Source organism: Azolla caroliniana, unplaced genomic scaffold, assembly GCF_043228905.1.
Source record: "Azolla caroliniana isolate FFs.n. ecotype wild unplaced genomic scaffold, voAzoCaro1.0.p SCAF_13, whole genome shotgun sequence".
NCBI classification, from domain to species: domain Eukaryota; kingdom Viridiplantae; phylum Streptophyta; class Polypodiopsida; order Salviniales; family Salviniaceae; genus Azolla; species Azolla caroliniana.
In genome coordinates, this window is record NW_028230448.1 from 18,968,985 (window position 1) to 19,039,658 (window position 70,674).

The 70,674-nt window shown below is 40.2% G+C and overlaps 7 protein-coding genes across 11 annotated transcripts in view; 3 read left to right on the top strand and 4 right to left on the bottom strand.

The window, feature by feature from the left end:
• Positions 1–12,192: 12,192 nt before the first annotated feature.
• On the bottom strand, positions 12,193–15,196 carry LOC147856526 (tetraketide alpha-pyrone reductase 1-like). Its single transcript, XM_087329129.1, has 6 exons — positions 15,067–15,196; positions 14,102–14,271; positions 13,761–13,949; positions 13,330–13,492; positions 13,068–13,260; positions 12,193–12,361 (listed from the first exon to the last, which is right to left on the bottom strand). The coding sequence occupies exons 1-6, from the start codon at positions 15,194–15,196 to the stop codon at positions 12,223–12,225; spliced, it is 984 nt and encodes a 327-aa protein (XP_087185255.1). The 3' UTR covers positions 12,193–12,222.
• Positions 15,197–22,897: 7,701 nt separating this feature from the next.
• XK-2 (xylulose kinase-2) lies at positions 22,898–29,128 on the top strand. Its single transcript, XM_087329515.1, has 11 exons — positions 22,898–23,140; positions 23,287–23,962; positions 24,124–24,212; positions 24,317–24,381; positions 24,668–24,723; positions 26,821–26,941; positions 27,013–27,087; positions 27,176–27,229; positions 27,316–27,407; positions 27,494–27,668; positions 28,723–29,128. The coding sequence occupies exons 1-11, from the start codon at positions 23,073–23,075 to the stop codon at positions 28,956–28,958; spliced, it is 1,707 nt and encodes a 568-aa protein (XP_087185641.1). The 5' UTR covers positions 22,898–23,072; the 3' UTR covers positions 28,959–29,128.
• Positions 29,129–31,533: 2,405 nt separating this feature from the next.
• LOC147856528 (calcium-dependent mitochondrial ATP-magnesium/phosphate carrier protein 3-like) lies at positions 31,534–34,941 on the bottom strand. 2 transcript variants are annotated; one of them, XM_087329413.1, is made up of 4 exons: positions 34,422–34,941; positions 33,043–33,906; positions 32,230–32,320; positions 31,534–32,100 (listed from the first exon to the last, which is right to left on the bottom strand). In XM_087329413.1, exons 1-4 carry the CDS (start codon positions 34,918–34,920, stop codon positions 31,911–31,913), a joined length of 1,644 nt encoding a protein of 547 aa, XP_087185539.1. In that variant the 5' UTR covers positions 34,921–34,941; the 3' UTR covers positions 31,534–31,910. The 2 variants fall into 2 exon arrangements, with proteins under 2 accessions (XP_087185539.1, XP_087185540.1); XM_087329414.1 differs by having other exon boundaries at positions 31,946–32,100; positions 32,225–32,320; positions 34,422–34,937.
• Positions 34,942–38,678: 3,737 nt separating this feature from the next.
• On the top strand, positions 38,679–40,591 carry LOC147856529 (uncharacterized). Its single transcript, XM_087329840.1, has 3 exons — positions 38,679–39,443; positions 39,646–39,894; positions 39,997–40,591. Exons 1-3 carry the CDS (start codon positions 38,760–38,762, stop codon positions 40,204–40,206), a joined length of 1,143 nt encoding a protein of 380 aa, XP_087185966.1. The 5' UTR covers positions 38,679–38,759; the 3' UTR covers positions 40,207–40,591.
• A 952-nt stretch (positions 40,592–41,543) lies between these two features.
• On the bottom strand, positions 41,544–52,572 carry LOC147856530 (uncharacterized). Of its 4 annotated transcripts, XM_087329878.1 has the most exons (22): positions 52,316–52,570; positions 52,108–52,170; positions 51,964–52,027; positions 51,799–51,889; positions 51,585–51,672; positions 51,280–51,408; positions 51,085–51,158; positions 50,890–50,991; positions 50,665–50,730; positions 50,120–50,215; positions 48,743–48,793; positions 48,556–48,624; positions 48,401–48,449; positions 47,095–47,186; positions 46,959–47,018; positions 46,805–46,864; positions 45,934–45,996; positions 45,708–45,752; positions 44,596–44,697; positions 44,384–44,497; positions 42,183–42,257; positions 41,544–42,084 (listed from the first exon to the last, which is right to left on the bottom strand). In XM_087329878.1, exons 1-22 carry the CDS (start codon positions 52,500–52,502, stop codon positions 41,932–41,934), a joined length of 1,893 nt encoding a protein of 630 aa, XP_087186004.1. In that variant the 5' UTR covers positions 52,503–52,570; the 3' UTR covers positions 41,544–41,931. The 4 variants fall into 4 exon arrangements, with proteins under 4 accessions (XP_087186004.1, XP_087186005.1, XP_087186007.1 ...); XM_087329879.1 differs by lacking the exons at positions 44,384–44,497; positions 44,596–44,697 and having other exon boundaries at positions 52,316–52,571; XM_087329880.1 differs by lacking the exons at positions 41,544–42,084; positions 42,183–42,257; positions 44,384–44,497; positions 44,596–44,697 and adding an exon at positions 45,446–45,626 and having other exon boundaries at positions 52,316–52,572.
• Positions 52,573–58,398: 5,826 nt separating this feature from the next.
• Positions 58,399–59,480, top strand: LOC147856531 (blue copper protein-like). The gene is made up of 2 exons (XM_087329037.1): positions 58,399–58,791; positions 58,921–59,480. Exons 1-2 carry the CDS (start codon positions 58,566–58,568, stop codon positions 59,361–59,363), a joined length of 669 nt encoding a protein of 222 aa, XP_087185163.1. The 5' UTR covers positions 58,399–58,565; the 3' UTR covers positions 59,364–59,480.
• An 8,674-nt stretch (positions 59,481–68,154) lies between these two features.
• The window catches only part of LOC147856532 (uncharacterized), a 3,068-nt gene continuing 548 nt past the window's right edge, over positions 68,155–70,674 (bottom strand). The window contains exon 1 of the mRNA XM_087329633.1: positions 68,155–70,674. This exon is cut by the window's right edge and continues 548 nt beyond it. Within this exon, the coding sequence (XP_087185759.1) occupies positions 68,555–70,674 (2,120 nt within the window). The 3' untranslated portion in view covers positions 68,155–68,554.

Genomic DNA, 70,674 nt, shown 5'->3' on the forward strand with positions numbered 1-70,674 from the left:
GATAAGTTGGCACTGTCCATAAACATTCTGTATTAACACAAGCAGTTAATCTAAAGTTTTCCTCACCCACTCTCTATAGTATGCTTCGACGACACCACCATCTTCACTCATCCTCATAACAAGAAAAATGCTTCATACAGTCCACTTCAGCCATCTCGGCGATTAGCATGTTGCAATATCTTGCCAAAGTCCACTAAAATCCTGCATAATCAACAGAACTCAGTATAAAAATTTCCTCACCCACTCATGCTATTCAACTTCGACCCCACCACCATCTTCACTCATCCTTATCTCATAAAAATTCTTCCTTCAGTCCACATCAACCAACTCGTCGACTAGCATCTTGCCAATGTCCACGCAAAACCTGTATTTGACAGGAACTACGCGCTCTCAATGAACAATGCTCAGCCACAACCAAGCTTAGAATCAAACACAGAAAACGGGAATGAATGCACGACACAATGGAGAGAAGAGTACATTGGATGTTTACGTGGAAAACCCAAACACGGGAAAAACCACGGCAGTCCACTGACTGCTAACTATCATTATGTAACAATATACAATAGATGAACACAAAGGCAACGGCCTCTTGTTCACTGTCTTCACCACAGGCGGCGGTTACAACGGAGATACGAACTCTTCGTCTCTGTCTCTCTCTTGAAGAAAATAGACGCTTCTATTCACCTTCTTCCCTCGGCCACAACCGAGTAATCGCGGATCAATGCAGCAGAAAATAAGAACCACACGAAAGAATCAAAGACGCGAGTACACAGGGATTAACGTGGAAAACCCAGGCGGGAAAAACCACGGGAGTACAAGACTCCAACGCAACACTATACAGAGAAGTATACAATGGCGAGCTGCAAGGAGACGACCTTGAGCTCGCTGTCCTCGCCACAGGCGGCGGAAGTACACAGAGGCGTCTACCTCTTCCTCTCTCGCGCTCTATCTCTCTCTCTCTCTCTCACGGCTGCTTACACTTCACTCCTCTTGAGTGGAAAAACAGAAAAATGAGAAGCAACAACAAAACTGTTTGCCCTAAGTCATATTTATACTTATATGACTTTGGGCTATTTACAACTGTAGCCTCAGGGGCCCATAGCGAACATATTCACGGATATGTCCCTGCATCCGGATCGCTCTCCGGGTACATTCGTCATCCGGTACCGAAACCGGGGTCTTCGTCATCCGGATCCGAAACCGAAACCGGGCTTGTCGGCATTCATCTCCGATATCCGACCATCCCATGCGAACGGACCGTAATCCCAACAAACTCCCCCTTCACTTCGGCATGGGATGTCTCTTCAATCCGATCCTCTTCCGGCATGCTTCCAGCTTGTCGGGTGTGAGGACCTTGGTCAGCATATCCGACCCGTTCTCGTCCGTGTGGATCTTTGTCAGCACGAACTCCTTGTCTTCTATCCTTTCCCGGATCCAGTGATATCTTCGCTGGATGTGCTTCGTCCGGGAGTGATAGGCCGCGTTCTTCGCAAGGTGGATTGCACTCTGACTGTCGCAGTAGAGTCGGTACTCCTCCTGTTGGATACCGAGCTCTCTAATGAAGTCCTTCATCCATATTATTTCCTTGCCGGCTTCAACAGCCGCCATGTACTCCGCCTCCGTGGTTGACAACGCAACCGTCTTCTGCAGCCTCGACTGCCATGAAACAGCTCCCCCTGCATACGTCATCACATACCCTGATGTGGACCGGCTGGTATCTGCACCAGCCGACATATCCGAATCGGTGAAACCGTCGAGTTCGGGTTTACCGGAGCCGAATCGGAGGCACACATTAGCTGTGCCCTTCAGGTATCGGAGTATCCACTTGACCGCGTTCCAATGCTCTTTGCCGGGATTGCTCATGTACCGGCTCACCACTCCGACTGCATATCCGATATCCGGTCTCGTACACACCATGGCGTACATCAAGCTCCCGACGGCTGAGGCATACGGCACTTTCATCATATCCTCCTTTTCAGCCTTTGTCTTGGGACTTTGCTTGCTGGACAGCTTGCAGTTTGTCGGGAGGGTCGATCCGACCGGTCTTGCTTCCGACATGTTGAACCGGTGAAGCACCTTCGTCACGTACTTCTCCTGTGACAGCCACAACTGCTTCTTCTTCCGGTCCCGGATGATGTGCATCCCTAGTATTTGCCTCGCCGGACCCAGGTCCTTCATTGAGAAGGTTCGGTGAAGAGCCTTCTTCAGCATCCGTATCTTGACCTGGTCCCGTCCGACGATCAACATGTCGTCCACGTACAGGAGGAGTATTAGAAAATCTCCTCCTTCGAACTTCTTCACAAACACGCAATGGTCGGACTGCGTTTTGAGGTACCCTTCGTCGGTCATGAAGGAGTCGAACTTCCGGTACCATTGCCGGGGAGCCTGCTTCAGTCCGTAAAGGCTCTTCTTCAACCGGCATACCAGGTGCTCCTTCCCTTTCTTCTCGAATCCTTCCGGTTGCTGCATGTAGATCTCTTCTTCGAGGTCACCGTGAAGGAATGCCGTCTTCACGTCCATCTGTTCTACCTCGAGGTCCGTGCTTGCCGCTATGCTCAGCACCGTCCGGATGGAGGTCATCTTCACTACCGGGGCAAATATTTCGTCGAAGTCGACGCCCTTCTTCTGCTGAAACCCCTTCACCACAATCCTGGCTTTGTATCTCGGGGGGTTTCCGGCATCTCCCGGTTTCAGCTTGAACACCCACTTGTTTCGAAGTGCCCGCTTTCCTTTCGGCAACTCCACAAGTTCATATGTGTGGTTCTCATGCAGGGAATCCATCTCGTCCTGCATGGCACTCAACCACTTGCGGCTCTGGGTGTCGTGCTTTGCTTCTTCAAAGCTCTCCGGCTCCCCCTCGTCGGTTAGCAGCACGTGCTCTGGTTCCGGAAATCTCCGGGGGGCCCTTCTCTCTCTTAGAGGATATCTCCGTTCCGGAGCTTCGGTAACCGGTTCCTCCGATTCTTCTTCTTCATCCGTATCTATTTCGGGATCGGGGCCGGTTCCGGTATCATTTTCATCTTCTTCGGCCGGTTCTGTTTCTTCACCGTCTTCGGCCGGGTCCTCGAGTGCTAACCGGTCCCTTGCCGGTCGGGACTGCTCCTCGTAGAGTTTATCCTCACCGGTCGACTTGGAGCTCTTCATCTTCTTCTCCGACTCCCAGTCGGCGAGTGTCTTGTCCTCCATAAAGACGATATCTCGACTCCTGAATATCTTCTTGTCGACCGGGTCCCATACTCGGTAGCCGAACTCGTCGTCGCCGTAACCGAGGAATATGCATGGCCGGGTCTTCGGATCTAGCTTTCCTCTCCGGTCCTTCGCCACGTGCACGTATGCGAGACACCCGAACACCTTCAGATGCCGGTAGGATACTTCCCTACCGGTCCACACTCTCTGCGGCGTGTCTCCGTCCAAAGGTACTGAGGGTGATCGGTTTATCACATATGTCGCCGTCGACATTGCCTCAGCCCAAAACCCCTTGGGTAATTTCGCATGCGCCAGCATACTCCGAACCCTCTCCATTATGGTCCGGTTCATCCTCTCGGCCAGCCCGTTCAGTTCCGGTGTCTTCGGCACAGTAAACTCGAGCCGGATTCCCTTCGAGCGACAGTACTCCTGGAACTGCCCCCGGTATTCCCCTCCGTTATCCGCTCGTATCGCTTTCAGCTTCTTGCCGGATTCCCTTTCCACTCTCGCGTGGAGTTCTTTGAAGACGCACAACACTTGGTCCTTTGTCTTCATCGGTGCCGTCCACAGTTTTCGGCTATGATCATCGATGAATGTTACGAAGTACTGGGCTCCGCCATGTGACTTCGTTTCTACCTGACACACGTCAGTGTGCACCAACTCCAATGGTGCGCTACGTCTCGTCGGTGGCCTTGAGTGGAAGGAGGTTCGGTTCTGCTTACCGGCCAGGCAATCGGTGCACTTCTCCAGGTGCACATGCTTCACTGGGATAAGGTTGTCTTCTGCAAGCCTCTTCATCCCCTTCTCACTCATGTGGCACAGTCTCTTGTGCCACAGCTCACCGGCAGTGTCGGCTGCCACATTCAGCTCTTCCGGACATAACCGGGCATTCATCAGGTACAGTGTGTTGACTTTCCGGGCCCGAGCCATTATCAGGCTCCCCTTGCTGAACTTCATTACGTCGTTCCGGATGCTACCTGTGTAGCCTTCATCGTCTAGCCTCCCGGCTGAAATCAGGTTCAATCGAACTTCCGGAACGTGTCGGACATCCTTCAGCAGCATTTTGCATCCAGTCGGGGTTGTCAACCACACGTCTCCTATGCCGGCAATCCGGCACGTACCTTCATTTCCCATCCGAACACAGCCATGCTCGCCGGCTGTGTAGGATGAGAAGTATCTTCTCTCCGGGGTCAGGTGGAACGATGCTCCGGAATCGACCACCCAGGTCGTCTCATCGCCGGCAAAGTTTAGTTCACCTTCTTCGGTGATGAGCATGATCTCCTCTTCACTTGCCGCGAGTGCCGTCGTTCCTTTCCGGTCCTGTCCTCGCCGATCCGAACCATTTCGGTCCGTGGCTCCCCGGTATGCACCGTTTCTCTCCGGTGACTTCTTCGAATCGGTGTTGTCGGTTCCATTGTCCTTTCGGTAATGCCGACAATTCTTTCGGAAGTGCCCCGGCTTCCCACAGTGGAAGCATGTGGGCCTTCCTCTTGACTGCGACCGGGTCCCCGACTTCTCCCGTCTTTGCGGACTCCGGTTCCATTGTCTTCCCCGATCCGATTCGGTAAACAACATCTTCGGGTCGGAGGCCGGTTCCTTATCTCTCCGACGCGCTTCTTCATTCAAAATACTTGTCTTTACCGTTTGTAAGGACAAGTTATCTTCGGTGCAGGAGGTGCTGAGAGTCACCACCAAGTTCTCCCAGCTTTCTGGCAATGTACACATCAGGATGATGGCTTGCATTGCATCCTCCAACGGGAACTTAATCGCTGCAAGCTGGTTCACGAATCCCATGAACGTGCTTACGTGTTCAACCATACTCTCGCCGTCCCGGTACTTGAGGTTCACTATCTTCCTCATCAGGGAGGTCCGGTTCAACGCATTCTTCCTCTCGTAGAGGCCCGACAGCTTCTTCCACATCTCATATGCGTTGGTGTCGTTCGCCACATGTTGTAGGACGCTTACATCGACATATTGTCGGATCGTCGCTACGGCTTTCCGGTTCAGGAGCTTCCACTCCGACTCAAGTACCCCCTTCGGTATTTCCGACCTGTCAATCGGTTCGTACAGGTCCCGAACAATCAGAAGATCCTCCATCTTGATCTTCCAGTCGGCGTAATTCTGTGCATTCAGCACCATCATCATCGGCTGCCCGCTGCCGCCGCCTTCCATTTTCTGCAACAGTCGCTCTGATACCAGTTTGAAGAAAATAGACGCTTCTATTCACCTTCTTCCCTCGGCCACAACCGAGTAATCGCGGATCAATGCAGCAGAAAATAAGAACCACACGAAAGAATCAAAGACGCGAGTACACAGGGATTAACGTGGAAAACCCAGGCGGGAAAAACCACGGGAGTACAAGACTCCAACGCAACACTATACAGAGAAGTATACAATGGCGAGCTGCAAGGAGACGACCTTGAGCTCGCTGTCCTCGCCACAGGCGGCGGAAGTACACAGAGGCGTCTACCTCTTCCTCTCTCGCGCTCTATCTCTCTCTCTCTCTCTCACGGCTGCTTACACTTCACTCCTCTTGAGTGGAAAAACAGAAAAATGAGAAGCAACAACAAAACTGTTTGCCCTAAGTCATATTTATACTTATATGACTTTGGGCTATTTACAACTGTAGCCTCAGGGGCCCATAGCGAACATATTCACGGATATGTCCCTGCATCCGGATCGCTCTCCGGGTACATTCGTCATCCGGTACCGAAACCGGGGTCTTCGTCATCCGGATCCGAAACCGAAACCGGGCTTGTCGGCATTCATCTCCGATATCCGACCATCCCATGCGAAGGGACCGTAATCCCAACATCTCTCTCTCTCTCTCTCTCTCTCTCTCTCTCTCTCTCTCTCTCTCTCTCTCTGTACATTGTTGCGCTCTAATCTTGCGCCAACAAGAATGACAACAACACCTAAGGTTTGCCCTAAGTCATATTTATACTAATATGACTTTTCGGCTATTTACAAATATAGCCCCGATGGACTCTCAGAAACATATTTACGAATATGTCCCTTCATCCGGTGAGCACTCCTCACCGGGCCTGCATCATCCGGCGCTTGCCAGGCACACTTCATCCGGTTCTCACCGGGTCTTCCGTTGTCGGGTACTCCACATCCGGTTCTCATCGGGTCTTCACCATCCGGCTCTTGCCGGGTACTTGTCATTCGGTTCTCACCGGGTCCTCCGTAGCCGGGTACTCGTCATCCGGCGCTTGTCGGGTACACCACATCCGGTTCTCACCGGGTCTTCCGTAGCCGAGTACTCGACATCCGGTTTCGACCTCGGCCGATCGAGTTTGCTCATCAATACTGTTCTTCTCATTTCCCATCCGGAGGGACCTATTTCCTAACAGTATTAACAACACAAAAACAGTTTACAAGTTTCCTCACCCACTCATCATAATCGGCTTCGACCCCCCCACTGTCTTCACTCATCCTTATCACAGAAAAAACTGCTTCATTCAATCCCATCCAACATCTCACCTATTAACCGATTACCATCAAGGTCCTGTCAAACAAACAACAACAAAACGGGACACATGCTTCAATTCTTACCGCCATCATCAATCATCACCATGAAATTAAAACATGCCCCCACATCAAACCTTGCTTCAGCCCATACCACCACCATTCTCACATCTCTAAAAACTAGACAAATTGCTTCAATACCACATCACCTATCTCAATTTATACCATTTTGAACCTGTCATGATACTCCTCCTAATCTCTTCATTTTGCACATCAACAATGTGCTTCATTTCTACGTCACCCATCTATTCGTTCAGCTCCTAAAACCTGTATAAACAACAATAGCATAAATGTATTGTGTGTATCCCCTCCTAAACATGCGCTTCAATCCCCCGTCAACACCATCATTCATCCTTACCAACTATAAAAACTTCCATGACTACACATAAAATATAAAGTTTCCTCATCCCCTCATATATTTGCTTCAACCCCCACACCCTCGCCACTCATCCTCTCATCATTAATAAGCTACATAAGACAATAACTACATGACAACAACTAGAAGATTATCTTGTTTGTTGCACTCCCTAATATGAAACCTAAACTCTTCTTCACTCCATCCCATGACACCAAATTCCATCAAGCATCATCCATGACAACCATCTCGCCTTCTTGCTAATTGGCACCAAATTTTGTCTTGACATGTCCTTGATTTCCTTCCATCAAGCATCCTGCCATATAGACCACAAACAAATTAATGTAAAAAAAATCCCTCAACAACTCATGATAACATGCTTCATTAACCCCCACACCATCTACACTCTTCCTTATCACTCATAAGAAAATTGTATCTTACATCCACAACAACCATCTTGCCTTATCGCTAACCGGCACCAAATTTTGGCTTGCCATGTCCTTGATTTTCATCAACGTCAATTATCCTGACAAAAAGATAAACGGTCATCTATATTATATCATGGTATTTGTACTAAAGATGGTGCTGGTGGCGGGAATAACCACCGAGCCGGTACATAGTTCCACTTGACATCTGCGGCTTCATTCAACATAATAGGTATAGACGACCAAACTTTACGAATTTTTATTCTTTTCTTATTAGTTGTATGTCCAGAACCCTTATAACTATCATATTCACCTTTAACTGTATGTACCAACAAGTTCCAAAAGGACTTAACTTGATCCACGATGTGAGTGTTTTCATCATTGTATAGCTTAGAGCACCTAGCTTTCCAAAGAATCCATAAAGCCAAAGAGGAGACAATTTGCCAGACATAACTTCCGGAGAAAAACTTGATTCCCTGCAAGGAGGTTGAAGCATAGTCTACTTGCAAACTTGTGACACGTAATGACAAAGAAGAATAATGTTGTTGATAGAAAGTCATTTGTTGATCTAACCTTCCCCATAAAACTGCACCCCACGTAAAAATCCCTGACCTATACTTACGACCTAGTAGCCTAAGAATTCTAAACCAAAACTTTTTTGCGACAACACATTCCCAAAATACATGATGCAATGACTCACTTGCATAACCACACATAACGCATGACCGATCAGTTATAGATCCCCTCATCAAATCACCTACTGGCAACACATAATGAATCATCAACCAACAAAAGTGTAATATCTTGTTCATACATTTAATTGACCAAAAGTGTTTCCAAAACATCATCATCTGAGAAGATGATACATTACCTTCGTCCCAATACTTTTTTCCCGCAGGTATTGACTCAGCCTGACTCAACATAAAGTTTCTCCCGAACGCCACCGAATATGTGAAGAATGGTAGGACCTTAGTGGAACTATTAGGCATGGACAATTTCCAACCATAATCCGCAGGATCCCACTGCAGATCCACAAGTGGTCTAGCATGTACAACCCAATTATGAGATGCATAGTTAGCAATTAAGGGACTAGGGTCAATAACTAATTTTTTATCCAATCTAGCAATTACTCGCACTGGTAATTGCTTTGTAGCAGACATGATTGGAGATTCGACGTCTACTAAAATCAACCTACCATTATCCAACACTTCATAGAAGTGCATACTGCCATTTTGATTGTATAAACGAGCACCTATAAGTATATTAAGTGTCGAAAACATACCGTACCACCTTTGACACTGATCAAGTTGCAAAGTTGGTACTGTGACCTGATACACCATGGACAATTGATCTACCATTATATTTGCCCCTCTTAACCTATACAACCTATTCTTTCATTCCTGAGCCGATGTCTGCAAGATTCGTTGTGGTGTACCTTTGTTCCTTTGTGCCACCTTTTTAGCAAGCATGTATGCATGCATTAATTGGTAGCCAAACCAACCCAAATGGGTATCTTTGTATCAACTATAAATTAAGCAAGAAGTAAGAAGCAAGGAAGTCTACTTCAGATCCTCTCTATGTGCATTTCACAATATAAACATGTGTTTTTCTCTATTTGGTCCATGTACAACCCTATTTCATATCAGTACGCCTTTCATTCTCATTATTTATTTTCTTATCCCTTGTACATTACCTCTTCGAATAGTTTGTGTGTGCTTATGTTTGCTCTTATATATATGCATTTTCCCCTAGTTGTGTGTTGTCCTATTTTGCCATTTTTTCTTCTCAAATTCTCTGCACTAAATCGATCTTGAGATATGTAGCCTACTATTTGGAATATGTTTGTTAGGATTGTTTTGGTTTTTTATTTGTCTGTGGTTCAGCTTTCTTTCTTTCTTCCCTCATGTGCTCCATCTCTCCTAGTATTCCTGCGTCCAACCTCCTCCTTCATGATCCTATAGAACAATCCCGTACTAACATGTGTCTTCCTCATAGCAATTTTCTTCTATCTAAGTGTCATATTGCTTCCCTATCATTTCTCATTTCTCTATGCAACATTTCCAACCCCCCTTCCTTCTCCAATCATCTCGCTCAACGAGCACAACACCCCCAACATTACCCATCCCATGTTTGGGAACAATCCCATAGGCACACCACCCTCCACTGCGCCACCAATCATGAAGTTCCAACTTTTGTATGTGTGTTGGGAACTCTTATGTTTTTGAAAGGAGGTCGAGAGTGCACATTTGTCTTTACATATAAGTGTTTATGTGTATTTTTTAAGCTCTTATTAGGAATTAAGTAGTCTCTTAATTAAGAATTAACACGAGAAAGTGTGAGTGACAGTTCACATGAGATTAGGGTTGCATAACTAGAGGCTCAAGAGTGATTGACAACTATTCTCATAGCATATACGATGGTCTGAATCCTTTGGCTCATGACATCGACATGGAGATAGAACTTTTTCTATCAATAAACGCGCTCTCAGTTGTGTACACCCTGAGATGACATAATTGTCAACCCCCCACTTCTCTAAGAGAAGATTCCTCCTCCTTCCCCCTTCCACCTCACCACCTAACCATTAATGTCGTGCACCATGAATTTTGCACTCATTAGGTTGGACAGGAGGGGAGTTTGTGAGGTTAGGGTTGTGCAACTAGAGGCTTAAGAGAGACTGACAACCACTCTTGCATGACTCTACCAATAAGGTATACGACGGTCTCAATCCCTTGGCCCATGACATTGACATGGAGGAAGAACTCTATTGATCAATAATCGTGCTCTCTGTGGCGTGCACCTTGAGACTACATACTACCCCCTTCCCAAGTATTGGCCCTACCTAATGGGATTACTTCGTTGCAAAGAGTATGTGCCCAAAACTACCCTTCAATTCATCAAATTTCTCTTTCCCTCGTAGCCATAAACCAATAGAAGCCACTATGCTCTAAGTCATGATGACTTTCAATAATGACAAATAAAAAGATAATGCTAATCTAGACATCCAAGTAGTTGTTTGCCTTTTGGTGCTTCGACATTCTCCTTACGACTGCCCCCATATGAGTCAGCATGTTTCCATAATATATGACCACCCCCATTGAGGCCTCATCTTTGACCTTGATAAAGGGCCCACTAGGCACCAAATGATCAGTCTCTAGATCGAGTAAACTTCTTATCCCCATCCTACCAATAAGACTTCGAGACAATGTAGAGACGAGACGAGGTATTTGCCACCCTACTAAGCTAACAGACATAAAACATCCTCCATGTTCGCTCACTCGCCACTACCAATTGCTTTTTTTGAGGGGAGGGGACGTTGAGCACCTACCATACATATCATGACCATGAAGATATTGGCATTGGTACCAAGGATACAAGTGTGTGACTAGGAGAGTAGAACACAATAGATAGTTATAGTTGAGTTGAAGCCTAATGGCCAAGTGGTGACCTCAATGTGAAAGGCCTTTTTAGTTCTTCTTCTTGATCTTCTTAACTTCTCCCTCAAGACTAAAGCTTTCTCTTCCCCGTCTTGTATGTATTTTAGTAATATTTACTAATAGAATTGTGGTTAACACAGAAACCTTGTGTGCAAGCTAATATTTAATCCTTTACCATGCATTAGTGAGTTTCTTAGCGAGGATAACCTTTTGGAAGAGATAAGAACTCTCTAGGTCTAAGTGCACGAGGTTAACAGCTCGAGAGTGCTCGATAACCACTCGCACCCAACTCATCATGAATAGGGTATACAATGGCTTGGCCCCTTCACAAACGACCTCGACAAGGAGACACAAGTCCATTGAGACGAAGACATGCACTCAGTGAAATCATGTCATTTCGACACGATAGCTTTATATATATTATTTAAGTTTAAACCACAATTATAGACAACATATAGCTTGCTAGGAAATAGGTCCCTCCGGATGGGATGCGTAGGAGTCGGATCCGGAAGGCATCCGGAAATTGATTGTGTCATGGCCGCATAGAGGCCATCTTTGTAAATAGTGCATAGTGTGTATAAGTATAAATACAACTAGGGAAAATCATTGTGTACAAAGCATAGTGTAGTAGATAGAGAGCAAGTGGGTGTAGAGTGGAACTCTATAGTAACCGTCGATCAACAAAGAGGAGGTCAAGGTCATTGCCTTAGAGTCTCTTGTGTATTCTCTTTCTAGTACAAGTGAAATAGTTTGGAGTTTGTGGACTCCCGTGGTTTTTCCCTTTCCACGTAAAATATTTTCTCTCTCTCTCTCTCTCTCTTTTCTCTGTACTTTGTTTCTTCTCTATTGTTTGTTGTCTTGGTTGTTGTGTCTCTCATTTGCATGTGTCACCCGGTTGTGGCCAGATATTATTCTCAACATAGCTTGCATATAATCATGTGTAGCTTCAAACATTCAAATACTGTCAAGGGGAAACCCATGTCTCAACAACCAAACAATGATAATGGCTAGCATACATTCTTGCATAATCTCTAATGGAAGCATCTAATGGCGTCAACTTATCGTATTGGTAATTTAAGAAAATGCACTCAACAAAAACCTTACGCAACATTATATTAATGATCTCTTAGTCCATTTCCCAACCTCAATAAATGAAAAGGGTATATATATGGAACAATTCATTAGAAATAACATTTTTGTTGTATGTTGAATTGTCAAAATTTTCTTCTAGAAGTCATGAGATGAATTTATTATGAGAAAACAACATAATTATAGTCTGTTGACCCCAAGTTCAAGGAAGAAGGCCTTTGGCTCGAAATGAGGATATACAATCATCAAACATCTCCTCGATAGTCTTGAAGGACAAGCCCAATTTCATGATCTTGGATGAATCCAAGAGGTAACGAGGTCTCTCTCCATTATCCTTAAACCTATAAACAAAAATATACTTTTAGAGCTAACATATTGATATGGGTTTTGTGGGAAATCATAAAAAATACATCTCATGTTGAGGGTAATATCAAAATTTCCCCATTATCGACAACAATAATTCCCATTAGCGATTTCACTAGGGTAGAAGACCAAGAGGGCACATCAAGCTAGATAGTTCAAGAACTTAGGTAAGCAAAAACCTGATATACATTCGAAGCTAGGCATGACTTGGTTGACGCTATAAGAAAGATGACACCTACTTGGGGCAACTCTAGAGGTGGACATCGACTTAGGAAAGCTTAGACAAATAGATACTAGGATCATAAAAGTTTCATTAAAGGGAGATACATATGTATTAGATGTCATTATAATTTAAAATACATTTGTATCTATGTAAAGTATTTTGAAAGTACATGGGTATTATTTCTAATGTGAAGAGTATTTTTGAATTATATACCTATGTCCCCCCCCCCCCTTAAAGAGATACGTCTTGGTATTATAAAATCATATGAAATATAGAAGTTGTGTTGGATAAATGAGTATGTATACCAACCGACTCCATTGTGCTCACATCATAGCCAATGTTAAATATAACATGTCCATAATAAATTATGTTTATGAATATCTTATGTGTGTATGAAGCAACAAAATACTATTTTTTCATATAAAAAATTTGTTATAATAATTAAAGTTATGGCTTCTTACTCTTGTGGAATTTTTAAGTCGGGGTGTCTAGAAGCAAGAATCTTTGCAAGCTCGTGAACTTCTAAAACAATGGAAGAGCAATTATATCTCCCTTCTGCTGTGGGATCCTCATAAGCTAGGATGTGAGCTTTTGCTACATCATCGATATGCACATATCCCATTCTGCCATTGTATGCAAACTTGGAACTATTACCTATTATTAGATCATTTAGAGATATCATATTAGACGTTTTCGTTAAAACCCTATCAAAGAGATTCTTACCTTTTAAAAACTCTAAAGTATCAAATGCAGTTAAACAAAGCTCTTGTGGCAAAACTGGTCCAATAATAAAGCTTGGATGAATTGTTACAACATCCAAATCGTGTTTCTTTGCAAAATCCCATGTTGCTCTTTCAGCAAGAACCTTTCCTATTGCATACCATATCTAGGAAAATCCAATCAAATGCAAATACAAAATATATATGTCAAAAAGTTTATAAAAAACTATATGTTAATTTTCACTTAAAGATATGATACACATTAACATATATGGACAATGTAACCTTGTACATTTTATGTTATATCTATCATGAGTGCCGACTTTCAATCTTGAGGCTTATTTGTGTCGCGAATTTTATGTGCTTAGAGAGTGTACATGTGTGTAAGGCAAAAATACTTTGATTTAAATTTGGCATAAATGTCTCTACATTCACCTTGAATTGGTAGCATATGTCTAAAGATGTCCAACTTTTCTCATCTAGCATTTGTTCTGGTTCAATGTCATTTCGAATACGAATTGTAGAACTAGATGAAGTAACTACAACTCGCTTAACGGTGTTACTTTTTTTGCAACTGCGTAGAACATTAAGGGTCCCGTTTACTGCAGGATCTACCACCTCCACCTAAAGAGAAATATCATGAAGATAACTTATTACCATGTTCACAAAAACCTTTCGCCTTTACTCCAAAGAAACTTTTAGAAGCTCATGCCAAGTCTACCTACACCTTAAAATGCTTAAAAATATCAAGAAATAGAGGATGCATTGGATCATACTTGTGGATTGCTTGCCAATGATATCACTGGCATGGCAGTGTGGAAGACGCCTTCACATCCAACAATTACATCGTCAAAACTACCCTCCTCTAAAAGATCAGCACGCCATAACTCAAGCCTCTCTTTAGCTCCCGGGAGAGTTCGAAGGTGATTTGTTTTTGCAAGATTATCTAAAATTTCCAATATCATTTGAGTGGATGTAGATATTAGTTCATTATCTTTCAATGTGGCCCCAATATCACAATGCATTTGCTCTATATGTCCTATGATCTAGAAACTTTAAGAATAATTTCATCATCCAAAACAATGTGAAAACATCATTTTGTTTAATGTTGGGAAAACGAATATGTCAATACTTGCTAGCGCATTTGATCAATATTGTGAAAATTAATTATACATCACAAATATTTTCATATTCGTATCATGTTATACATTCACAATTTGATTTTGAATGTTCATAACAACTCTTTTATTCTAGAAAGTTTATAAATTAGTTTTCCACAATACAATGATGGTGAGTTTATCTTAATGACATTGACTAGTGTATTTAATGATGATTAAAGTTATTTTTTATTCATTTGAGAAGTAATGTAATTGAATTAATAATTGAGACTTTAATTAAGACTCACTTTTATACACTTGGGAAGTAATCCTAATAGAAATAGAAAAGTACCAATTTTCATAACTAACCATTAATTGGGGTAACTATTGAGATTCATGATGCAATGAGGAAGTGATATAAGTACAAGCAATATAGGGGCATTCTGGCAGTTTTCAAAATTGAGGGAAATGCATTATAGTTTTTTCTAGAAGCAATCATAAGGGTATTCTAGGTAATTTAGAAAATAGATTGAAGCTACCTATCTATCATTGGTTGAATTATAGATTAATCAATTGTAAAGTGTATTTGTATGTTTACATGACTATAAATTAGAATCACTAAAACAAAGAAATTGACGAATTACTTGGATCTCGCACAGTGCCACGCACACAATAACCACACTCTAGGAGCTTCTTCACCAACCATGATGCCACAAAGCCTGATGCTCCTGTCACACACACTATACCTCTATTCTCCTCCCTTAGTTGACCCATGTCGGTGTTGATGTTTTAGATCTACAATATAATTAATTAACAACTTCTTAGCTTGTTCACAACAAGTTAATTAGACTTTTGACTATCTGCACGATTAGTTGCCCAAGTGGGTCATGCTCTTTCTAGTTTGCTTAATTGCAATGAATTCTAAATCATCTAACAAACGTGAAAGAAACTATAGATGCAATTACTATTGATAAAAGATATAGTTCTTTGTGGCCTACCCTCAAAACTTCAAGAAATGAAAAAAAACATAAATTTCCCACCAAGTAACTTGAAACAAATGATTTCTTATAACAATGCAAGAAGAATGAAGGGGAAACTTTCTTCTTATATGAAAGAGCCACCCTCCCCAACACATATTTCATGCCAACTTTTTGCATTTTTTAGCTATTGTGTGTCAATACAATGCACACATGCATCTACTGTGATTTGCATACTTGAATGACTCAATTCTCACTACCACACTTCATGTATTGTACACCGAATCACAAATACTTGGTGCAATTTCAACTTATTTTATGTGGTCCCCAAACATAGGCAAAATTAAGCAAAAAGAAATCTGTTGCTCACATTGTAAGTCTTTTTGTGATATTACCGTTACAAATGTTCGGGTGGAGGACACAAGGAAGGCATGAGAAAATGGGTGTGCAAGCATTAGAGGAGAAGCCCAAATGAGGGGATGACAATATGAACACGAGATAGAAAAGAATATGGTTTATAGAATGAATAGAGTTAGAGAGGATGGTGAGAAGATGAGCAAAGTTGAAGAGGTTGAATGAGAGAGACAAGACATATGGGAGAACAAAAATGAATGAATAGTAATAATAATACATTATTACTAAGAAAGATATCAAGAATATGGATTGATGTCGAAACACACGTAGCTTCAAACATCAAAATACTACATATACTTGTGCATCAATCTTTAGCTCTTTAAGTGGAGGCACCTAGTGGCGTCAACTATATTATAATGTTGTCAACCTAGGAAAATTTTATTATATGTAGAAGGTTGGTGGATGCCTAACATTTGCCGTCTTAACGTTTTCTAGGTCCAATAGAAGATTAAATGGGGTAAATATCCTCTAACAGTGTATACATGGGGGCAGTTTTATGAGGAGTGGTACAAGATCAACCAATGTTATATGAACAAGAGAATGTTGCAGATGCTCTTTCTATGAGACATGGGTCGATGTAAAAAATAGTTATACCTATGAATTCACAAAAGAGATTGGTAAACTTGAAATATGGTAATTGGTAAGTAATATCACTATTTGGTATATTTGGAAGGCTAGATGTTTGAAGGTATTTCAAATGTGACTAAAAACCCTACCCAAATAATTGTTGGGATTTGGATGGAGATTGTGCATAATTTAGAGGTTCTTTGGATAACATAAAAGGTAATGGGCAACGAGCATAGTGACAAGAATTGGAGTTTCAGGATTTTTGGCAAGGTGAAGTGGTTCTACTCTACATCAACGTATTTATTTAAGCAGTGGTTAGAACTTAGCACAAGGGTTGTTACCTATATGTACATATTTCTCGTGCAACCTTAGGGCGTTTCTTAATACTAATGTAGTATCTTTCTTGGAAAAAAAGAGTTAAGAAAATGCACTCAAGTTCATCATATTTACATGTAACATAGGAAACAAAAACTTGCACAACATATTATTTTTCTCATGGCCATTCCTCAACAAAGCTACATTAACCTTGGATCCAATTGATTCCAACACTTGCTCTTTGTTAAGGGTTACCTTTATTTATCTATTTTGTGAGGTCTCTTTGTCAAAGCAACTCCTCTTGGTGAAATCAAGATATTAACTCTTAAGCTTGTTGGTCAAGGGATGTGGTGGGTTTATTTAAATAACAAGATAGATGTGTGCTTTTAATGTTATTGATTAACACTAGGGTTAGAATATTCATGTTTGCTCACAACTTACCATATGCATGTGTTATCAAATAACGCACTTTAGATCTAGCCATCGAGAGGTCCTCTTGTGTTTGTTATAGTTTTTCATTGTTTGGTTGCAACACTACGTCCCTTCTGTAATCAAAGAACACTTTATTATGCTGTTTTTGGTCATAATCACTTACATGTAACTTGACAAGGTATGCTCTTATGGATGGAAACACGGATTGTTGGGATAGAATAGTTAGTGATAGTGGCCTAATTGCCCTTGATGGTGACTTGTGGTGATCCACCAAGGGTCCTTATTCAATGCTCTTTCACAATTATCTAGATGGTGTAGGACACAAGCCATGAACCACTTACAATAGGTCATCATTGGATTAAGTATAGTTATTCATGGCGTGTATTGTATCTTGAGTCCCAATTAAACATTCAAGAAATTACTTCATTACTAGAGGCATAATGTAACTATGTCTATTGGTCCCCATGTCATGTACATTATTTAGTGGCCGGGCAAAGGATCATCTTACTTGGATTTTGGACGTTGTGATTGGTTTTAGACTTAGTTTATGAAAACCTCCTTCACAAATATACTTTAGTGTATGCTTTAGAGAATAACTTTGCACACTTGCACAAGTAGGATGGTTAGGTACTATGTAAAATTGGAATAACTTATCAAAGAATTGGCAAGCCAATTCATGAGATGTTATCATGGTTTTAATTGGTATAAATCTTGCAAATTTTTATAGTTGATTGATAATAACCCATATAGAGACATGACTTCTTTGTGTTCTAGGTAGGCCAATGATATATTGTCCCATTGATTATTAGGAATATCTAATGGATGGAAAAGACTTGCAACTTTAAGCCACTTAACCTTATTCAGTTGACATTGCAAACAATAGATCACATACTTCTACAAGTCATAACATAATTCCGGCCAAATATTTGGGATATCTAGAACACAAACCTTCCTATTATGGTACAATGGATTGTTAGAAATGTGAAAAGTCAATCTTTGAGGTTGTGATGTTTTTAATGACATCTTTACCATTTTATAAACTCTCATCTAAATTATATCTTTTAAAGAAATATTTGCCAAGGTATGTTACTCGAAGTTGATAAACAATATCATATTTTAATTAATTGAAGTTAAGCATGTTAACCTCACGAAATACAACTAAAGCATAAGCAATTATGTTCATTGAACCTTTGTGATAATGAATGGAAAAATCAAAGTTTTTAATGAGATATTCCCATTTTTGTGTACAACCAACAAGATTATGTTGATTGCAAAAATAAATTGAAGATTGGTGGTTTGTTGTGACCACAAAATAGTTTCCATACAAACAACATCTCGAAGTTTTAAGTGCATGAATGATTTAATTAATTTAATTTTCTTGAAATGAATATTGACATTGAGTAAAACTTAGAAGCTTACATGTTCCTCAAGCAATGCATACAAGTTCCTTGAGAATTGTGAAACATGTTATTCAAGTTACAAAGAGATTTTTATAGAAAACTAAGGATCGAGTAACATTGTTGTGATGTGGCATGCATAGAGGGAGAAAAGTACTAGAATTCAAGTTTATGATGAGTTAAGGGTTTGGTTGAAGACAAAACTAAAAGGACATTTAATGAGATGAATCTTAAATCAATAGTTGAAGTTAGCTCAAGCAGCAAGAGCTAACGCTTGGAATGATAAGGCTAAAAGTTTGAACCTGGTTAGGACCTCTGAAGTGAATAGGAATGAGTAACATTGTTGTGACATGGCATGTATAGAGGAGAAAATTGCTAGAATTCAAGTTTACGATGGGTTAAGGGTTTGGTCGAAGACGTAACTAAAAGGACATTTAATGAGATGTATTCTAGTTGCAAGAGCTAATGCCTAGAATGATAAGGTGAACGGTTGAACCTTGTTAGGACCTTTGAAGGGAATATGTGAGCCATAATGAGAAAGTGATGATAATGAAGTGGATGGGCATGTTCATAAACATTTCATCAATAACAAATTTTAGCTAGCCCATGTAGCGGGATTGAGGAATTTGTCCTCGATTATCTTGTTTTAGCCATCTTGGAATTGTTGTGAACAAATTTTCTCATATTCAATTATGTATTTTGAAATATCTTTACCATCACTAGGTGATTCACTCCCAAATGACAATCATCACGAATTTAGAATTGGATCATTGGGCGTCAATCTATGAACAAAATCGTGTAAGTTGACAAGGGAGGTATTCAAAGTTGTTTGACAAACAAGCATCTAGAAAACTTGACAAGGTTCATGACAAAAATTTTGGATTGTGAATCTAAGCTCCGTACAAGAAATTATGATGAAAGAAATTAACAAATGTTGGGAATTGAACTCATGACATTGAGTTAGGGAACTCAAGCACCCATCAACTTGATGATGTTCCTGATGGAAGAAATTTAGGCAAATGTACGAACAAGGATTGTATTTGAACATATGAAGGCCCAAACTCTTCAAGGATTGAATCCACAAAGGCTTATGGGATTATTGCACAAAGAGACCCTTCGTGGATTTAATCAAGGAAGGCTTTTGGAATCATTCCATAAAGAGACCCTTCATAGAAACTCCCACGAAAGGGGAGAGAACATCTATTGTTATCACTGTTGTTGTTATTGCTGCTACTGATGATTGAGACATATGATCTATGCTGAAGGTGTCGTAATGTGGTGGGTCGAAAGGTAGAAATAGGGAAAAAGGGGAAAAGAGGGACAATCACATTAATGTGACTATGTATATATTAAATAAATAAATAAATAAATATATATATATATAATGATAAAAAGTAAATTGATAAATGGTAAGGTTATAGCCTATAGGTTGTATAGAGTTCAAATCCTACTTGGTATAAAGGAATTATCCTTTTACATATTTTATGGAAAAGAGGTAGGTGAGCATTAAATGCATTTGATGGCATCTCTCTGACTATAAAAAGGGAGAGGAAGGTTCATATTGGGGTTTAGTTGTTGGCATTTTGGAGGTTTTCATTTTCAGATTTTAGGATTTCCTTCTTCTCCTATCTTTTCCTTGTAGTTTTAGGGTTCAGGAGTGAGTTAGAATGAGAGATGAGTTGGATCACCTCTTCTTCTCTTCTTATGTTGGGCACCAATCATCACAACACATGGGCGTGTTATAGGGAAGAAACGGAGTTGAGCTACCAGCAAAGTAGAAAACCTCAAAGTTTAACTTAACCAATGTCATTCGTTAACTTCACTTGTAGTCACCTTCGTGATTGTTTTGTAACCATCATTACCATCGTTTGCAAATGCATTGTGAACCCCATTTTAAAGGTTGCCTTTGTGAAAACCTTGGGAAGACCCCCCTAGCACACTTCATACCTTCTACTTGCATCGAGTCAACAACCTCTCCTAAAGAGATCATCATCCTAGAAATCGTCTTCTTCAAAGGCCCGTACTTTAAAGAATTTGGCATCTTTGACACCGCATGTCACCGAAAACCCCTTAATACCTACATGTACCTCCCTTGGAGATCCTCACATCCCCTAGCACACAAAAAAGGCTTTATCACAGGAGAACTTAAACGCTATGTTATTCGGGAAAGCTCGAAAAAAACTTCATGGAACTATGGAAGGAACTACGAAATCAGTTCTACGACTAGCTACGAGCCAAAGGATACCCTTCAAAGTTTCTACCCAAATGTTAATCGATTGTCCCGTACTCTACACGACCTCACTTACTCTCTACCCAACCCAAAAAAGAAAATCCTACCCGTTGTATTGAAGCTCCTCTATTCCCCTTGTATTAAAAAACTTTAAATCGGTAAACTCATACGAAGCAAATTAAAAAGTCTTCTACGACACCCACGATATACATCCCTCACCCCCCCACTCATTTGTTGGCTAAATGGTAAAAAGTTAAGAAACCATTTAATGCACTCATCTTTCCCCTCTACATAAAACCTCTTCATACCCCTTTTCCCCCCCCTCCTTTTCGAACACTCTCCACCACCATCCCTCCCTATCCCATCTATGAAGGGATCCTCCCCCCTTCCCTATAAAAGGAGCAACCTAGCAAGCTAAAAAATTTCACTTGCAACTAGGGCACTAAAGAGCCTCTCTTGAGATGAGGAGGAAAAAGAAGAGTTTACTTGCACTTAACAAATGCCAAAGGCATTTCACCTCAAGAGAGGCTCTTCTGTGCCCAAGTTACAAGTGAAAAATTTAGTTTGTTAGGTTGCTCTTTTTAAAGGGAATGGGGGAGGATCCCTTCATATGTGGGATAGGGAGGGATGGAGGTGGAGAGTGTTCGAAAAGGAGGGTGGAAAAAGGGGTATGAAGAGGTTTTATGTAGAGGGGAAAGATGAGTGCACTAAATGGTTTCTTAACTTTTTACCATTTAGCCAACAAATGAGTGGGGGGGGGGGGGGTGAGGGATGTATATCGTGGGTGTCGTAGAAGACTTTTTAATTTGCTTCTTACGAGTTTACTGATTTGAAGTTTTTTAATACAAGGGGAATAAAGGAGCTTCAATACAAGGAATGGGATTTTTTTAATTATTGGGCTGGGTAGAGAGTAAGTGAGGTAGTGTAGAGTATGGGACAATCGATAAACATTTGGGTAGAAACTTTGAAGGGTATCCTTTGGCTCGTTGCTAGTCATAGAATTGATTTCGTAGTTCCTTCCATAGTTCCATGAAGTTTTTTTCAAGCTTTCCCGAATAACATAGCGTTTAAGTTCTCCTATGATGAAGCCTTTTTTGTGTGCTCGGGGATGTGAGGATCTCCAAGGGAGGTACATGTAGGTATTAAGGGGTTTTCGGTGACATGCGGTGTCAAAGATGCCAAATTCTTTAAAGTACAGGCCTTTGAAGAAGGCGATGTCTAGGATGACGATCTCTTTAGGAGAGGTCGTTACCTCGATGCGGATGTGTTGTTGAGGCATGTGGTATTGGTGTAGGAAGGTACGAACTGTGCTAGGGGGGCCTTCCCAAACTCCGATAACATTGTCGATGTATCTAGTGATGCCCTCGATTTCAACAAGCCTTTGATTCTAGTGAACCCTTGATTCCAATGACCCTTAGATTCAAACAAGCATATGATCCAAACAAGCCACTCGACTGGAGTAAAAATCCTCAATCTTAACAATGCTATTCCACATAAAGGGGGGTTTAAGCGAGACACCTTGTAAAGGGGTTTTAAGTCTTCTCACACGACATCACGCCCTCCCTAGTTCAGGTCCCACGCTCATCCACAAATTGATGTTTTGGGGAGAATAGTGCATCCTTCGAATAATCAAGGGTTTCGTAGTGGCGGGGCTAGTCAACGAACCTTTAATGAGAGGTTTAGATCCTATAGTGCATGGAAATCCTCATGTAATTCTTTACCAAGTTTATGCAATACATACGCATACAGTTGCTCATAAGGAGGAGAGTATTAAGATTGGGCTGATTATATGAAAGTGGTATCTTGGAATGTGAGAGGGGCTTGTTCTCCTCATACGAAATACATACATTTTACGGAAAAGTGTATTAAGGAATGGGATACATTATTTGTAGTTGTGCATAAGTGTCATGATTTAGCAGGGATTATAATATATTTGAGGGGAGATTGAACATATTATGTTGGTAAGCTATCTCATCACTATTCTAGTGCCATAATGATTGATTTATGAGATATGTTTTGTCCATGTATAGCGTATAACGATCCATGCAGACGATTTTTGGTGATGGAAACCAATAATTTTGGCGTGATGATATGGTCAGTTGGGATATGGGAGTTGTGTGCTATGTATGTATATAAATGAAGGCACTCAGCAAAATCTCTCGTTTTTCTGCATTTTGCCACTGGAGATAAGTAGCAGTATGTAAATAGGAAGAAGATGATGAAGATTTAGGCATAGATGATGCTGAAGCTGAAGGTATAACCACGAATTGGTGCCCTGTGGCAGCAGAGATCAATCAAATAAATCAACATACACAAAGATGGCTCTTGCTCGCAAGCAGATCCTCCCTCCCGATGCCCTCTTCCTTGGGCTCGACAGCTCTACCCAGTTAAAAACAATCTGCAACTCAATCCTCTTTTGTTTTGGCTTTGTTCATCCCATCCTTCTTCCTGTGTGAAGTTGTGGATGCATGCCCTGCCTGTATGATGAGTATGACCAGTGTATTTTGTATTGTTTTGGCCAAAAATGATTAGGTCATTGAAAGCAACAGTTCTGGATGGGAAACTGCGTGTTGTGGCATCACGATCTGTTCACTTTGATTCGGAACTCCCTCATTACAAGACACGGGATGGAGTACAGAGGGCAACCACAAATGCATCATCGGCGGGAGGGGTAGGGATGGTGACAGCCCCTGTGCTCATGTGGGTGGATGCTCTGGAGCTGCTCCTAGACAAGCTGCAGGCCGATGGGTTCCCGTTCGAGCGAGTGGTGGCCGTGTCGGGAAGTGGGCAGCAGCATGGGAGTGTGTATTGGCGGCGAGGCTCGGGAATTGTAGCGTTGCAAGGGTTGCATCCTGGACATACCCTCTCCTCACAGCTCAAGGATGCTTTCTCACTCACCGACTCGCCTGTCTGGATGGACAGCAGCACGAGCGCACAGTGCAGGGCCATCGAAGCTGCCCTGGGAGGAGCAGCCACCCTTTCCGACATCACTGGTTCGCGCGCATATGAACGATTCACAGGACCGCAAATTAGAAAGATCTATGAATACCAGAGGGAGGTGTATGATGAAACCGAACGGATTTCACTGGTGAGCTCATTCATGGCATCGTTGTTAGTGGGAAATTATGTAAGCATCGACCATTCAGATGGAGCAGGGATGAACCTGATGGATCTGAAGCAAAGGGTGTGGTCAAAGATAGTGCTAGATGTAAGTCTTTTGGAGACCTACTCTTAGTTCCACAGAATCATTAAGAACTTCGTGCCTACTTTCCACCCAAATTTACTGTTTTTGTAGGCTATTATGCACGTCACTTTGAATCCTTCTGATAAAGGATACCTTGTTTCTTTTGTTCTGTTTAATCCCCATAGGCGACAGCCCCTGATTTGGAAGCAAAACTCGGTGAACTTGCACCCTCACATAGCATAGCTGGGAAGCTGAGTACATTTTTTATTGAAAGGTTACACAGATTACGCATTAGAAATTTTAATGAAATATATGAAAGCATAATCAGATATGTTTCGTCTTTTAATAAACATACTGACCTGGAGGCTTGAAATACAGATATAAGTTCAACCAAGAGTGTCTTGTTGTACATTGGTCTGGTGACAATCCAAACAGTTTGGCAGGTTGAGTTCAGATCTACGTTTCAAGTACATGCGTGTGCATGTGTCTCTGTTTGAGATGGATGTGGTTGGTGCAAGTGTATTCTCACATCCCTTAATATCACCATCCCTAATGCCTGTCTCACAACTTAAAAACATTTATTGGCAAGTAGTTGTTTGGGAATTCTGCTATTATTTGGCTATAATTAAAATAAAACATTCTAACATAACAAGCAAGTGAGTCTATGTTGATAATTGAAGACTTGAACTAAGATCATTCGATACTTAACTTTATTCATTCATTTTGCAGGTTTAGCACTGAATAATCCAGGTGATCTAGCAATTAGTTTGGGCACAAGTGATACAGTAATTCTCTACATCTCTGCCTGTTTTTTTTTTATTCTTTGCATTATCAAAATGAGTATTCATATATATCTATAATATCTAAGAGAGTGGAAGAGAGAAAGAGATGATGATAATATCTTTGGGGGGCCAGAAACATGACCAATAGAACCCAAAAATTCTTCTCTGCTGGTGCAGTGGGTGTGGCTACATGCATTTTCTTATGTAGCTCCTGTACCTCATCTAAGAGCATATGCGTGTGTATATGTCGAAAGATGGAGTTTGGGGTGTTGAACTTGGAGAAGTCTTGCGAGATTAATGCATATGGTAATTCATAATGGGACACATTGTCAGATAGCCGTCAATACTTCACACTGTAATGTGAGATGCTCCTCATCCTTGATCGCCAGATTAGGGCAGAGTGTGCAGCTGGGGTTTGCTCTAGCTAGAGAGAGAATGAAAGATATGTGGCCAGAAATGGAATTTATTTCTGGTTGTTGTCACGAGTCACGACTCACAACTGAGCTGTGGTGTCCTCAGAGGAGTTGCCTTCCTCTACATTAGAGAGAGAGAGAGTATATGTGATGTGAATCTTATAGATTAACTTGTAAAATAAAGAAAACTTAAACAGTATCTAAATTAGGTATCAAGATGCAAGCAAAGTACAATGATGGTTCTAAGTCCCTTCCTAAAAAAGCAATAGAAATGTCCACAGATTTCAAATCTGCATATATAGAGCTCCTCAGACATTCTTAATGAGACACGTTTTACATATCCTCCCTTGAAGAGGTACACTCCTATATCTGTGCCTGAGACACAGGATGTGAGGGAGTGACATTGTATCCACTGTTCGAGAAGATCTAATAACCCAAATGGATAGAGTCTAAGAACTGAATAGATCAGGCTGCAAATCGGGAAGGAACTGAGATTCAGAAGAAGAAAATAAAGATGACAGATGGGAGATGAGTAGAAAAGCAAGAACAATGATAAGAAAATAATGAAGAAGGAAAAGAACAAAAATAGTAATATAGAAAGCTAAAGAAGTTTATGAACAATGGGAAGAAGACTATGAAACAAAGTGAGACAATGCTAGACAAACAGAGTAGATGGATATGAAAGATAAAGAAATCAAAGAAGAGAAAGAGATAAAAAAAGAAATAGGATGATCAATTTTATATAATTAAGAAATTCTCACCAATAGCCAAGATTGCAGAGTCGCATGGGCTTGGGCAGGGTCTCTGGGATGGAACAATTACGACCATGATGCCACACTGTGAAATCTGCCAGGGAGGCGATGGTATATCACACCAATGTAATTACAGCCAAGATGATGTAAAATCTGTGAGGGAAGCAATACTATATCACACCAATGTAATTAGAATGGAAGAGTGCAGCTGCCACAGGTAACTGGCATGCATGCCAATCCAGAGGACCATGGCAAGGTGGAAGCAGAGGCATTCTGGTAAAGGAAGGTACATCATATGAGAAGTTGGATGGAACATTGCAAGAAGGTCGGCGGAGGCCAATGAAGGAATACTAGTGCATTACCCAAAATTTAAGCAGAACAATCAGAATACCAATGGCCATATTGCAATATACCAGTCGTATACCATTTTCCCTTCACTATTGAGATATGAGGAATTCCCTTAAGCTGTCAATCTTATAGCAAGCAGTTAGATGGATGATTTATTTTCTGTGATACAAGGCTTGATATTCAGTGCCTATTTTATAAGTTGAGCAGATGTAGTTAAACTTGTTTCTGTCCAATAATCAGAATGTAGTTTCCAAGTCTTTCTGTAACCAAGAACCATAGGTAGAGGCTAAACATGTTCTCCTTCTTGAAAGACACAATACTTAGGATTGTTTTATCCACGCTGTGTCGCTACCATCTTGCATTCATTCATTGGTAGTGATTGGGGAAAGTGTTAGTTTTTAATATAGTTAGACATAGACATTGAATCTGATCTACTGGCAGTCTTATTACCATAGTGACAGATTTTTTGCTGCTAGCTTTAAATACATTCCTATTGTGTCAAATACTCTCTATCTAACATGGCATGGGTTTGTATTTGAGTGAGAGAGACTTGCCATTGTCTTCATACAATCACTGCTTTGTGCTAGGTTTTTGGAATTACAGCAGATCCTCACCCAGGATTAGAGGGCCATGTTTTCCCAAATCCTGTTGATCCAAGTTGTTACATGGTGATGCTATGCTACAAAAATGGGTCCTTAACACGAGAAGGTATTAAAAATCCTACTTGATTATATCATGGTCTTTATAATTAAGCTTTCTGAACCATTTTGATATTGTAGAAGTGAGAAATCGTGTGAGTAATGAATCCTGGGATGATTTCAACAAGGAATTGTCTCTGTCTCCTCCATTGAATGGTGAGATGGTCGTTGTAATGAGGTTTTTATTCTTTTCTAAGTATGTACACTTGTATGATATGAAAGTTCGTTTCTGTTTGTTATCTAGAGGGAAAAGTTGGATTTTACTACACAGAACCCGAGATAATCCCTCCACTACCTGGTAAGTAGTTTAATTGGTCTAAATTATTCTCAAAATGTTTGTGGATATAATATCAAATTTACTGATTTTATGCATAATTATTATAGCGGGGATACATCGATTCAAGCTAACAAATGCTGCGGAACCAAATGGGTTTCTCAAAGTTGATAAAGTTCAAGAATTTGATTCGTCCGCAGAGGTTATATATTCTAATCGTTAAACCTTATTTAGCTTAATTGATTCAAGCGACATTATTTCTAAGCACAATTCCTGGTTGTTTCTCAGGTAAGAGCAGTAGTTGAAGGGCAGTTTTTATCAATGCGGGCACATTCTGAGAGAATAGGTATGCCGAGTCCACCTGAGCGTGTTATTGCAACAGGAGGAGCTTCAGCAAATAGTAAACTGCTGGAATTAATTGCACAAATTTTTGGCTGCAAAGTGTATACTGCTGAAAGACCAGGTATAATAACTTCAATGTCTATATATGTGTGATGTGTCAGCCGTACAGTCATTGTTCTCTAAACAGATATGTCAATGTATGTCTGGTGACATAGTTTAGAGTCCACATCCCCTACATGCACATCCACAAGTCCCACACGTGGTAAATGTAATTTTACGACTTGTAGCAACCATCATGTGTAAGCAAGTAAACCTTAGAAGTAGACATCTCCATAGGAGTCGTTCATTAGAAGTGATGGTCTCTTCCATGTTGCTCATTGTCCTTGTTTCTGAGAACCCAATGGGTTTTACATGTTAATACAACATTGCAACCTGTGTCAACCCAGGGATTGAGATGGAAACCCAATGCCCAGACTGTCTTGTTGAATATGTCTAAATGGGGCCAGACAGGATTAGAGGAAAAATTGCCAATCCTCAAAATGAACTTCTTCATGTAATGCTGGCCATGGAATGTAAGGGGTTAAGAAGCTCCAAATGGCCTATTGATAGACCTATCATCCACGACCACGACCTTTGTTATCTTCCAAAATTTGCAATCACATCTTGAATTAGAACCAGTCAAAATGCAAAGATATATTTCTTGTGGCAATACAAATATGTGTAAAATGTACAAAGCAAGGGCATGAATGGAATATTTGCAAATAAATGATGTCATTGGAGATGTGACAAGGACAATGACTAATTTGCATGTCTTCACTGGTGTGTATGATGTCTCTTATGTCTGTATGCCTACGGGTCCTCGCCACTTATCCATATGCAATGGGAAACACCATGGCCTGTTTCCTTATAATATCACTCTCATAAAGAGAGGAGAGGCTGTAGGATGTCATGTAAAGATTAATATATAATCTCCCTGTATATTGTTTGGTTTTTCTTGATCTTCATGAATATGATCTCTTTGGAGACGTCAAACCTCAGATATGGCTTTTATCGTGCTGCTACATCATGACTCTTCATCCTCTGCCCTTTAAAAAACAAACAGAAAAAGAATCAGAGTGTGCCGTCTTGTCTCTGGTTGCGATTGGCTCCATGATTATATTTGTGCATTGTGGCAGATTCTGCATCTCTGGGTGCTGCACTCCGGGCTGCACATGGGTGGCTCTGTTACAATAAGCAGAGCTTTATACCCATTTCTGAGCTATATGATGATGGAGATGGAGATGGTGGTGATGCACTGCAATGTAAGCTAGCAGCTGCACCAGGAGGTGAAGAGCTTCACAAGCGCTATGGTGTTCTCGCCACTCACAGAATGGAGATTGAACGAGATCTTATAAAAGAGTTAGTTGGTTAAGTAATAAGTGCCGTACTAGTTCGTCCAAGGTCAATGAATAAAATATGCCAAGCCGTGTCATCATAACCCTTATTCTCATTGATGACCATTAATTGCATAACCCAAAATTGTGCTATCTGTATGTATGAATGACATCATTGAAGAAATTCAAATTTGGGTTTCTTCTGAAATTCTAGATGTTCAAAGTTTGGTGTAAGTTTTCAAGTCAAACAATTTATCTTTTGAAAATCGTGCAAACTTAAAGTTACTATGAACATTAGTGTATATTGTCAAGTATTGCTAGGTGTAGTTTGTCAAATCTTTTGTACTATAAACCATCCATTCATTTTGCATGGTAAGTGAATTTTAATACATTACATGTGTTAATAGAACTCATTATTCTGACCATCTTGAAGGATGTTTAATTACAAGCTAGCTTCTAGTTTAGTGTATTATTTGAAATGCTTCACATACTCATGCTACATGACTGTGCTTTTGAAAAATCTGTGTCCATATTCATTCAAGAGACCCTTTAGTGATTTTACATCCAAATGGAAGGCATAGTCCTATAGTGCTGTAATGATTTGCAAGCCTTGCTAAGATCACAAGAAGAGAATGCTTCAAACAGAAACGAAGGACCACTTGACATGATCATAAACATTCTCTAAATCTGTTGCATCATAATCAATTCTTAAAGTATGACCATATTGCATTGAGTTCATTAACTATATAAATGCTAATATAATCAATTTGACAAGATCTTCATAAACACCATATGCAATCCCGTGACAAAAGAAATAAGTTATCATCGATGAATCAACTCTTTAGACTATTCATGGGGCACCAATGACTACTTATGGGCGATTTTTTAACATGTGTTATTGATGACTTACAATTTACTAACAGAACATTCAATCATGGATGATCTTAACTAAACATTGTGGGATTCATTGGCTATTGATGTTCTTAAGTTGGATGTATAAACTTGATTGAGTTGAATTGAAATGGTCTAGGATTTACCTTCCAACCTACAAAACATAGACAAACATGGCATCAATTATATAGTGTGTGTGATGCTCAAGTATTCATTTTTACCAGTACTACATCTTATAGTGCTATAAGGTTTGGGTCTCTCCTTGTTTGTTTGGAGGTTTGCAATCAATCCATTGACATGATCACACTCTAGACTCTAGACAGACACTAATCTCCCTGGCAAGCTCCCATTATGGCATGAATCATTCTCTTTATTTGCATGGGTGGGCACAATCAACTAGTAGAGAGCATTGTAATTCCTTGCAAAAAGACTTATTTATGTCTTCTCAATCATTATTTTGGCATGAAAAAGCAGATATTTTGCTCTCACATTAATTGCTTGTTTAATTTGGGAGTCTATGAAGCTTGAGATGTAGTGGATGCTTGATCTTGGAGATTAATAGACTTTGTTGAGGTGCCAACATTATTATACATCCCACCCAAATATGGGTTTATTTCAAGTAGAAATTACATATGTAACATTGATGGAGGGTTCTTTATCAATATAAACCGAAGAGTAACCATGGGTTGATTGAAATTTACAGGGTTACTAATATCCCTTGTATTGTTGCCCTATTGAGTTTCTTCAATGGCTATAATATAAAGTTGAACAAGAATTGAAGGAATGGTGCCAGTTCTTAAAATGTGGTTGGCATTCTTAATTGCAACTTCTAGCAAGCGTCTTCATTTAGAGAGTATTGACTCGAGCTTTACCTTTGGGATTAACTTTGATTATTGATGGTGGTAGTTCTTAAAATATAGTTGGCATTCTAAATTGCTTCTTCTAGCAAGCGTCTTCATTCAAAGGAGTATTGACTGGAGCTTTATCTTTGGGATTAGCTATAAAGTGACATGGTTAGCAATATGCAATTACTTATCTTCCAAAGTGGAAGATAGCATTTTGCTTCAGCCATACAAAATAGTTGCAATTACCTTCTTCTAAGTATATTGGAGGAGAGGGCCTCTTTTAGTGCTTTGAGAGCGAGCGAGCGAGAGAGAGCAATTCCCAACCAAGAGAGCCCAGGTAGGCTCTAGAGCTTGACGACGGACACCCTTTTTTTGCCCGGCTTTCTTTAGGGTGTGGACATTGTGTACTACCTCGTTCCATGCTTGTGGATGCACTCTTACTAATGGTCTCGAGAGAGATCTACCCACAATGCACTCTTCCTATTGGTCCCAAGAGACCTACCGAACATAATATGTTCATCATCAGGTGTCTTCATATGACCGACCATCTTAAGTGACTCCCCGAGAGAAGGGTGCCCTACCAAGATGAGGACACAAGGAAGATCAAAGGCCATAGCAAGAAGAGCAAGGCCAAACAAATCATGATAATGCATGGGGATAGCTAGAGGAGACCAAAACCAGATATTGAGAAAGGAGAGGCCTATGTAAATAAAGAGGAAGAATTAAGAAACAGAGAGAGAGAGAGAGAGAGAGAGAGAGAGAGAGAGAGAGAGTAAGTGAGAAGTAGAAGGAAACCCTAACCCTTCCATGGAAAAAAATGAAACCCTTTGCCTGCACTCAAATGAAAACCCTAATTTTGGGCAGGGTGGGAAAGGGATAGGGCAAATTAGCACTTCAATTCTATCATAGTATTGTAGAATTTCTATATGTTACAAGAATCATTGTGTGTGTGTGTGTGTGTGTGTGTGTGTCCTCTTCATGGATTATTACACAAAAGGTCTCTACAACAAGCCTGGCGATGGAGAATTGCTGGCTTGTGTAATGTCTTAACAAAAGAATCCATGGACTCAGGCCGTCTTTCTGGAGAAAGGGGGCCGCCTGATGAGTCCTTTATTGAAGCTATGGAATTATATCCATATGGCCTTCCCACCACAAAAATGGGGTTTTAGTGAAAATGGCAAATGTTTATCAGATTACATGAGCCTGAAGATGGAGAAAAATGAATAGATAGATAGATCTCTGTGTCTCTTCAAATCAGAGCCCAAGCTGTGATTTCATCTCCTCATAAGCCATGTAGGTGATGCTAGCAGCAGGAATAACTTTGAGGAGATTAGGGAAGAGACCTTTGTAGAAGGCAAGCAGGCCTTCCTCGTGGTAAGTCTGCCGGAAAACATCGATCATTCCTGTATATCGGTTCTGTGAATTCATCGGTTGGGCCTGCAACCTATATATAACAACATACCTAGGGTTAATCCAAGCACAGGCAGACAGACACCTATATACTCAGAAAAACAACAATTCCTTCTTCAATTTGTTTGTTCTTTTGTTTGCACTGGTGAACTGACCACCTTGCCTGGTTCTAACAAGCTGCAATGGGTAGACACATGTTGCTCCGAGCGCACCCGAGATCATCCCGCAGCACACTTGTATCAATGGCCCTGGCTCTGCAGAAATCCCAAGCCCAACCATCACATTAATCTTACTTAGCTTTTGTTTGGAACCCAGAAACCGGAAAAAAGAAAGAAAAAAGCTTCTCTTCGGGAGCGCATAATCAATCACAAAATGTCAGACCTAAAAGAGATCAGTTAGTGTCGGACCTAAAAGAGAGATCAGTTAGTGTGCAGTTAGTGTGCAGAACTCAGAAACCCCAAAAAATCTTCTCTTCGGGACTGCATAATCATCACACAAATGTCGGACCTAAAGGAGATCAGTTAGTGTGCATACACACAGAAAACATATATATTCATCTAGACCAGGCAGATATGGCTGTCATGATTCTATGAAAGCAAAGAACAGGCAACAGGAGATCAGTTAGTCACTGTGGTGCATACAACACAGAAAACATAATATATTCATCTAGACATGCAGATATATATGGCTGTCATGATTCTATGAAAGAAAAGAACAGGCAGCAGGAGATCAGTTAGTGTGCATACAACACAGAAAACATAATATATTCATCTAGACATGCAGGTATATATGGCTGTCATGATTCTATGAAAGAAAAGAACAGGCAACAGGAGATCAGTTAGTGTGCATACAACATAGAAAACATATATGTTCATCTAGACATGCAGATATGGCTGTCATGATTCTATGAAAGCAAAGAACAGGCAACAGGCAACAGGCTCCTCCCTACTTCTAAACGAACCAGAGATTTAAATACCATGATCTTCAGGAAGCCATTGGCGGGAGACATTCTTCAATGATTCATATGCTGCAAGGTCGATCCCAGCATAGGGGATCATGCCGATGAGCGATGGCAAGAGCCCTCGATAGAAGGCTCGAGGCCCTTCCTGCTGCCATATATCCTTGGATAGCTTGACTGCGCTGGGAGCTCTTCCATCGGCAGAGGTGAAGGTCTGCAGCCGTGTCTTGAGCAGATCCATGGGGTAGATTGCGGTCTGCGCGATGGCACCTGCGGTTCCACCTGCGAACAGGCGGCCCATACCACTGATGTCCTCCTTGCTGCCCAAGCCATCGACGCTGACGACCACATCCTTCATCATCTCGTAGGAGTAGAATTTGATGGCAGATTCAGGGGCGACTTTGATCACATTGATGCCATTTCCCCTGAAGAACCCCAGGAATCCGCCTTCCCTGTACATCTTGAGTACGCATGGGAGGATCCGAGCTCTTCCCCGCGGCTGCGGCGGCTGCACGGAGTGATGATGGTCTCTTTCGACCTGCAAGAGCACCTTCAGGCGATCCAAAGGTGCGGTCGCAGTGCGAGACAATGCTCCGGCGACCCCACCTGCTAGGAAGTACTTGGCCGCCTGTACATGCTGTTGTGGCGGCTGGGCTGCCCCAACGCCATTACCAGTCCCTTCCTCTGCGGCCTCCCCTGCATCCTGCGCCCCCATATCCGCCAAGCTAACCTTCTCCCAGTATTGGTATATGTTTGCGATCGTTGCCGCATGAGGATACAGAAGCAGGAAATCCCTCCACTCCCTGAAACTGATGATCCCATTGTTATCCTTATCGATGTGCTCCACAAATTGGTTCAGCTCCTTTGCATTCAGATGAATACCTGTTGCACCACACCCCAATGTTTGCACAGTGTTGAGATACACTCCGATTGTGATGAGAGAAAAGAAAGAAAAAATGCATCTTTTCATCAATGATGTGCATGAGTAGAAGAGAAATACAGAGGCCAAAGCTATAGCTGCAGGGGACTCATCCATGGTTATTGTAAACAAGGAAAGACAAGTGTGTGTGTGTTCGCATTCATTCATTCAAGGCTAACTAGCTATGGTGATGCCATCATCATTGCCCAGCAGCTTCTGATTTGGTGCAGTTTTTGGGCCATTGATTAATTTAACCCTAGAACCCTAGGAATCATCATCATCAATGATATAATAGGCTCTCTTGATCTAACTGGCCACTTCCTTTTCCACCAGAATCATAAGCCTTAATATCGATTTGTGATCCTCTTTGCAAAACTTATACCGAATTTGGAACTTTTAAGCACTTGATTATATTATATACTGCAATCGATATTTCAAGCATGATTCATACACCTAATTCTGTGTGAAGACAGAATACCTGAATTCTGCAATGCAACGCCCAGCTCCTCGGGTTTAATACAGCCATGGTGCTTCACATCGATATCTCGGAAGATCATATACAATTCCAGCTCCTTGCTATCCATATATCCACTGAACTCCTTGAAATCCACATGATCATCTCGGTTAGAATCGCAAACATCCAGTAGATCCTTAGCATACTTGTACTGTGTCGGAATATCAAGGGCATCGAAACCCTTCTCAATGTCCGAATGATCCAAGAAGCCTTTCCCAGAGATGTCAAAAAATTGGAAGAGGTTGTGGATGCGGCGATCTCTCTCCTCTAGGCTCTCATCGAGAGCCAACAGAACCTCTGAGAGGGTGATCGGGGTAGATCGAGGGATCGGATTGCAGTCTGACCCACGATTCTTCGATTTCGATGGCATTGTCATCGCGCTACTATGATTGGCGGCTGCTTCTATCTCAGCTAAAGAAACTCTCTGTCTCGCGCCATTGTTCCCCGAGGCTATTCCTGTCATTTTGATCTCACAGCAGCAAGAGGAACAGACCCCCCCTGAGGATTTGTTTTTCGTGGGATGTATATATATAATCGGGGTGGGGCACACCTCCTTTCTGCAATTGGATCACAGATATGCTGATTCGTATACTCTGTACACGAAATTAATTAGATGTAATAGCAGGCATCAGAATGAGAGAGGGAGATGGCATACATCCCACAGGTCAGGATGAGGGTTTTGGAAGCAGAGGTTGGGAGGAGCCATGGCGGAATGAAGGAATGGCTGGGAAACATGGAGCTCAACTGATGAGAAGGGAAATCAGAGTAAATGATGGAATGAAGGAAGTGTAAAAGGATGAATAGACGGAGAGGAGGAGGAGAGGTCTCTGATGCTTTTGCCCCCCTCTCCGTCCTTCCCCTGCTTGCTGTAATGCCTCGCTGGAAAAGGGAAGAAGAAGAAGAAGAAAAAGGGAAGAGGAGAACAGAACAGAACAGAACATAATACAGTCATGATTTGGAAGGAGGAAGGGAGGCAGGGGAGGTGTGGGCCATAGCCATGGAATGGATGGATGGTTCTCTGCTTTCACTATATCTATAGATCCTCTATACTTCACTCTTCTCTTCTGCTTTCACTATATGTATCTATGGATGGCATGGGGCATGGGGCATGGGGCATGGGGCATATGGCATGGGGCAGGGCACTAAATGGCCGGGTTCCCAATGGTGCTTGGCCGGCCGGCCAGGGCACGAACGAGAAACCATGGGATGGACGGACGTACAGACGGACACCCCCATGGCTTGGGAATGGCGAAGACTTTCGTCGCCTCTATTGTCTTCGGGACAAGATCAACTTCTTCTTCTTCTTTGATCCTTCTTGTTGAACAACTGCGCGTACAGTGTACACATTGTGGACAATAGATAAAAAATGTGGTCTGTCCATTGCTTTGTAGGTAATAGTCGACAACCACAAAACCGCGGCTTAACGGTTTAAATGGTTTGGTTTGGTTCAGGTTCAGGTTTTTTTAAATGTTTCAGTTCGGTTTTCAAGTTTCAATAGTTACAAACCGCGGTTTAAACGGTTTAATGGTTTTTTATGTTTTAAATTTAAAAACAATCTTTTCATTTTCAAGCTTTATTCTCACATTGTAGGAAAATCTTTAAAATTTTGAAAATTTAAAATAATGAAATATTTTTAATTTTAAAAATTAAAATTTGAATTTTGACGTAAGTTCAAAACGGAAACACGAAATCATGGTTTTAACGGTTTCGTGGTTCGTTTCAGGTTTCAAAAATTTTAAACGGTTCCGTTTTTACACTTCTCAAACCGAATCAAACCATTGCTATTTGTTATTTGTAGGAGTGTCTCAATTAATCACATTGACGCCCCATGTCTCGCTAACCTAAGGCATTTGATCAACAACAAAAAACGATGCTTCAATAAGTAAGATTCTTGAGAGAAAGCATCATCAATGATGTTCTCCTTCCATTTGTACATCAATTATTTCATATAGTAATAAAACCATGATCCTATCAATCCAATACAGCCACGATCCATTTTACCTTATTTCATTCCCTCGTGCTCATGCTCATCATTATATTTCATTGACCAAACAATGTATGCAAATATTTCTATCGCATGGATGACATTGAGAATGAAAGGTGAACCCAACCCACGATATCCATATTAAGGGAAAATTCATGTATCTAATACTGAAAATGTTGTGAATTACAATTCTCAAAAACATATCCAAGTCTTCGGCAATGCACATTCATACCAAAACTTTAATAATGGATAACAACACTTGGTATTTCAACCCTTATGCCATTAAACACATGACTTTTGATCGGTCAACCATAAGCAACTTTGAACCTCTTTGCAAAAGGTCAACCTTCAACAAATTCAAATTGTTGGCGGTACCATGTTGCATTAGTGCTATCTGCGTTCTTCGTGACGAAGAAAATGAGATGATGTGTATCTAGAGTTAGATAGATGGAGCCATGGCCCATGAGGGCCTCTAGCTCCCAAATGGTTGTTAAGAAGAAGAAACGAGCAAGAAGAGAAATTGAGAGTATGAATAAATTCGCCCCAAGGCCATTTTGAGCTGTGTAGATCCTTGCTCCCTTCAATCTAAATTCTTCCCCTAGATCTTTGAACGATGACATACCCTTGGTTGGCTTTATCCATCATTTTTTGTAATTAGATTGTGAAATGGTGAGGTTTAAATTGGACATCATAGAGAGCTTCCACTTCTATGGTGGCATCTACCAACATTCTTATTTATTTAAATGATTTAGCTTCCCTCATCTAAAACCACCTTTTTTTCTTTTGTTTTATCTTCCATTTAGCTCAACCCATTGCCATTGGGTCTTTTTCCATTGTTGATAAGACTTCAAGCATACATCTTCATCATCTTTCTTGTAGTCCTACATCCATGGGTGAATGTTTTATCAAAATTGCCATCAAATGGTGCATTTCATTAATTGTGCGTTAGCCACTAATTTGCTATATCAATACAATGGGATATTCAAACATGTAAATCGAATGCTAACATTAAATTGGAATGATTTTGTGATACTAGAACTTCCTTATGTATAGTACTTCCTAGTTTTGTACATGTTTGCCAATAGACTATGGGATGCTATAATAATATGATATTATTATTTGTGTGTACACAATGGGAACATGTTGGCTAAAGACTATGGGATGCTATAATAATATGATATTATTATTTGTGTGTACACAATGGGAACATGTTGGCTAAAGACTAGGATACTCATCAAGGTGGCCATGGGGTCAACCTCCCCAAGTGGTGTATGAAATCTTGTATGATTATAACACCACCCTCGACGATGATAACCTAGCCAATCCATGACGTAATATAACTTACTACATTCGATGTTGGAGTCCAAAACAAAGTCCATCCTCTTACTTTGGTTCATCAAACAAGCCAAACTAGTGTGAGGGAGTAACATTGGTAAAGATGAACATATTTATAGATCATTTAGATGTTTAATGCAATGTCATTTATTTAAGGAAATGTCAAGATTGGACCAAGATATTGATAGTCTAATTTGTTAGCACACGACATTGCAACAACCACAAACAACCCCTTACTTCAAAATGTAGGTGCCATTGGTGAGGAAGAGGCTATGAGTTGCAGCTAAGGATTGTGCTCCTTGGGTAGCAACGCAAAAATGGTAAGAATGCTTGACTTTGAATCTCTTGACTATGCTTGAATGGCTTCTAGACATTCGAGCATAGTCAATGCGTGGATGATAAAGCCCTCTCTATTCAGTGAACTCATTGATGTGATGCTTTCCTCGCTCTAGTGCCAAAAGAAAGTTGGTGTTAGAACATGCATGCGTTGTTCTAGCTAGCTAGCTGAGGTTGCTACATTGCTAAAAAGGCGAAAGGAGATTCCCCGAAGAAAATGTATTTCGGTTTGTAGCTTGGCTTGGGCGAGACCTTCAGGGTTCTCGTGGGGACCATCCCTGCCTGTTGCGTTGGGCCCCACGTACCGAGCCTCGTGATCTTTTTTTCGCTTCATTCCTAACTACCTCCTTGATGTTTCTCGAGCGAGCAAGGGAGCGAGGCAGGGTCTTCTTATCTAAAAAATCTATGGGTCATCATCAATCGAAAGGAAGGTGTGAAGGGGAAACGGAACAAATATCTAGCTCTAGAGCTAAGAAGAAGCTCACCATAGATATAGATATGTAATGAATGAATGAATGAATGAATGGAGGTGTTCTTCTTCCTATTTGTTTCTATTCTTCTGGCCATTCCATGATCATTCATCCATTCATTCCCATTGATAAGGCACCCATTTCCCAGACTTTCTCTGTGACTCGTCGATCCTAGCTATGGCGAGCCTCAGCTCTGTCTGCTCCTCCTCCTCCTCCTCCTCTTCTTCTTCTTCTGCTGCCATCGATTTCAGGGAAGCACTCCCTGCATTTCGTCCCATTTCTCGCCCGCTCCTTGGCTACCCATACAACCATCCCACTGTTTCCCTGGGCTTGCTGCAGCAGCAGAGTCGAGCCTCCTGCAAATATGCCGGTCGAAGCGGACCAAAGCAACAGAAGGCTTCTGCAGCCTTGAATGTAAGAGATAGAGAATCCGCATCATCCACTGCGTTGGAGGCACCGGATGCAGATTCTGCTGCTGCTTCTGGTGGAGAGCGGCAACAGGAAGTGCTGTCTGAGTCGGCATCATCGGCTTCATCGGCAGCTGCGGCAGATAGAGGATTAACAGATGTTGGCATTGAGAAGCTAGATGACACTGTTGTAAAACTAGGCCCACCCCAATCTATAGAAACCGAAGATGCTGCCATTACCCTCTTTCCTGACGGATTCCTGGATGATTTCTCTATTAAAAGCTTGGATTGGGTGAGCATCGTTCCCAACCACATGCTTCCCCCAGGAGACAGACTCATCTTTAACCACAGTGGAGAGGAGGTGATGCTCTGCTGGTTCCAAGGTAAGATCTATGCCCTCAGCAATACATCTCCTGCCGTGAGGAAACGCCTGTCGGATGCAGAGATTACCGAGGTATGTTTAGGGTTTAGGGTTTGTTTAGGGTTTAAGATATCGTTATAGATGTGTTGTTGAATTTCCATTCCAATGTCCATCCCCACTTGTACTGTACCTTGGATGCCTTCTCAATACCAAAAGGATCTCGACCATACCATACCCTACCCAGGGATGATCATTGGTATACAATATAATGTTTTGACAAATGTTGGCATGGCAGGAGGGTGTCATTGTATGCCCATACACACAAAGCCGATTTGACATTAGGACAGGTGCAATGCTGGATTGGCTTCCCAACGAGTCGCTACTGGTCAAGCTATGGACGCCGCCCATCAGTGATCTTACCGTGTATCCAGTCAAAGTTAGTCCACAACACATCTATATCGATACACAGCCGTCTATGGTCGGGGGCTATTTTGCACTCGCCGAATTTAGTGGTAACAGAATATCAACAGATCCAAATTACGAGGTAAATAAAACAATATGGATCTCGACATTTTCTGTAATGTGAGGAATGCCCTGCCTTAGGATGAATTTGACTGTTTTGGCCTTGTGTATCAAAATTGTGCAGAAATCCATCATCTGGGAATCACTTGAAGAGGACATGAGGTTCGGGTTCACACCAGATAACGAGATTGTGAATGGACGAGCAGCTATGCTTGGTTTCGTATCCTTGATACTTATGGAGATACATACTGGTGAAGGATTGCTGAAACTATCTGGTGCACTTGACTGGATATATCAAAATCTTCCTGTCAACTTCCCTCTCTTAAGATATTGACCCATCTCCCCTCCCCCAACCTCAATCCCATTGTTAATATAAAATGGGACTGGTCAATTTGTTCTGCCACATATTTATGTACCTTGTCTAACCATAAAATTATCAGGTTTCCCATGATTGTATCAAGTATCATTAGGTATTATTAAATTTAGTTCATGCAAAAGAAGATTCACCAAGATATCTTTGGGAACTATGGATAATTATAGCCAACTTCACTACACATCCTTGGAAGAAACATTTTGGAGCAACCTTGTTTCTCAATGCCTTTCCATACATGGGTCATATCATAAGATTGATCTCCATGTACAAATACCGTAATGTAATATAATCATGATATCTATCTCTAATTATGCAGAATTGTTGAGTAATAATCCCTTTTCTTCAAGGAGCTATGAAGATATGACCAAATAGAGTGTAGAAAAAGAGAAAAGGAGAGATGAATATGTGCATTAACATCTCTAAAGAAACAATATGACCTATAAGATCAAACATTAGACATTGTGTATCTTGTTTGACGAACAAAAATCAACAAAAATTAAAGCAAGAGAGTACACTATTTTTTTATCATCCGAGAGCGAGACAGAGATAGAGAGATGGTTGTAGTTCAATTGGTAAAATTGTTGAATGGGAACCAAAAGATCAGGCATTCAACCCTTACATTCCACAATGGCATCTAGTCGAATAATAAATAAAATGTGATTCAACAAATACACATGAAAGTAAAGTCTTGAACCCAAGGCCTTGTGTTGGTAGTTTAACCACTCACAACTAGCCTCTAGGGTCAGCCAATTGAGATAGAGATCTTACATTGGACTATATAGGTCCATATTGATATACCTAGAGATATCAGATGTATTGGGAACCCTCATTGATTTTGTTGTAAGTTGATAGGATTATTATATTACATCTATTGTAATCTATTATTTCATAGAAAAGGTAGCTTCATGTTGGCACAGTCATAGCTTCATATTATTAATCTCCTTGCAACCAATCTAGAGATCAATCACATGGCAACAATTGGAGGGTCGACAATATAATAATTATCCACCAATTATGGTATTGACATCCTCACAAATTCTACATTGGGATGTAAAAGAAACTCTTAAGTCTGAGATTAATAGTATAGGGCAAAGCTTGGACCATGCAAAATGTTATTTTGACATTAACACAATGTATATCATGGCCTAAGGGACAAGCTGGACCATCCTTTGAATATGATCATATTTGACAATTATTTTCTACATTGCCAATTCTTGTAGCCGCTATTCCAAAATTGGTGGTAGATAAACTATGAAAAGAATGGTTATTCAATAGCATAAAAATTGATAATTGTCGTGAACACAAATGACGTATATCATAAGTTGTTTGAAAATAGAGCTTGGTTCGTAGTGAAGGTTTTGCATACATGGCATATTATCTGATTTATACAATGGCAGTGTTGAGTTTTGGGCACTCAAGGCCACACTCAACTCCATTTGCATCCTTCGCCTTGTACATTTTATCATGACTATTGCTTGTTAATTGGCAAAATCCCAAACTTTTCTAATGCTATCCATCGTGTTGCACAGAAATCCCCTAGTTCTGATCTAGATATGTAACACCAATCTAGCATATCATATAGCTTCCTAGCACTTCATGTCGAGAATTTCCAAGTGTGCTGGTGTACATGAATTGTTCATATACCACAAACACACAATACATTGATAATACAAACAAATGTTAATGTCAATATTTTGGAAAGGTGTATGAGTGTGCAATGTTTGACCCAAGTGATCGTAGCTGCGAAAAGTGTTTCCTGAGAGCGTCCAATAAGGCTGTCTCTGCTTCATTCACTGTCCGCCCATACTCCGTCCTCCTTTCATTTTGCTCAGCTTGCATCTGTCGAGTTTTGACTCCCAGTTCAAAAGTTTAGCAATGTATGAAGATCAAGGGAAAGAATGGAAAAGGAGAAAGATGAGTTTGTGAGAGAAATCCACCTCCTTCACACGTTGCTCGGCAGTCTGCTTTGTATTCTGGACATCCTTTTCCATTATCCTTCTTTCCTCATCCAACTGCATCATAAAATACAAATATTAACTTGTTTTGTAAGCATATTTTCATTAACTTATCTTACCTAAACCTTCATGCAACAATTAGAACTCTTGTTTAAAGCTAATATAAAACTTGCAATCAAGAATATAGTGATGCCCATATCAAAAACGAAATAATTCAAACAAACATGAATGGTTTTTTCTTTTTAAGATGCTGCATTAACATTAAGAAATGCCTTGAGGCTGTACACGAAAATACGTACATATAGGGAAGTACCCTATTTTTTAAACCAAGGTCAAGCTCTAGCTATTGGCTTAAATAAATATTTAGGTGTAGAAACCACTCTCACTTATCAACAAACCACCAATATGGCATGAAACTTCAAACATTGTAATTTTGCCCGTTGGGTGTCACCTTTTATGTTATCCAAAGAACCTCTTACATTATGTACAATCTCCATCCAAATTCCTGTAATTGTCTGAGCAGGCCTTTCTGCATAATTTACTTCTTGCATCAAATGATTAATCCCTCACAACCCTTTATTTAACCATCTCTCCATATGCATGGTTGGCATGATTTCTTGGCTGTCCCATGCAACTACCAATACTTTTCAGTTCATCTAATCACCAAAACCAGCATGCTGATGATTATGACTAACCTTTGCTATTCACGACTCTTCACAATTGGGCTTTTCATTTGTTACTGCCTCCTTGGCCATGTTCATATTGTTGCTGTTAGCTACCTTTTCCTCTTCGTTATTAATATTTCCAAGCGTAGCCTGATGAGGCAGTCCTATAATATTGATCAATATCATATGTTTGCCGATGGCCACACTCTTCTCTTCACCATTGACATTCCCATGTGTAGCTTGATGACGTGATCCTACAATTTCTAGGCTGTTGATCAATATATATTTCAGCAGATACGGCAACATACCATTGTTCTAATGTCTAGTCATTACCTTACGGTTTACCACATACCCAAGCCCAATGTAGATGGAGACCACTGATGTCTATACAAATTCCATGGGCCGAGTCCAATTCACAAATAGGCAATACTAAAACACTATGACTATTCATTGTATTACAAAGAATACATCTGATTGGAATTTGATTTCTATACATATTCTATGATAATGATATAGCTGGACAAAAGTCCTTTCTGAAACAAAACATGGAACCACCACTTCAGTCAGTAGGTGAGACTTTGAGAACATGAGAGATACCGGTTAACTTTATATCAATAGAACACATAACAGCCGCCTGATCGTCGATCACTCAAAATGACATCACCAGAAAAATTTCCCCAGTAACAAAACCTCTTACATAGAATTTCGGAAGATCTGACTGTTAATCATTGTGAGTAAACCATAATAGATACTGAAAATACTCTTTCAAGTCTCTTGCCACAATGGAAAACCTGTTACATGGGATTCACAGGCTTGAGTAGTGTTGGTGTAGCCAGTATCACGACCATAACATTCATGCCAACTTTCTGGTCCAGTTTCTCTCTGGGATACAACATTCATGCTCAAGAGTAGTACTTAATGAGGTTTCAGCATTTTTAAACAAAGAAATGCCCAGTTTCCATTTCCGATGCAGATACAGATTCCAGGAATATGCAGAAGCAGCTACAGAATGTGAGGTAGGATGAGTGAGGCTCCAGGACTATGCATCATTTCTCAATGCCTTATTTGTATGTAACTATGATCATGGCTAGAGTTATACCTATGTGTTTGTAGACTAAAAGGATGGTTTCAAGTCCAACATGAGTGAAAGTACATCAGCAGGCTTCATGTGCTTTCACACTCTCTTTTTCAGTGATGTTTGACTCTTTAGACAAAGGATCTATGCAAGATTGTGCAAACAAACGACTGGTCACATTGTAAAACCATGAACTTCAATGATGTTATTCTGATCTCTAGATCAATGGGCTGTAGTAACACGTGGTAAGAGCGCTCCGATTGCTTTTATTATTAATATTCTACAATTATTGACAGTTCATTTAACAACAAAAGCTGATGCAATTCTAAACCATGTAAATATTTTTGAATAGCCAAAAGATAGAGCCATGCTTTTCACATACAAACATGTCATAATCTGTAAACCGCTGTATGTATATAATGCCAACCAAATTGGTCCTTTACCTTTATTAACTCCTTTTGTAAAGCTTCTGAATGCTGGATTCTCTCTAGCTCAAGTTTTTTCTCTAAAAGTTTCTCTTTGTCCTCTAGAAACCCAATAGTCTCTAGTAAATGTGCCTGTCCCATTAGAATTTCCAGAACATATGTAAAACAAATCTGAGGCATTTCGCTAAGTGATCTATAATTTGTAGAGTTCCACATGAAAAAAGTCATACCCTTTCTGCCATGATCTCAGCATTTTTCTGCTCAGCATTCGCCAAAACTTGCTTCAGAGAAATTACATTTCTCTGAACTTCTTCTACTTTAGTGGCATGTAACTGCATACAGGTAAATCTTTAATATACAAGAATGGATAGTAATTTGTCCATCTTTCTAGAAAGAAAGAAAGATATATCAACTTTATTTAAGGGGCCGAAATGGCATATTAAACTGAACAAGAGATACACCTTAAAATAAATTTAACCAAACACGAGACACATTCTAAAAACCCAAAATAAATTTAACTGAAGTAGTAAAACAACGTAAGTTTCCATATGATCTCATTAACTAAGCACTTAACACTCTGAGTTCAGATTGACTGAAATTTCTTCATTTAAAAGAGCTCCAGCATGATAATGGTAGATGACGGAACTATTCCAACAAACCCACCCATAGAAAAATTTAAAATACAGGAAAACGTACAAAACCCAAAAAGTAAAAGGTAAAGCCTAGCACTACCGCACAAATGTTAATTACAAAATACACTTGCAAAAAATAAATAAGAAATTCAACTAATGAGAATGGAGAGTTCATGGTGGTAACTCAGGGAACAACCAGTATCAGAGAACCAAAAACATCTAGAACTCCATGTGAAAACTCGAATGATGAGATGCAATTTGGGTAGACAAAGCAGGTAGCAGTGAAGAATATTTGTGGACAGAGGCTATCAGGTCAATGTGAAAACACAAACGATGATGACATGCAGTTTGGGTAGACAAATCAGGCAGCAGTGAAGAATATTTGTGTAAAGAGGCTATTAATCAAAATCCTTCTACTTAACAGAACTCATATGTATTCTATGCCTATAGAGAGGTTTGATACCATGATATGTTCTCAACAAAGCTCATATGGACAACATTTGTACCTTTGGAACTAGACGTTTTGATAGTATTCTGCTTCTAGACGAGACATTTTTATTTTGTTGTAGAATGAGGGAATGATGATAATATTATGAACTTAAAGAAGAGCATCCCATAAATCCAATACACTGAATTTCAATGGGATAATCATCAGAGTCAGCTAGTTACATTGGGGTATAAATCTCGTGAATGTAAAGAGTAAAGTTTACCTTCTTCATCTTTGAAATTTGTTTCATCAATTTCTCTCGCTCCCTCTGTAGCCAAAATAAAAATCAATAATCACATGCATGATATCAATATAGTATTAAAATCGTAATGCATCAACTCATAACAACTCAACTCAGAATTTAATTTTAGCCAAAACAAGAATGCATAATCATATACATGATAACAACATAGCTCTAAACATCATCCAATGAGAAATAATACAACAACCTGTAACGACTTCAAATCAGAATTTAATGCTGTCAAATGTTGTAGTGCTTGTTCATGTGAACCCTACAACAGCAACAATTGTCCAACCATACTTAAGTTAGAGTATAGAATTATTGTTGTGCATCCCAAGGCCCATAAACTATTGAATAGAATTTAGAATCAAAATAAATGGCATAGCTCATCTTTTGTGAGAACATGCCTCAGATGAGGGAACCACTCACAGAACAAGCTAAGAATGAATTAATCATTAATCCAATCACATTTATAGCACTTCTAAATTGATTCACTCAGTGTGAAGTGAATACAAAAACAAACGACATTTGGGACTGCTCTTACTAGAAATTAAGAGATAGGTCGGACTCACATCAAACTCCTGTTTTTTCAAGTTTCCGGGCAAAATCAATGCATGGCATTATGGCTTTCCAAACTGGTTATTTACACGCTCTAATAATTTCCTTTTTAAAATAGGCAAGCCATGGTACTCCAAATGATCATCATGCAATTCATAATGCTCTCACAAGAAAATATGAAACCCTTCAAATCCATTGCAAGAGCTTTGTCAAGATGATGACATTTCTAGGTTTGAAGCTTGGAAAAGCCAAGCAATAAGAGTGTAAAACTTGAAATCCTTCTTTCAATCAACTAGGTTATCACTCACCAAAAAACAACAAAACATGCAGTCAAGAAATATTAGAAATATTTAATCTTTGATTCTTTCTGCAATGTATCATAGTTCAAATATACACACAAAGAAATAACCAGATTCTATCAGCTCCCAAGCAACACAGAAACGATATGAAGATAAAATATGCCCCACAAGCTAGTTCACTGATATGCAAATATGCATTGTGATATCGCTCTCCATGTTTACCTTTTCTTCCAACCACTTCTTCTCAGTGGTCATTGTCAATGATCTATGTTTCTCCAATTCCTGCAGCTCTGAAATGCAGACAGTCAGAACGCAATAAATTTTGCAATCTACAGCATGGCTAGAATAACTCATCGTAAATCAACTGTACGTTTACCTTCAGTACATCCTCTCTTCCCTGACTTTCCTCACAGAGTCTCAAACGCAATTTCTTAATCTACAATGGAAAATAAAGCCAGCTCAATGTAAAACATTTTAGAATATCATTACACAAAGAAACTATATGTGCTTACCTCATCCATATACAGTTGGTCATTCTCATTAAGTGTGCTGTCCATCTTATTCATTAGACTAAGATTATAATCTGCCTCCTTTCTTGCTCTATCTGTTCGACACAAGTTGTCAATTGGACTTTCGTAAATGTATTGTATTACATTTTATAGATGCAAAATCTCATGACCACTGCCAAAATCAAACACGAAAGACATTGCATGTGTGCATTGAGAGGTCCAAGATGGCATGGTAAGCGTAAAGAACTGTTTCAAGAAATTTTAGAAAGATTTTGAAACTTCATCTTTTATTGATGACCAATAACGATTGCCATTAATGTGATTATTTAACACCACTCCAGCATGGGTAACAAGACCAGCATTGGAATTCTTACAAGGAGAGATTTTAAAGAGGTATTTGGTTTCAATGGAGTAACCCGTATAAACCTCATGACAGCATCCCCATTAGTTAAAGAAGCGCTATTTTGAGATGTAATGTAGCCAACGGATATGGGAACTACCAAGTCAACAATATACAAGATTGGAATTCATGACAGCAAAAGATCCAGCTGAGAAAAGAAACACTTAATGCCGTATGCTCAAATGGAAGAATGGTTAAAGTCACATAGGATGAGCATAGATGCATTAACACCATTTAATATACTTAATTATCCATATCTTGATGTAATTAGAAAAGAGAAGAATAAAGTGATCCAGAACAGACACAAGGATATAGGAGAGATTGCACAAGGATTGCACAAGGAGAGTCTCGACCACAACATACTAAAGGGGTTTCAATAGATAGAGATATAGCAATTTATTGTGCATGTAGGTCATGGAACCACGTTCTCATCAACCTTGTCATCAAGAAATCAAGCGCCTTAACCAGTACCATAGGTTCTTTCCTCACTTCAGGGCCCTCTCCATCTTTAACCAGACAATGTTGGAGATCTTTCAAAAGCAGAAGTTTGAGGTCATCAAAGTTCACAACTACACTTTAATAAGCGAACATCTACATTTTTCTTTACAACATGGAATGTGTATGTGTATATCCCTTGTCAAACCTTGAGCAGAGATCTCAGGCAGTCTTACTAATGTATTCATATTTACATTTATCATGCTTTGTTGTTTCCCAAGATGAGAGAATACTTTCAGATGTAATATTTTGTTCCGTCTCATAGGCTATTTTGGCCTCTTATGTGATGCTAAGATACCCTTTCTTTCTTTCTTTTGAAGGAATTTAAAACATTCAAAGAGAACAAAAATGTTACGATCTTTCAAATAGATTCCATATGTATTAAGAAAGGATGTCAAACTGAAGACAAGCCACCTGCTATATTATTTAGCTCTGATGAATGATCCTCTTTCAATCTTAAAATCTGCAAGACGCAAGAATCATAATTCCAATGTCACGACTCCACTATCAGAACTCTAAAAACTGTTTATGAATATACCTGCAAGGGTAATAATAATTCTTGAACTTACCTCATCTTGGAGTGCTTTACATTGAGACATGGCAACTGCATTAATTTCTCTGGCCTCAATTAGAATATTCTGTCATTTAATGAAGATAAACAATTTCCATTAGAATATTCATTATTTGAATAAGGAATAATTCCAACCATCAAACATAAAAGCAATGGTTTGCCTTCCAAAATAAAGAGATCCTCACGTTCTGTACATGGCTTTCATTATAAAGTTTCTCCTCAAGGGCAACAATATCCTGCAAGTATTGATATGATGTTCAATTGTTTGAGCTAGTAACTTCATGAGCAGATGCTGAAAGTCCAAACCCAATAGGGAAAGGAAGGAAATTGCACTCCCGAAGAAAAAGAATTTTAATCTACTCATAATGAAATAAACAGATACAAAAGGCCTACTTGTACACACTCCAACCTTATATACCTCAATTAGACTACAAAATGTTAAGCCTATTCATTCTGTGTGTATGCAAGGAGTGAGCAAATGGATATGAGTGCTGGAGGTTATACACGTAGAAATTGCATGTGTACTTAAAGATACCACAGAACATTTAAGACCATCTTAAATATTTGCTTAACGCTGCTATATCGCAATCTGACCAACCAAACTGCATTCACTATACTATTTTGCATTAATCAAAATGGATGTGACTTTTAAATGGTTATAATCCATATTTCCATAATCCTAGTTCACTTCGTTTTGTTGAGAATAATGTATAGACTTTTTTTTTATCTATGTGTGTATGCATTATGCATAGACAGTTATAGCTAGCAAGAACCTTAGAGATACAGCAGGCCATTATATGTTGGTTCCATAGAAAAAGAAACTGACCAAGTATAACATGGAATCCTTGCATATACTTGCAGGTGAAGTTTTAAGTTTCCGAGTCAATTTACACACAAAGATCTGTATTTTTCAGGTTTTACTGATTTTTGGTTTCCTTGCCTATTTTGAAAATAGTGGAAATACTTTGGCATGAGACTTTAATAGTTCTAACCTTCTAAAACACATCTTCTTAACTTGCTATTAAAAATAGGAATTAGAACAGCAAATACACTTGCAAAAGTGTCCACCCCAGATGACCTAAGACTCACATCGCGAACCCGCATTGGACACAAAAACATTGAACTCCATGAAATTCATAATGAATGGAGTATTCTTTGTGTAGAATTTCATTTCAAGATATATGCTTAACACATAGCTAACAGGCCTTGTAGATCCATTAGATGCTACATTAGCTTTTGGCATTCGGACATAGATTCATCAAATGTAAGGGCTAGCATTTCATACTGATCCATTGGATGCTACTTGTTAACTCTAAACTTGGGTCTATTGGATGCGTCAAATGTACTGAAGTACTTATATTATTTAAGCATAATAATTTCATATGGCAGAAGTAGCATAGAACGTTCCACTCAAGAATATCAAAGACTAACCAAGATCTAAATATCCTTAGAATGTTGCCAAAATGCTAAAATAATTCCTGAACTGTATTGGATGAAATATTCATGCATTCATCATATTATTTCACATTTAGAAATCTATGCATTAAAACATGCATACATACCTCCCTTGCTTTTGTTGCTTGCTCTTTGAACTCTTGATTCTCTTGCTGTACGTACATTCTCAGACGGCTTTCTTCCTTTAGCTCATGTTTTACTGCCTTTTTTCCAAACAAAAGGGTCAAAACATAAGCTGAAGTCCAGCTTTTCAAAAATGCTACATAAATTTATAATTCCACATAAATTTCTCCATTGTTAATGGCTAATGATAATGTTTACATTTCATAACATAAAGGTTGTGCGTTCACGCCCCAATGTGCCTATATCATGGGAAGAAATACTGAGGTTGACACTCCATTACATGCATCATAGGTTGAGACACTGACATTCACATCATGTGTTCATGTAGTGAAGGCCTTGGGCCACATAAACACCAAGGAAGCCCGGGGTTAGTGAGAGTAAGAGTGAACTTTCTATCAAGGTCCATAATACTTGGCACCTATCATCAATGCAGCCCCAACTCTTTCTCTGCTACCATGAAAAATGTTTTACCTGTTCAAGGTGATCAAGCAGATGAGTTATATTAAAACAGAAGAAAGAAATTTATTACCTCTAAATGGGAATTGGTTGACTCCTGTTGTAGCTGAAGACTTTTGCATTCTTCTTTTAGTGACTCCTGTACTAATATAAGTTTTTCTCAGTCACCATCAATTTTCAAATATTTTAAAGAAGAAAGGGCTTGTTCAAGATTATGCAAGCTCATGATTAATCTGCAAAATTGAATTCATTTGACACCAGCTAGCCCTCACATGCAAGATAGAACAAAGGGAAATACCAGATTATTTCTGAGTTTGGATAGATCATCTTGCACGTGTGCACGGTGTCCGCCTTGATATTTATCATCCCCTGGCATGCTGCTGCTACAGGCATCAGATAGCTGCATCATACAATGGCAGTAAAATCACATAAAGCTGAGTTCTTTATAACATTCTAAATCAAATTGAAAAGTGGACATGTTAGGTTTACTCACTCTACAATTTAAGAATGCACCTGAAAAGCCTTTATCCACCATTGCTTCAACCCTATTTCTTTCTAACAGTCTATCTGTTTGCGAAATGCTCCAAATAAAAAAACGACTTTCAATATCACTATAATTAATTATCCCTTGAGACGACTATTTCTTCACACATACTTTAAAAAGGATGAAGAAATCCAGAAAACCAACCAATTTCTGACTGCAAACTTGATGGAATGTTATTTCCAGACAGTTGAAGATCTTTAAGTATTTTGTTCTTCTTAAGCATGCCAATCAATGCAGTAGCCCCAGAAGGTCCAATTTCATTCCACCTGAGATCTGCAATGAAACCAAGCATCGGGAAAAACTGAAATGAATGCTCTATGTAAGAGTTGTGGTACATTGTTCTTACTACTCATTTGTGAAAAACTAAGATGATTGAAATCTTAGGGATAATTGAGTGGTAACATCCCAGCAAAAAGCTCAAAAGGGGAAAACTCTGGAACCTTAAGTACCGAGGGATGTCAAAGAGCAGCTATTTCGAAGAGCATGTGCCAGTGCTGCAGCTGTTGGTGGGCCAATCCTATTGCTTCGGAGGTCCACCTTATCAAATCCAAAAACAAAGTTTTTTATCACTCTGTTCAAGATGTAGTACTCTTACAGATCATCATCACAACTACAGGCAATCGATGTCCATATATTGAGAGAGAGAGAGAGAGAGAGAGAAACCTCTTTAAGTGTCCTGCAGGATCCAATTGCAGAACAAAGCGCTGCAATGCCAGTTTTTGCCAGACCTAAATTATTCCATTCTAATATTAACCTGAGCAGATGTAGATAGTTAGAAAGCCACTATACAGTATTTATGCAAACGAAAGTAAGGGCATGGGTTACTACCTCCGCAATTTTGGAGCACACAGGATCACCTCTGCGAGCTCATCCCCCTTGCTAATGCTGCAGCCTACAAGTTACTGACACTGTGATGAGCACAAAAAACAATTTACGTTTATAACAACGTGATCCTTATGAGTAAGTTTATACCTGTTAAATCAAGCTCCGCAAATTGTGTATTTTCTCTAGCTAACTGCAATAGGGATGAAGTTCCTGTTCCACAGCAAATGAAAGGGGAGTTAGCTTTGTGCAACTTATCAATGTATATGTATCTACCACACTTGGTGATGTGAACCATGCTTCTTACACAGAAATACATTGAGCATCTGAAGACCCAAATTTGCAATGGTTTGGTTACCTGCTACACTGCCACTGGAGAGATCGGAAATTCTGAGGACCCCATTTATGATTGATGTCGTTGGTCTGTGGGGAGAGTTGGAGCCTAATTCAGTGTCTGATTGAAAGCGGGGTGATGGATTCATGGGCTCCATAAGCCTAGTAGTATTCACAGGCGTAGAAATCGGCTCTTCTACCACATCCATCATTACAAAGTCCTCAAGGAAATTGTTGGTTGCATCTCATGCAGAAAGTCTCTCATCTCAAATGCCTCCATACAAACAAACACACGCGCACACCATATATGTATGTATATGTCTGTGTCCATGCGCGCGCAGAGATTATGGGGCAGAGATTCTCCCCATCATCACCATGATCAAAATGCATGCATATATAATTATGTGTGTATATGATCACTCCCAGCCCTGCTCTCAACGGTTTAAACTGTCTGGCCTGTGTCTGCGTGTCTCTCATTTGGGGGGGGGGTTTGCGGGATTCGAACCCGAGACGTTAGAATGAAACGTCTTAGCTTTTTTAAAGCAATTAGTTGGCTTAACTGCATAATGAACTGTACATACATAAGAAAGAGCAGCATCCTCCCCTTCATCTGTCGCAATGGGAGGCAAACAAACATGCGAGTGAGTGTTCTATCCATCGCTTTTAGCTTCTTTACAAGCAAAACCCACCTTTTTCACTACCATATGTGTATAAATTACCAACTCAGATCTATGGCTGGCCAAATTAATAAAAAAAGTGGACGAGACGGTCAAGATAACTAATAATAACGATCAGAACCCTAAGAGCAAATGAAGATTCATAAAATAAATGTGTCTCTAACTTTCATAACAACAATTATATACTTCGTTAACAATTCTGTAATTTACGATAATTATCATTTGTGACTACATGTAATTCTTTAAACACTTTAATGCCGATTAAGGCCAAGTGTACTTACCGCAACGATTGATTATGTGTCGTAGATGAGAGAGAGAGAGAGAAAGATATATTAACGTCTTCTAAGGCCAAATTTGGCCCATGAGACAATTGGTTTACAACAAAAATGAGTGTTTATCCAATCATTAAAACTAAAATAAAAGAAAATAACTTAAGCTAAGAAAGTTCTAGTAGTGTACAAAACTTTGCACTAAGCCTAATCTCATTTCCACCCAAGTCTCTCAAAAAGAAGTGGGAGGTCAAAAGTTTTTGGTGTGGGTGTGACCCATGGTCCCGATGCATAGAGTGCCCTAGCCATGGCTTCTAGGCGGTGTAGTTCACGTTCCCTTATTTTCTTTATTGCTTCTACATCTTGTCGAGTTGCTTTGAAACCTGACATCCAAGGGCGTTTAGTTCTTCTTTGATTTTCTACTTCATCAAGGAAAAGCCCGAGTGGTGCAGGTGTGTCGACATTCATTGTCTCCTCCTGTTCCTGGAAAACTTCATTTGTTACATGTTGGTAAACATTAGCAACATTATTATCAACGTTTTGTAACTTATTCTCTCTGTGTTGTTTCAATTCTAAGATGTATCTACCTAATTTCTTTATATCTACTGTATCTAATAGTTTAGGGAGGGTGGGAGAGGAACCAAGTATGTCTTGGTATTTTTCCCTTATCTCGGCATAGGTGGGGCATTTGCATGTAAAATGGCACTCATCCTCTATCTCTATGTGGCATAACCTACATATCCTTTCCTCCCTAGGGACTCCATTAGTACGTCAATTCTCAATCTCAAGTTGGTGAGATGATATTCTAAGTTGACCAATGGCAACCCTTAGTGCATGTGGTAAGAATACATCTAGATATCTTGGTCGCGTGATAAAACCTAACTTAGAGAAGTGCATAAAGTGTTCCTTATAGTACGACATTTTAGATGGGAGTGGCTCTAGTGGGGTGATCCATTTATGTTGAGTATAAATTTGCCATATTTCTTGGCATATTACTTTATTACGGTCCTCATGAGAGATTAAAGTATTATCAGTCGTGTGGTCGTACTTAAGGGGGGGGAGGTTATTAATGTCTAGAACGTTGGCAAGAAGCCAACTCACCATCATGCCATACCATGAGCTAGTATAGCCGAACTCATACAGTGCTCGAGAAGCCTTAAAGGCTTGATGGGATATTCTATCAAGTGGTTGGTTATGTATCCTGTGGATAGAGACTACAAGTTGAAAAAGTGCTTCTACTAACATAGCGGGTAGAGTGAACTCAACCCTAATAATGTCATGTGGGATTGGCGATTTGCTTCGGAGTTGGCGTGATAACATCATCACCAATGGTCTCTCTAATTGTGTCCACATGAAAGATGGTAGTCCTAGAGCCCAAACCATTGATGCATACATGAGAGAGGGAGTCACTAATGAGTCAAAGAGCCACCCTTTAGTTCGTGGCTCTTGGAAGTATGCTTGGTGGCATTGTCTCTCGAGGAGTGAGAGGGATGCATGTCCTCTTGTAAGTCTATCCTTCGCTGCTTGTGTCATCGAAAATTTACTTGAGCGGGCACTGAAAGTGACTCCGAGATAGACATATGATCCAACCACCTCAACTGGGCTATGGGAGATAGTTAGGTGACACTTAGCTCTAACTTGGGCCGACGTGTGGAAGATAAGGACTTTAGTTTTCCCTAGATTCACTAGCAATCCTCGTTGTGTGCAAAAGTCATCTAAGGCATTAAGGTGACTTTGTAGGTCGTGTTCGGATTCAGAGAGCAAAACTATGTCGTCTGCATAGAGCAGGATACGCACCTACGTATCCCCAAGGACTACTCCATTGCCTCCCTTATGAGCAATAAAATCTGTGATCTCATCAATGTAGATCCCAAAAAGAGTCGGAGATAAGGGGCAACCTTGTTTTACTCCAATAGTGCTAGTGAAACTATCGGATATGTATGCCACATGGGCATTGAACACACCCGGACACTTGTTCATATAGTGTGTAGAGAGAGAGAGAGAGAGAGAGAGAGAGAGAGAGAGAGAGAGCTCGGGGGGGGTTAAAATACAAATTTATAACACATAACTTTGGAAGCAGATTTTTATAGATGACTTCTAGCAAAGAAGTGATGATACTTAACCATCACCTACAAGCGTTTGATTAAGATAAGGGTCATAGCATATGTTGCTTTAAATGCTACTTTGCCAGCACTTAAACATCGTGGCACATTGTCACATGATAATATGTATCACACATGCACAACGGCACATGCAAGATGATTCGGCATCAATTAGACCATACATGTGTAGTAGTGGAAAATGGTTTTGAAGGAGTCATACCAAAAGCAAAATTGGTGATAAACGAATCTCATGGTGTTAGATCTAAGCAAGGGAGAATGAGAGTATAACGAACAATTGATGGATTGCAAGTCATCATACATATGTTTTCTAAAAGGATCCCATACCAAGACAAGTGAGCTTGCATGAGGAAATCACCCTTATAAGGTTGTGTATAGGGAGTGTACGGAGATTCTTTGGAACCAAAAGTAGTAATCTTGTGTTGTTGAATTATACTTAGAGTTCCATACCAACTTAGTTGATGCATTTGTGTTTGGAAAGAGCCCCACACCATGAGCATCATGTAGACATTCTAGTAATGATGTGTAATGAATGTATGTGATTTCCCAAAGGCATAAATAATGATCATCCGTTACTTGATGCCACATAGAACCAAGTTTGGGTGAACTTATTCGAAGAAGGTGGCATCCAATAGAAATATTCCTAATGTTGTGTGATGCTCATGACACACAATGCCCCAAACCATATTGGAAATGTTCCTAATGTTGTCTGATGCTTACAACACTAAGGGCCCAAGCCAAGTTAGGTGAACCTACTTGAAGATGTTGACCCCGAGTAGAATTTTGGTAAGGTTATTTGATGTATGTACGTAATCAAAGGAGTTGAGAGTTATGTATGTACATTGTTGTAAAGAATATAAAGTAAATTCAAGAATTTTGTACTAGAATGGCTTGCAACAAAATACAAATAAAGAGGGCACAAGAACTCTTGGTCATATGGGAAAATAAAAGGGAAGATAGAAGCTCCCAATAATGAACATTTCCAAAGCGAACTAGGACACCTTGACCTTAGTATGGACATTATATAATGCCTCCTATGACGTGTCTTAGTTACATAATAAAATTAACCTCATCCTCGCATGCAAGTCCAATTATTAGAAGGAAAGTAGCTATTTAGATTCAACACTTCTTTGAAGTAGAAGACTACTGGAAGTGTCATATAATGATGGCTTGTTAATGCATGCCGATGGTTGAGTTCTCTTTATTAACCTACTCATGGCCCTAAATGATTTGTTCCAAATGCATGGTGGCATCAAAAGGTGACAAAGTTTGTACCCCTGTGGATGACGAAAGCTACTTGTAATTTCATCAATTATAAGATTGTAAAGAAGCTCCAATTGCCAAAAACACCAAAAACCCATAATTTTCTCATTTCTATAATTCAAATAGGCAATGAGGACATATGGGATAAGAACATGGAGTTGTATGTTAAACACCATATTACACACCTAGACTTTCACGTTACTTTTGTTAAATATGGATTTATTTTTTTTATAATAGACAAACACGATGTCTCATTGCTCCATTCTTTGTAATGTTCAATTATCTTCACGAAGGTTAAAGAAATAGATATAAGCTATTTCTTGTTCGAACATGTTCATGTGTTCATTGGACATAGTGAGGTTGATGTTACCACCACATATTGTTAGAGGTCAATGTCATTATTGTTATTTTGAGGATTAATATTATACTCATAATAAGCAAAACTATTATGGGAAAAAAACTCATGAAATTGTTGGGGGAAAGAATACGCTTAATATTTGATAACTTTTCTCTCTCATTAGTATAATAACTTAAATTTTAATTATCATTTTATAATTGGACAATTTGTATCTTGAGACTATCATAACCTTTTGGGTTGTGTGCTTACTTCTTATTGCTAGCAACAACAACTTCCTCAAATCAGTAGATTTAAATAAGAAGGCATGAAAAATATAAAACAATAAGATGGCATGAAATCTTGTGCATGACATAAGGGAATGGTTAAATGTTTGGCCTTTACTTGGCTCAAAACATAGGATGCTAGTTTTCATGATTGTTTCATTATTTGGGTGTGGTGGGATACCCAACTTTTGCTTTGAAGGAACATGATTTAAGGATTATGTTTCTTCAGCACAAAGATTCAGGTACAACAGTGTGAGGTAAATAAGCTCGTGGATGAGTGCGAGTTACACATGTTGTCGAAAGGTTAAGAGATGCGAATAATGATAAAAGTGCATATCTAGGGAGAGGGGAAAGTAGAAAAGCTTAATGTAAGACGCATCACATGAGGGAGAGTTGTGCGAGGTTGAAGTTCAGTTCACATGATTAGTTAACTTATAATGAATGACCAACAATAATATTACACCAAAGCTTTTTCTTACAAGGAGAAATAGAAGGATTGAGGAGGAGAGTTGTTTATCATGTACGGTATGAACATGCATGTAGTCCAACAATGAGTGGTTTTGCAATAAAAGATATCGGATGTGAAGTATAAATTGGGAGCGCGTGAGTGAAATTGCACCTAGCTGATGAAAACAAGGGGTCGAAATCCGAACTCGGGGAAAGGTAAAGTCCAGAATCTAGATAGACGGATGGACAAGACAACGTTTGTACCTAGTAAAAAAAAGAAAGAAAGGTGGGAATGGCTAAGGCCATAAAGAAAAGAAAAGAAAAGGGAAGAAAAGAGGAAGGCAAGAGGATAGCCGTTTGTGTACTACATATGTATAAGGTACTGGTAACTACGACTACTACTATACATAGTCTGCTACTAAGTTGTAACTATGTACTTGGCTGATTGGACTGAGAGTGGATGTGGTGATTGGGGGGTAGAATAAAGAGGTGGAAGCAGGCAGCAGAATAAGTGTGTATGTATGTGTGTATAGGTAGCCGTTCAAAACGGTAAAGAAAAGCACAAAACAGAAAGGACATGACGTGGAGCGGATGATTCTTTTTTTTGGGTGGGTATTTAAAGAGGTGGGGAGGGAGAAGACGTGAGATAATCCATTGCATTTGCATTTACCGTGGCGCACACTTCCGCACCCTCCTTTCCAAGGTTCCCCCCCCCCGAACACACAAAAGTTCCAACATTACCAACAATCAATCTCATCCTCTATATTTAGTCGGTCCAAGTCACTAAGGAGAAACAAAACAAAACAGCTCTCCTTTATTTAGCGGGCGTCCGGACAAAATCGACCTGTCGTTTGTTGTTGCTTCTTTCGCTGCTGTTAATGGCGGCCGTCCACCAGCACCGCCGCCGTTCTTCTTCTTCTTCTTCCTCCTCCTCCTGTCGTTGTGTGCTTCTTCTTCTGCTTCTGCTCCTGCTCTCGGCGGCGTCGGTGGACGCCGCCGTCTACACCGTGGGCGGCCAGGCCGGCTGGACCACCCCAGCCCGGGCCAACGTTAACTACACCCAGTGGGCCGCCTCCACGGACTTCAGAGTCGGCGACACCTTAGGTACGTACTACATACCTTTTAAAAACTAAAACTCTTCTAAACGCAGTCAACTAACTAAACTTAAAACAGCCCTTTCTTTGTCTTATTTATTCATTTGTCCGCCTTGCATTTTTGGTCCTCCACCTACAGAGTTCAATTACGCCCCAAGGGCCCACAGCGTGCTGGAGGTGACCCGCACCGACTTCCGCTACTGCAACACCTCCCAGCCTCTCGTCGCATTCCAGGACCCTGCCGGCAAGACCCTCATCCGCCTCACCAAATCCGGCAACTACTACTTCATCGACGGCGTCGCCGATCACTGCGCTAATGCCTCCCAGAAGTTCCAGGCCACTGTCTCAGCCTCTTCTTCTTCTTCTTCCTCCTCCTTCTCCTCCTCCATAGCTAGCTCCCCTTCTTCCGGAGATTTCTTGGACCCTTCTTCTTCTTCTTCTTCTTCTTCTCCTGAGCCTTCCTCCAGCCCCGCCGCCACTCCTCCTCCTGCCGTTGCCTCCGCTCCTGCAACCACTGTTCCCTTCTTCTTCCTCCTTTCCTCCATCCTTCTCCCCTTGCTTCATCCTCCATTCCACTGCTGATGATGCCCATGAGCTTCATGAGATCAATCAATACTCGACCTGCTTCGACATGCGTCTCTCTAGCGAGAGCTATATATATATACATATAACTATATTCCCTTCTTTCCCTTCTTTCTCTTCTTTCCCTCCTCTGCCTCCACATCCATTCAAAATGCGACTCCATCGGACATCCATCCTCCATACATACATACATACATACATACATACATACATACATACATACATAAGACATCATTGTATTTTTTGCTGAATCTGTTGCACTCTTCCAATTTGTTGATTCTTTTAATTAATACTAGTTAGTAGTAGTAGCTTCTTCCTGATTTGTTTTGCTTTCTCTTCAAAGTATCTTTGCAAAGATCACAGAATGAATCATGGTTGTGATGTATCATTGTTGGAAACCTAATACATACGTACAGAAGACAGCATTGTATTTTTGCTGAATCTGTTGCACTCTTCCAATTTGTTGATTCTTTTAATTAATAGTAGTTAGTAGTAGGTTCTTGCTGTTTTGTTGCTTTCTCTTCAAAGTATCTTTGCAAAGATCACAGAATGAATCATGGTTGTGATGTATCATTGTTGGAAACCTAATACATACGTACAGAAGACAGCATTGTATTTTTGCTGAATCTGTTGCACTCTTCCAATTTGTTGATTCTTTTAATTAATAGTAGTTAGTAGTAGGTTCTTGCTGTTTTGTTGCTTTCTCTTCAAAGTATCTTTGCAAAGATCACAGAATGAATCATGGTTGTGATGTATCATTGTTGGAAACCTAATATTAAAGAAAAGTATGCGTATATATATGCATACGTACAAGTTCATGGCAGCTAATGGTACTGGTGAATCAGTACAGCTACATAGTTGTTAGTCCCTACCTATTTCTGGCATGCCTTCCAGCTGACTAGTATTACTGCTCAGGCAAGTGTCAAACTCTATCTATCTTGCAATCTAGAAGGACCCACCAATTTAAGGTTGATTACTTCATTCATTGGTGGGATGGATGGGACCGCCATTAGCAGTAGAAAGTTAGTGACGCGCTATTTTGTGATGCCCTGTTTTACGCAATGCACATACATATACTGATATATGTATTCACATTAAACACAGTAGCATTAATAACTACCTGTGAGGCATTATGCACAGAGAAGCCATGGATCACATACATACTTCATGTGTGACGTTATGGGGCTGGGCGTGTCATGGTTTAGGAGGTGTGGATAGTTCAAAGATTCTTTATGTGTTCCATAAGCAATATAGTAAGCTTTGTCCATTTAGTAGTGGGATGGAAAAAATACCTAAGCAGCATGACAATATTGAATGTACCATGGACACAACTAAATCAAGGAAATGTTCCTTAAATTTGGTTAGGAGAGCATGACAATAATCAATGTACGTACCATGGACACAACTAAATCAAGAAAATGTTCCTTAAATTTGGTTCGGAAAGTATGACAACAATGAAGGTACCATGGAATGGACACACCTTGATGATTCAGCCCAACTGAATGACCAGACGAATAACACTTAATTAAACCTTTCGTCAACAATGTGCGTTCGATAACTTGTCCACAATTCAAAGCAAAGTAAGACCCTTCCTCTCTTCAAACGAATAATGTCAAACACAATAAGACCCTTGCTTCTAACCTCCTCTTACTTAATATGGTTTTCGTGCACCTCGATTTTTATCGGATGGAATGAAAACGTTCACTTTTGTTGTCTTTTTTCTAGTGCAACCAATAACTTTTTCCTTCGGTATATTTTTTGGGAACTAGGGTGATGGATTGACACAATGCTTTAACTTTATGAAAGAGATTCCTCAGAATTTTGGAATCGTTAATGTGCTCTAAAAATGTGGAATAGCACGAAAACAAATATATCGGCATTTACAAACAAACATCTACTTTGCTAATTAACCATGGCAATATGCCCCTTAGGCCTCCTCAACCCTAGAAGAGCCTCCATTATGTGCTAGAATAGGCGAGGGTGCATACAATCTATGAAGAAGGTGACCGACCACTCATGAAGGCAATATCTCTAGACAACCTCTAAAACACAATTAGGTAGACGAACACCATGTTATATGTCTTATTTAGCCTTTTTTAAAGCTTAAGATTGTAATACATCATCTCTGGAAACAAGTTGGAGGAATTTGGACAGGGGATGATGCATCTCATTCCTAAAAGTGGTGGGAGTGCTAACAACATTAGTAAGTGGCAGCCCATAACTCTTCTTAATATTGTCTATAAGTTGCTCGCAAAAATTGTGGCACACCGCTTAGCACCACTTCTCCCTCAACTCATTCATCCGTTCCAAACAAGGTTTATTTGAAATCGAAGCATCCTAGACAACCTTTTTTCATTCTGGGAAGCAATAGCCCTTGCCAAGCATATCAACAACAAGGTAGCTGGGGTGCTTCTAGATTTTGAGAAAGCATATGATAGGGTATGCTGGAAATCTCTAGAAAGTGTGATGGGGAAACTCGGTTTTCAAAGTCATGGATGAAAGGATGTCATCAAGACTTTATAGGAACGCCATCAATTGTGTTTCATTAGCAAGTGAAAGGGGCCCCTTTCGAATATCACGATATGTACGATAGGGATACCCACTGGCTCCATCCTTATTTCTATTATACGCCGATGCACTCTCCAACCTTCTTAACTCGTGGCATCTAAACCGACATTGTCTTCCTGTGCTGCACTCTCACCAAAGCTTCCTTCCTAGATATAGAATTTGTAGATGACACCGCAGTCTACTTACAAGGGGACTTGGAAAATCTACAGAAGCTAGAAAGTGGATTAGCTGTATTTTGCAAGAGATCAAACACCATGATCAATTGGCACAAATCTTGTGCAATATGGCTTTCTCATGAAGCACATCCTACATGGCACCCACATCCTGCTTTCAAGTGGATCAATCAGGAAGCGAGCACCAAATATTTTGGTTTCCAAATTGGATTTGGCATTCCTCCGGAGACTATGATTGCACTAGTTATTCACTCCATTTGACAAAAGTTGATACATTGAGCTCGAAAAAACTCTCGCCAACTAGTTGCATCATAGTGGCAAACCAAGTATTACTCGCAACAACATGGTACAACCTATCATGACAATATCCAAGGAAAATATACACAAGTTTCAACGATTGGTACGCAACTACAAATTTTGGTCTGGTAAGGAAGATCACACAGCCCGGGCCAAGGCGGTGTGGCGATACTCACATCACCTAAGTCAAGAGGAGGATTGGGTTTGATTGATTCCCTCTCACAATCCAAAGCCCTACTTGCCAAATTTGTGGTGTGAGGACTCCAACTAGGGGATGGTTGCTGGAAAATACTATTGAGGTTAAGTTTCGCTTACTTTAGGCCACAAAAAGGGGCCAATTGGACCCCTCAAATGGGATGGATTCTAAACATGGATCTCAAACCTAGTTTCTCATGCCAATTGGAGGATATATTCAGTGCATTCATGTGGAAGGTGTAGTGTGACATTAGAAAAGGGCTCAAGTACAATCAACCTAATTCCGAACCTGCCTGGCTTAGTGAACGCATCCTATGTAACTCATGTATCAGAGATGAATTTGATCAACTAATTGGCTCAAGTAAGGGGTTGTAATGGGGATACATTGTAGAAGGTCCAGGAAAGAGTATAGAATGTTGGAGACGGCTTATGTCATTGCAAATACAAGATCAAGCCAACATACTCCATGGAATCAAGGGCGGGTGGGCTGTGAGATCTGAAATCATTAACGCTCTATTGCTTAGGGAAGATGCTAAGGATGGCAATGGAGAAGTGGATAGGCTACGAGGGAGAGGGCTCTTTGATCCCAAGAGGTAAGAAACCACCGGACATGATCGAAGGCCATGAATTGTGAGACAATGGCGCACTAACATTGAATACAACAATTTGAGTACTCACATATACTGGTCATAAATGGATTATAGATCCCGATCCAATCAAAGTACAACCAGAATGGCACATATGTACTCATGAGAAGACATGGTTGTGTAAGGTCGGTTGGGAACCTTTGCAATGGACGTGGTGCGATCCTTACACGAGTCAAGGAAGCAAAGCCATACCTTTCTTCCAATTCACAACTCGAATGGGTCGCCACATTCTAGCCGCTCAAACTGCCTGAGAGCTGGCTACCGCAAAGCACACATATAATGTTCGTCACACAATTATCACCAAGTTTTGGTAGAAAATTTGGAATCAACATCACGAGAGGTGAATTACCACGTTCCAATGACTATTAATACATAAGGCACTACTAGTTGGAGTGTGGCAGCGTGGGAACCTTAGCTCTCCTAATTGTGTAGCGTGCCCAAATGCAACAAAATCAATCCGACACGCTCTGTGGGAATGCCCAGAGACCCATCGAATATGGCGCGTCGTTGGCCGCCTATTGCAATTATGCCAGGTGCAAGGCACAATCAAGTGGGGAAATGTATGTTGGTTATTATGGCAAGCCCTAGTTGGCAGGTACGAGCATCAGGAGGAGGGGATGATTTTGGTGATAAAACCACAAGAGGTTCTTTTTTCCACCATTGATAATATCCACTCAACTCCAATTACTGTCAAATCTCAAGTTGTGTTGGAATTGTCAGCACAATAACTCTTTGATCTCTATGCAAACAAACGATGTAGACGCCTCAAGGGTGGCTAATATCCATGATATGTATTTCATTTACGTATAACGTGGAAAGGGACAATTACCTTATTTTGACCAAATGATATGAATGCTTAGTTCAACATTGAATTTTGCACAGAGGGTCTTCAAATATTCAAAAGTGTCTTTTAAATATCCTTTTGTGTAGCCTATTTATGGGTGTTGAAGTTGAACCATGGATATTGGTTTCAAATCTAATGTATGGAAGGTTATATTGTGCATGTTTGATGACATGTTAGGTGTAGAAAGGTTAGGTGTTTTATGGAGAGCCAAAGGTCTCACAATACTAAATCCAATACATCCTCCATTAGGTTAAGACCACCCAACTTCCAAGGGAGATACTAGTTGTCCTTTGTTTTGGGTAGACTTATTTTAACAAAAACTCTAGGATTAGGGAGAAGGGTTACAATGATGATATTTGTTAAACAAGTTATGTGGTGTAGGGATGCCCACGTGCATGTACCTAAAGTTTAGTGACTAATTAAATAATCATTTACCAATAAGAGACTATGCAATTAAGAAGACACATGCACGCCAATGTGTAAATGTAGTTGCCTAGGATGGTATAGTTGACTAAAACTAGTTGTAATTTGTACTAACCTACTTTTAGGATGAAATTCTTTGATTGGGGAGTCTAACAACTCCTATGATGTATGTTATGCGAAACCCTTTAAACATGCAAGTCATGGTAAAGTGAATGGCCATGTGCACATCGCTTAAGTTTAAGGATGGATTGACTAATCCTATGCTAATTGACAACAAGAAAATCAAGGGCTACGTGTGCACATGATATGTATGAACTCGACCTAGCTTTGTGGATGTATATAATATGAGGGCCCATGTTCAAGGTTTTATGGTTGACATGGGAAATTGAAAGTCAAAAGAATTCTCCAGAATACTGACAAGGCTATTGATATCCTAAAACATTATTGAACTTTAAACGTCTTACATGATAAAACATGGGTAGCTACCAATTAATTACACACTCTCTAAATATAGCTTGTATGCCATATGTTGCTTTCAAAGATAAACGCACTAGTTAATTAATTAGTTCATGAATGTAGTGCCCTCCTTATCTCTACTTAATAGTTCTTTAGAGAGTGTCATTATATTGGAGACTTAGTATTCTTTCCTAAAAATTAAGAGACTTAGACTTCGTTATTGAAAGACAATTTATTGCCTCAACGCAAAGATAATGGGTGAATGATTCTTCCTATTTTTAGGAGATCGATTAAGTTCTAAGTATATGCACATTATGACATTTGGCCCTGGAATTATGACTTTACATATTGCTTTCAGCAACATGATTGCCTTAAGGTAATGCTGGCAATTGTATGATTGCCTTTGTGTAATGCTAGAAAGGATTACAAATATAGTATTAAATTTCTAACATTACATGTCACATTAATAATTCCATCCGACCATTTGAATCAAAAAGTGCAAACATTTATTTTTATCTCTTACATGTGGAGCTTTCACCACGTAACACGAGAATCCTCTCGATAGGGAAATCCATTGGATTTCTATAGATGCATCATATTTTTATTTTTATTTTCCGAAAGAAGGGTGCTTCCCATTACTTAGGTAAAGTGTCTTTATAGAGTCCGATGTGTACTCCACTAATGTAATCATAGACACTCAACAATCCTCTCTGTTTATCAGTGAACTCCTCTAAAACCGATACTGATCACGAACAACAAAAAGATATTATTGTAATCTTCATATATTCCAGGACCAACTATTTGTGTTGATCATCCTGTCACTTGCAAAATTTCAGAAAAATACCATGTACCTTCCTGGTTGGGTTGTCAGGGCGGATATAGCCATTTAGGCATGGTGTAACACCACTTGGACACGTTGTTTACACAGTCCACCAAGGGTGAACCCGACCATGATTGTTGAAAGGAAAGTCTCATAACTTCCATCGTGTATGAAGAGCCTTGTAGCTCTTCATATTGAGCTCCAATATATCTTACCAAATCATACCATAGAGGAGTGATAATCTCCCTTGGTTGACTTTCTTCTCCTGAGAGAGCTATGTATTCTAGTTGTTTACAGAAATTCATGACACCATGCATAGGTTAATATAAGATTCAAGTGTGCCTAGATCTAGGATTCACTATATAATTCATGTTGCTAGCACATGAGGTGCACACAAGGGCATTCACCTATTATTTATGGTAGATCCATATATGGAGGGATGCATATTTCTTTCAAGAGGATGGGTCGTGGGCTATGTTATATTTGTAGAGGGGTGCCCAAAACCATCTACCATACCTCAAATATAATTGGGAGGAGGATGTGTTAAAGAACGCAAAGTCAAGCTTTAAGAGAAGTCAAGCATAATGGAATTTGTATGATTAAATAGTATGCGTGGGGCCTCATGCGAAAACACTAACACGCATTACATGTATGCTTTCAAGAGGCTCATGTGGGTTTTGAAATCGTCATTAGATTCCCATATGTACAAGGTTCTCGACCATTGGAGCCTTCGAACTTATTTTTTAACTAAAACATAAAACTACCCCAAGCTCACTATGATAAACGTCAAGATGCATGCTCTGCGTTATGGCTGTATTGTGGGCAAGGTTATACATAACTTGATTGTTGTTCAAGGTACAAAATTCAATCACATCACGAAAGATGTATTTGTTATATCCAATGTTGAAGTCCAACATTTGTTCTAGAGCCGAAAAGGCAACATCATGCATCTCCAATGATAGCTTTATGTGTCATGTATCCTTTCAAGGTGATTGAACACAAAATCTAAATGTGCAATACCTTAATCAACTTGAGAAAACTCCAAGGAAAAGGTATCCCTAATCATTTCATTGATTTGGTGTAATCTTATTGCTTTTGATGTTGCATTCATCGGTATTTTGCATGTTTGTAGTTAATTGCTAGTGAATTCATGCAACTTGCATCAACAAGTGACAATTGATGTGATGCCAAGACTTCTCAAGATTCTCATGGGAATGCCCGAAGATTAATAATAATCCTTATAGAGTTCTATAGAGTTAGAGAGTCAATGAAATCTCCTCAAATAAATATGCTTATACCTTATGGAATTAAAAAATGTATGCTTTTTCATTTTGAAAACGACCTAGCTATGCTCGTTCAAAAAAGGTACCACCATATCTTCCTTCACACTTGGTGGAATCCCTATATGTATTGTCAAAATGGTCTCATTGTTTCTTCCTTGGTTTCTTTAAATGAGCTCTACCTTGGGCATGTGAACAACCTTGTGAATTGGATCCGGCTTTCCTTCAAAGGAACAAAAACTAGTTTTGATTTAGATGCACTCCTCTTGAACCATGTTTTCATTTGGCAACTTGTCGACCTCTATCTATCGAGAGGGAAATATCCCACAAGCTCAAGATTTCATCCACTAGGGGTTTGGGTGTGGCTTTTTGAGAGATTTGGAGGCTCCGGCCACTTGACACAATATCTCACAGTTGATGTTACACCAATCTACAAACCCACAATGTTGGTCACATGCAAATGCTAAAGTCCGTCGCAAAACTGCACCACTATTGATACCATGGTTCATTCCTATAGGACTAATTAGCTCACATTGTCCGGCCACTTGACACAATATCTCACAGTTGATGTTACACCAATCTACAAACCCACAATGTTGGTCACATGCAAATGCTAAAGTCCGTCACAAAACTGCACCACTATTGATACCATGGTTCATTCCTATAGGACTAATTAGCTCACATTGTCTTTAAATGTTAGAGAGGGGTTCCGGGGCAACAATGATGAGATTGATTGACCGATTGTTTTTTGACCGATGGTCTTAAAATCCTACCATACTCTAGTATAATCCACAATGTGCAGTCTGGACTAATGTAGCATACAATCGTAGCATCATTAACGAATACCAAAAGTCGATTGTGAGCTGCATCGTCACTTATAGGGCAGTGAAAATGTTTCATTATGTTGGTCCCCTATAGGTCATATAATTTGGATCGATCTTCCAAGAACATGAATATCGAAGAACAGAGTAACTTGTTTCCCTCGATGAAATCCTTTTAGTATATCGATGGCAATGAGTATTTGAGACCACTCCCGTACATATACAAACACAAGATCATTCATGAAATACAATTCATTTTTAATGCCATTGAAAAATGCAGAGATTGGATGAATGTAATTGCAGGAATTAAGAGATCAAAGTTTGGAAACAATTGAGCCATTGAATCCTTTGAGATTTATAATGTGAATGTTGTTGCTGTTGTTCGTGGATGGATTGTGTTTTAAATAACCTATCCATCCATCACAACAACTTCCCCTTCTTTTTATTGTGATACATTTTTGATGAATAACAATTGGCTTGTCGAAATGTTGTTATTGTTTTGTTGGTTTGGAAGAATAGCTTCTGTCAAATCTTGTGTGTGTGTGTGTGTGTGTGTGTGTGTGTAGTAATTACATATAAATTTTGCTTGTGGGTGTGATACAAATCATGTGTAGATCTTTACAAATGTGATGGATGATGCACAAATCTGCATATATCTAAATGTGTCTTAATAAGTGTATATATCATGAGGTGTCTGATGATGATGATGATGTTGATGCTGATGATCAGAAACTATGTTGATCTCCACAGGAGCTGGGAGATTGAGATCCAGCAGCAGAAGCTGCTTCATGCTGCTACTGCTGCTACTGCTGCCCCCTTTGTCTCCTCCTCCTCCTGATGCTGTCCAATGACACCTCTTATGTCCACCCAATGCTTGCCCACTCGAGAAAACCCTAAGACATATCGAGCACTGGTGAGACTTGCTCACAAGTCTCGCAGCCATCGCTGTCCCTGATGTACTACTTAACATAGCCATGGCCGCCTCGGCCCCTGAATCTCTTACATGTTGTAAGCCATGCTGATGGATCTGATGATTCTTCGTGTATGTGTCGGCAATGCCTTCGGATGATGTTACGGCACCGGCACCGGCACCGGAGAAGAAAACCGTAGGAGGTTTAACAGTCTCTGCATCTGGCACTAGGGTTTCTTCTGTTGCAGCAATTCCATCCACATTTAGAGCATGAATTAGTTGCTGCTTCCCACCACCACCAGCAGAAGCAGCATCACTCTCCAAATTATCCAGCATTGGAGATTTGGCAAAGCATCCCTTCACCTTCTTGTGGCTGGCCCTGTGCCCACCCAATGCTTGGTGTGTCTTGAAGATCCTCTTGCAGTTGGTACACTCAAATCTACCTGTGCCTCCAATGTTAATGACCTGCTGTGATCTGCGGGCCAATGCATTGCTCGCCAATTCCGCACTGAATACGGAGGAGCCGTGGATCATGCTGGGGAATCCATTAACCTGCCTAGAAACACATAAGTTCTCCTCCTGATTCATTGGGCCTGCTAGCTTAGTGTTGCAATGGCTAATCTCAAGCTCATCTGCTAATCTTGTTAATCCCAGGCCCTGCTCTTCTTCTTCTTCTTCGTCGGGAAGAGGGTCTTCCCCTTTCTGCTCGATAAACGATCCTGCCAATGCAAGCATAACCAGGCAATTCGCCATATCGAGCTCCTCGGATTGGCTCTGTGGCGAGTAGTTATCAGTAGCATGGCCATGGCCTGTGCCGCCGATGTCTAACCTAGCCGAAGAATTAAGATCTGCCTCCAATTCCATAGCTTTCAAGGTTTTGATTACTGTAGGGTGAGATCTTCTGGATCTCTTCCCTCTCATGTTGGGCAGGCAATTGTATGAAGATGGATTCGGAGCCTGCTTGTTGCTACTGATATAGGCTTCCTCAATGCTTTGATCTGTTTCACTCTCCTCTTCTTCCTCCAGCAGAACAGGGGGCTCTAGTTTGCTATCCCATCGCAGAAGCTCGCGGCCTTTTTTCACACCATGATCATGATTAACTGACCATCTAGTCAATTTCAGGCCATGATCTCCTGCATCCTCATCATCAAAATCATCTACCACTGACCCGATCTGTAACTGATTCTTCCGCATTTGATCATCACTGCCTGAGCTTATTATAAGATCGGTAGTACTTAGACTCATGCGGCGGCCATGCTTGAATCGATTGATGGCTGCCTTCTTTCCCCTAAATGCTACACTTAATCCAGCCCTGGGATTAATCCTTGATGTTTCTGCACCCACAGGAGTGTGATTATAATGAGGAGGGGGTTGAATCCCCCTCCATTCTCTCTCTGGGTGGCATCTCATGTGGCCGAACATAGCTTTCCATGAATGGAACTCCTTCCCACATTCACTGCACACTGGGCGACCACTGGCCATGAGCTTCTCTTTCCAATTGCTTTTCTTCTTAACCCCTATGGAATTGTTCTTGAGGCCTGCTCCTGCTCCTGCTCCTGCTCCTGCTCCTGCTCCTGTTGGAGTAGTTGTGGATGAAGAAGACGCAGCAGCAGCACATACGCTAGCGATGTTCTCTGGATTCCTCTTATAAATTACCATAATTTCTTCCTTCGTAGCAGTAACAGTAGTAGTAGTAGTAGTAGTGGCGTCCAAATCTTGATCTTGATTCGAGAAACGCCTGCTTCTTTTCGGATTCCTCGGCCGGAATGCATACATCAGTTGCTGGTTTTGTAGCCCATGTGATGCAACAGCAGTCTTTTCTCCTGCATCTGCAGGATCGTGAGGGTTATGGTGATGATGATGAGGAATCACCAGAT

Coding starts and splice junctions, on each gene's coding strand:
- LOC147856531 (XM_087329037.1), top strand. CDS start 58,566: ATGGCGGCCGTCCACCAGCACCGCCGCCGTTCTTCTTCTTCTTCTTCC. Junction 58,792..58,920: donor CAGAGTCGGCGACACCTTAG/GTACGTACTACA, acceptor CTCCACCTACAG/AGTTCAATTACGCCCCAAGG.
- LOC147856526 (XM_087329129.1), bottom strand. CDS start 15,196: ATGGGTCAACTAAGGGAGGAGAATAGAGGTATAGTGTGTGTGACAGGA. Junction 14,272..15,066: donor TGGCACTGTGCGAGATCCAA/GTAATTCGTCAA, acceptor TGGAAATTTTAG/ATAATCTTGCAAAAACAAAT. Junction 13,493..13,760: donor ACATATGCTACCAATTCAAG/GTGAATGTAGAG, acceptor GGATTTTCCTAG/ATATGGTATGCAATAGGAAA.
- LOC147856529 (XM_087329840.1), top strand. CDS start 38,760: ATGGCGAGCCTCAGCTCTGTCTGCTCCTCCTCCTCCTCCTCCTCTTCT. Junction 39,444..39,645: donor CGGATGCAGAGATTACCGAG/GTATGTTTAGGG, acceptor TTGGCATGGCAG/GAGGGTGTCATTGTATGCCC. Junction 39,895..39,996: donor CAACAGATCCAAATTACGAG/GTAAATAAAACA, acceptor AAAATTGTGCAG/AAATCCATCATCTGGGAATC.
- XK-2 (XM_087329515.1), top strand. CDS start 23,073: ATGGCTCTTGCTCGCAAGCAGATCCTCCCTCCCGATGCCCTCTTCCTT. Junction 24,382..24,667: donor CAATCCAAACAGTTTGGCAG/GTTGAGTTCAGA, acceptor TTCATTTTGCAG/GTTTAGCACTGAATAATCCA. Junction 27,408..27,493: donor AATTTGATTCGTCCGCAGAG/GTTATATATTCT, acceptor GTTGTTTCTCAG/GTAAGAGCAGTAGTTGAAGG.
- LOC147856528 (XM_087329413.1), bottom strand. CDS start 34,920: ATGACAGGAATAGCCTCGGGGAACAATGGCGCGAGACAGAGAGTTTCT. Junction 33,907..34,421: donor CGTTGCATTGCAGAATTCAG/GTATTCTGTCTT, acceptor GTGGTGCAACAG/GTATTCATCTGAATGCAAAG. Junction 32,101..32,229: donor TTGCAGCTTGTTAGAACCAG/GCAAGGTGGTCA, acceptor TGTTATATATAG/GTTGCAGGCCCAACCGATGA.
- LOC147856530 (XM_087329878.1), bottom strand. CDS start 52,502: ATGATGGATGTGGTAGAAGAGCCGATTTCTACGCCTGTGAATACTACT. Junction 48,625..48,742: donor ATGAAAGCCATGTACAGAAC/GTGAGGATCTCT, acceptor ATTAAATGACAG/AATATTCTAATTGAGGCCAG. Junction 45,753..45,933: donor CTGATTTGAAGTCGTTACAG/GTTGTTGTATTA, acceptor TTTTGGCTACAG/AGGGAGCGAGAGAAATTGAT.